The 60,948-nt window shown below is 44.3% G+C and overlaps 1 protein-coding gene and 1 long non-coding RNA gene across 2 annotated transcripts in view; one reads left to right on the top strand and one right to left on the bottom strand.

Annotated features, from left to right (window-relative positions):
• The window catches only part of B4GALT1 (beta-1,4-galactosyltransferase 1), a 53,805-nt gene extending 46,670 nt beyond the window's left edge, over window positions 1-7,135 (bottom strand). The window contains exon 1 of the mRNA XM_082694619.1: window positions 6,484-7,135. Coding sequence (XP_082550745.1) covers window positions 6,484-6,901 — 418 coding nt within the window. The 5' untranslated portion in view covers window positions 6,902-7,135. The remainder of the gene's footprint in view (window positions 1-6,483) is intronic.
• Window positions 7,136-21,936: 14,801 nt separating this feature from the next.
• Window positions 21,937-59,946, top strand: LOC309846051. Its single transcript, XR_014301709.1, has 4 exons — window positions 21,937-22,214; window positions 33,401-33,577; window positions 33,712-33,806; window positions 59,697-59,946. It is a non-coding gene; the product is annotated as an uncharacterized lncRNA (long non-coding RNA).
• Window positions 59,947-60,948: the final 1,002 nt, after the last annotated feature.

The following is a 60,948-nucleotide window of genomic DNA, read 5'->3' on the forward strand; positions in this document are numbered from 1 at the left end:
CCTGCATCTAGTTTCCTTTTTAATCAGAATTCTAGACACATCTTTCATTCAGCAATAAATGATACTCCTCTGCCAGCATGAAGTAAACCTGTAATTTTGAATGGGTCTATCTTTTTTAAGACTGGGTTCAAAACCTCTTCTCAAAAAGCATTCACCCTTTTTTCCCCTTTTTAAAAAACTCTACTCATGAAACAACCCAGAAAGTGCAATGCTTTATGCATGAATCTTGGAGGGCCACTAAGAAAAAACACAAACTACATGTGCATGTGTGTTCAACAATAACAGAATGATAAAAGAAAGTTATAGTATATTCAGCTGACAGAATGACACAGCTTTTGGGGTTTTTAAAGGTGTAGGACAAAGCTCATGAGAAAGACTCTTAAGTGACAAATGCCAGATACCAGGTTATCTCTATCTAGCTACACCATCTAAAGTCTTAAATATATACAAGAAAAAGACTAGCAGGAGATACAGCAACATGTTTTCTCTAGGTGAAAGGAATACAGACATGCTTTTTTACCTCCTTTACCTTTCTAAGTTATTGTCAATAAGCCTGCATTACTTTTTATAAAAAAGAGGAAGAGAATACCTTCCTTGAAAAAAATACAGAGAAAAGCAAAGACCCACAGCCCTAGCCTGTGGCATTCCAGGGAAGTGACTCCTTCTCTCTCTATAGGCTTTGTGAGGGGCTTTGGAGGGGTGGCAGGGGAAAGGGAAGCAGCTACATAACACACCCAGACCAGACATTAAAATCACTGCCAAAGAATTCAGCAACAGCCAATTATATATCTCCTGGCCTTCATTTGTGTAGGGAAGGGGTGGGCTGAGGCCAGGCTGGAAAGTGGAACCTGAAACACTGAGTGTGTGACTCAGCCCTTCTGCCTTCTAAGGACAAATCCCTTTAGGCCACGTCCCCAGAACCAGCTCCAAAAAGAAACCTATCCCTTGACCTTAAGCCACTATGACCTTCGAACCTGGATATTCTGACCTTTACAACAGGATCTGCAATTTCTCCCCAAGCTGGTGACCTGCCTAGGCCCAGGTAAACACAGAGAAACCCCCCCCACCACCACCACCACACACACAAACAACTGGGGCCTTTACAATCGCAGCCACAGTCCAGCTCCCAGGAATGCTCACAATCCCATGCCTGGTGAACTCCCCCAGGAGTTAGGGTCTGGCTGATTGGCCTTTACAATGACCTCATTGCCTGGACCACCCTGGACATTGCCAGAGCAAAGTATAACACAGCCACAGTGCCAGGACCCAAGGGATTTCCAGGACCCAAGGGATTTAAGCTGCAAGGGCAGACCACTTGTCCTAAAACAAATGGATTGCCACTTAACCAAATAAGAATAACTGGAATTTCCAGGTGGATATGATTACAAGCAGAATTCCAGTCTCTGCTTCTTGTCAGGAGCAGACAGGAACACTGAATAGTGCAGATGGCACTGGAGGCACTGGATATGCAAGCAGGGAAGAAATCACTAGGTTTCACTTGACCACAAGATGACTGGACCAGAGAGCATTCATACACACCCAGAGCCCAGCTAAGCCCAAAGGGGATGAGCCTTCCACACCTGTCCCCAAAGATCCCCAGAGTGAAATCCACAGAAAGGCAGGGACTGAGCATTAATTGTCCCATTGTTCCCAACCCGTGAATTAGTCTAGTCCCAGCCTGGAAATCCCTACCCTGCTGCTACCCAAAGACCATACATATGGCTGCTGATGTCTCAGAACAGTCATTATAAAGCAGCAAGGTACAGATTACTCATATGTGTTCTGGGGAACACATATGAGGCCCCAGAAATTAGAAGAACAACCAAAACCAGGACTTAAGAACTTTGATATCAACTCTGGGTTTCTGAATTAGAGAAAGAAAGAAGGAAGAAAGAAAGAAAAGGTGGGATGGATAGAGGGAGTGACTAAACACACACATATTTTAGTTTCCCTACCTGACATCAAGACAGTTTAATTACGCCTCCTCTACCTGGACTGTGAGTTCTTTTTGTTGTTGTTGTTTAAGGTTTTATTTATTTATTTGACAGACAGAGATCACAAGCAGGCAGAGAGGCAGGCAGAGAGGGGAGGGGGGGAAACAGGCTCCCTGCTGAGCAGAGAGCCCGACTGGGGCTTGATCCCAGGACCCTGAGATCATGACCTGAGCCGAAGGCAGAGCTTAACCTACTGAGCCACCCAGATGCCCCCGGACTGTGAGCTCTTAAAGAAGAGACACTGCCGTCTTCTTCCTTACAGTTCTAGTACCCAGCACATGACAGGCACGTTTTTGGAACTAAATGAATGAAGTTACCAGATGCCTTAGCCATCAAGGATGTCCAGGACAGCTGCCACATGAGACCTTTCTGGGGGACACACAGATATACCTAGCAAGGATCCTCCCAAATTCTAGGTCATATTAACCTGCTCTGAGCCTCTGCATTGGGTGTCTACTGGACAATAACCTCAAGGAAGAGCACTGGACTGGGAAGGAGGATACCCGAATTCTAGCCCCACCACAATAATGGACGGGGCCAGGGAACTAGACAGTCCCATCCTGGGATGCTATGGGTCCAAGATGCTGCAATTTAAATCCAATCCCACATTTGACTCTTGCTCCCCATACCCTAAGGAGTGTTCACCCGGTCCATGAGGTGAAGGCCTCCATGCTTGCTCAGCGTCTAGGGCAGATTTCAACAGGTAGGAATCACTCCTGCCACCATCAGGCTAAATGGAAGGAAGCAAGCCCAATAGTCATAGAGGGTATTTCTCAGTCTCAGACTGTTAGACAAGAAGGTGTATCTTTGTATTTCCCAATAAACTCTTTTCCCGAGGAAAAACAGCAGAACAAACTAGTTTAAAGTCCTAGCTACCTAATCTCCCAAAGCTTAAAGGCCTGGACAAAGGGAAGCTCCTCGTGCCCTCCCCAACTCTGAGGATGAGGCTTTACCCCAAGCCAGAAAGCGATGAGAATCCAAGACTCAAAGGGGAGAGAGAGCCCTTCCCCAAGCTGAGGCCAGGACAGATGTTCTCAAAGTACATTTTGTCCTGGGCAGCCTGCTCATGTCCACATGTGTACATATGCGAGAAGGGGAGAAAGGGGGACAGCATGCTGGTGGAAAAAAACACCTGAGACTGAGAGCCCTCAGAGACCCAGAAAGTGCTCTGTCTTCCCAAGGGCACAAACCATGACAGAGGCTTGGTTGACAGCCCCCACAAAAGCAGGGGAAACTGATTCATGGACAAGTGCTCTCTCAGGACGCTGGCTACCTGTGGTGGCTGTTTGCTGGCCCAGGTGCTCATGATTCTCTGGTGCCCACTTCCAGATCAGAGCCTTCGTTGGAACAAATGAAGAGTATCTCTTCAAAGCACAGATAGGCAAAGGAAGCCTCTGGGTTTCAGCAGTCCTATACTCACCCCCCCGCCCATACCCCATACACCCTTTAGGGGATGTACCAACTGTACCAGGCCCCAGATGAACCCCCAGGTCAGTCCTGCCTCCCCTAACCCGTCCAACCTGGGCTGCTCTTGTGGAGGTCCCACAAAGTGAAGGTGGATGGTTTTTTCTTCATTTTAATTGAGCCCTTAGGTTTGAGTGGTTGGGTCAACCACCTTCCACCTAGCCCCTCTCAAGGCTGGCAGTGCCAGGACCAGCACTAGTCAAGTCACGCTGAGCTGCCACCAAATCTGAGCAGAGACAAACGTTCCAGAAAAAGAAAAGAAAATGCAAGACCGCTGCTCCTCCCAGGTTGACTACAACTAAGGCAAACACTCAGGTAGCCAAAGGGAGCCTCATGTCCATGTTATGTGGACTAGAGGCTACATGGCCTGAAGGCCAAGAGGACACTGCCTGTAGGCCTGAACTTTCTGGAAGAACACCCCTGGGGAACTTGGAGAAATACTCAGGAAAGGCCAACCTCCTTCCTGCAGCCTCCACTCCTGAAGGCCTCCCACTAGCCCATGGGGGATCCTGAGGCAGGGCCAAAAATGGCTTGACACACTACAACCTGCTTATGGCACACAGTAGACAGAGGCAGGATCCAAGCCCAAGTATGTCTGAAGTCTGTCCTAACACTCTGACACGAATGATCCAACAATGACCCATCAGTAGCCCAGTCTGGTGCCTGGCTCCTCCCCGCAAGGGCATGCCCATTACCCTCCACGTACCAAACTGGAGCTTATCACAGTGTCTGGCCCAGACCCCTGGATGCCAGAAAGTAGAGCCAAGTCGTGGAAAGAAACTGCAAGTAGTGAAAAGGCCACAGTTCTAAACCCCACGGATGCTTTCTCCCATCAACCTCAAAACCACCCTGCAAGGGCTTTGGTTGACACCTGCCCAGATGAACAGATGGGCTCAACTCCCCCCATCCACACTCTCCTATAGAGACTTTCGGATTCCTCAAGGCCCCCTCTCAGCCAGGAGCCCCATTCAGAGAGCTGACCCAACCACTCAAACCTAAGAGCTCAATTAAAATGAGGAAAAAACCATCCACCTTCACTTTGTGGGACCTCCACAAGAGCAGCCCAAACATCATGGTCCCATGCATGTCACACTAAGGTGGCCAAGCTAGAGAAGACCCAGGGCCTCTCCCCACCCTCCAAATGTTATCTCTCAGGAAGTCCCTTCACACTGCCAATTGAAAATTCAACTCAGAAATACTAGTAACCAGTCACCAACGGAGAGGAACACCACTACCAAAAAAAAAAAAAAAGGTACCACAGGCTCTCACACTTTGTTAAGATCTTATACTTCCAATACCAATCTAACGAACTTTAGGACACTTTAATTTGCTAAATTCTCTCTCTTTTTATTTTCCTGTATAAATGCTGAGGCCACAGTTAAAAACAAAAAGACGAAAACTGGCTCTCTGGATTCTGGGGCCTTAGCTCTCTCTTCCCCCTTTTCTCTCTGCTGTTCAGAGTCATCTCCACGGGAGTCTGAGAAAATAGAACTTCAACTCCCGAATCCTATTGGCCACTTACTTAAATGTACACAATCTCATTTAGTCCTAAAAATAATCCTGTGAGTTAAGCACCAACAACCCCATTTTAAAATACAAGAAAGAGACTGTGAGAAACTCTCTAAGATGCCTGAGGCCAGACACTTAACAGAAGGGCAAATATTCAAATTAATAAATTAATTATTATAAATAAATTTATAAAATAAAATTTATTTTGTAAGACTAGTCTGCTTCTCAGACTAATCGCCAAGTCCAAAAGAATTCAATTTTCTGCTTTAAAAAAAAGTCCCCTTATTTTCACAATTCACGTCTAACCAATTCCAAGAGCTTCCTCCCAAACTTGACATGAAAATACTGAAGCAATTATTGGAGAAATTGAGCAAGAGCGTGTAGAAGGCCTGCTCTGCCAGAGCTTTTCGGGAAGGTGACAGAGTTCCTATTGGCAGGATGCCCTCCTGCCAGGGCCCCTCACTCAGAACAACAATCTCTAAGCCCTGGCATTAAAAATGAGCAGCCACCTGTATGATAATCTTGGGAACAACCTGTGGCTGCCCTGGGCCTGACTGCCTGTGGATTCTGCCAGCAGGGAACACAAATCCACCCTCTTAAACTCCCAGCAGGCTGGTAGCCACCATTCCGATTAGCTGGGCTGGGCGAAGACACCTGAGACTCTAAGCTTCTCCCGGGAGGGACAACTCAGTGTGAACTGGTCACCTATTAGCCCGCCAGCCCCTATGGTACATATGCTGTACTCCTACAAACACCATCCATCCTTTGGAGGGCTGTGTTCACTTAGGTTTGGGGAACCCACAGGGACAGGAAGCAGGGTAAAAAGGCCCCAGGGCAGGGATCTACACAGAGGAGGAACTTGACACAATGGTAACAATTTATTAAGGGCTTACCTTCATTAATGTAAATATTTGTTTACATTGTTTCATCTAATCTTACAAAACAACCCTGACATAGGTACCATTTATCTTCTCCATTTAACTGATGAAAAACCAGAGGTTAACAAGTCACTAGCACAAAGCTTACGAAAAGTTAAGTCACACTCAGGAGAGAGTGGTTCCAGGGGAAGACTAGATACGTGAACTGGATGTGAACTGGAAGGTCAACTTCCTTCCCCAGTAGAGGCCTCATCATCAGTTTCCCAAACCGGCTTGGGCTACTCTGAACGGCCTCTTGCTCCCGATCAGTGAGCAGGGCGAAGGCAGCTCCAAGCCCTAAGCAAACTCAAACTCCAAAACTTCTTGAGCCATGGGCCAGAGCAAGGAAGTCTCCAAGGCCTTCTCCGGTTCTGGGGTCATAGGGGCCCGTGGCTTCCTAGTACCACCCGCACCCCAGCCTTCAGTCTGAATCCAAAAGGACCACCCTCCCACTCTCAACGCCATCCAGTCCGGAACCTATGTTTGGGATTAGGGACGGTGATCCGGAACTGGGAGGCTGGATATCCTGGAAGAGCGCACGGGCGAACGTCCAGGGGACCCTGCCGAGGAAATTCTCGGGAAAGTCCCCGAGTCCTTACCGAGCAGTGGGGACTCCTCAGGGCATGCGAGCAGCGAGAGCGCTGAGGTGAAGGACACCGGGGCCGAAGTCAAGTTGCTCGCGGAGCCGAGGCCGGGATGAGAGTCCGTGCTTGGGCTGGAGCCGCGACCCGAGCGCAGCTCGGAGGAAGCGTCCGAAGGCGGCAACGGCGGGGCCCCTCCGGGTCGGAGCTCCCCGTTGGGCTGCTCGATCGCCGCGGCACCGTTCGAGCCGCCCTGCAGCGGTGTAGGAACTCCGACCAGCTGAGGCAGGCGGCTCAAGTCGCGGCCGGCCAGGTAGTAGACGAGGGTGCCGCCGAGATGCAGCGCGCAGACGGCCACGAGCAGGCGACAGGCCCGCTGCAGGGACGCGCCCGGCATCGCGGCGCTGCCGCCCAGGAGCGGCTCCCGAAACCTCATCTTCCCGCCGCCGCTTTAAGAGGCGGGTGGGCTACAGCGGGGAGGGGCGGCCCGCCCGCGGGCCGCCGGCCAGGCGCTGCCCGACCGCGGCTCTTGGGGGAAGGGCCTCAGGGGAAGCGAAGAGGGAGCGCAGCCCCGGCTGGCAGACGGCGGAACTCGGAGACTCCAGCCAGCGCGGCCGCCCAGCGACCAGAAGAGCGCCCGAGGCGCGGGCGGGGGCGGAGGCGGGGCCGACGGTTGGAGCGGGGTTTTCGGGACACGGGCGGGAGGGCGGGGCCTCCGGGGCGGGGCTGGGGCGCGCGGGCGGGGCTTGGGAGGGGTCTACAGGGGGCGGAGCCGTCCCGAGGGCGGCGGGCGACGCGGAGCTCGGGTTCCCACACCGCCCTCCTCCTGCGCCCTCGCGGGTTGCCTTGGGTTGCTACCGAGCCGCACCTCCTCCGCTTCCTCCTCCTCCTGCTGGCTGCCCTCGAGAGGCGCCGCCACTTCCTGCGGTGCTGAAGGGCCGGGGTACGGGCCTGGGCCTAAGGCGCGATGGCGCCGAGAACCCGCTGGTCGTTGCCTTGAGGGGTTGGGGGCCGCGACGGCGTTCCAGTCGGGGCGCCTCGGTAGGCCTGATTGGGTCCGGAAGAGGGATGGGAAACGGGCTTCGACACCGGGGTGGGGGGCGGGGTAGGTGGGACGGCCGCGGCGGGATTCTGTGGGACGTTCGGTGTCCCCACCTTGGCGGGCTAGACTCCTCTAGCAACGTGGGGGGGCCCCGCAAGGAGGCGCGGCTCACCCGCGCGCCGCGGGAAAGTGCACGGAGTCTCGGCTTGTCAGCCTCAGCCTATGGCAGCCCAGCCTAGGGCAGCTCAGAGGCCCACCCAGCTGGGTTTTGGGTGTGTAGGGTGCCTCTCTTAGTGCATTAAGATAATACGTGCTTTAGGTGGGAGGGTGGCAAGGAGCGTCAGTAACTCCGTCGCTGGCCTTCGGAAGAGCAGCCGGCTTTGTTTACAGTTTACACGAGCTGAGACACAATTCCAGGAGGTAGCAGTTGTTCCTATTTTACAGATAAAGGGTTCAAGGCTCAGGAAGGCTAAGAAGCTTACCTAAGATCTACAGCTAGTGAGAGACAGAGGCAGAGTTCTGGCTCCAAGACCTTTATTTACCACGAATTTGCCCCTGGGTGATTTGCACGGGCGCTGAAGTTGCTTGGTTCAGATTTGATCCAGAGGCCACTCCTCAGGCACACCTGCGGCCTGAGTGAGCAGGGACACCTCACCCCCCCCCCCCCAGAAGGACTCATGGAAATGCTGTTACTTATGTGGATGGAGAAGCCGAGGGCTCTGGCAGCCAACCCTGAAGTGGAGGAAACGATAGCGATAGCTAGCATAGCTTGGAAGTTTACTACATGCCAGTCAAGCGCAAGCCTAACTGCTTTATTTGCAATACTCAATGCTACAGCACTTTGTAGTAGATGGTTGTTACTATCTCCATTTCACAGATGAGAAAACTGAGGCTCAGGAGTTGACTCTTGGTTGTGATCATATAGAATATTTTCCTCACTTGACTGCCTGGACACCAGGCCTCTTTGATCTTCCTCACTTCACTAGTCATTCTTCTGTCTCCTTTGTGGGCTTCTCCTCCTCTTCTCCAGTTGTTGAAGTCCCCAGGCCATAGTCCATGATGCTCTTTTCTGTCCGTAGGGACTCCCCAGGAGTGATTTATAGTATCTGTATACAATGACATAAAATTTCTGTCTTCCGCAGTTGTCAGAGGCCTTAGAATGTGGAGAGCCATGCAGCAGAAGCTGGGAGTCACGTACTAGGCGAGGCTTGAGGAGAAGGGCAGGTGAATGTTTATGTGGGAGCGCTCCAGGGAACGCACAACCTGTACTGAAGTATCGGGACTAGTATAAGATTAACCAGGGACCATGGGAACGGCACAAAAACAGAGTGAACAATAAGTTTCGGGGGCTCACGTCGGTAGGCACGAGCTCCCCGCCTGATCTGGATTGAAGTCATCTGTATCCCTTCTGATTGGATGTTATAGTAGTTGTGTTATGTGGTGATTGGTTACTTTCTATCCACTGTATCCTATAACTTGGGGCTGTAATCGGTGTACGGGTCCCCGGGCTGAAGATTGTCAATAAAGAAGTTTGCCACTCACCTCGTCTGCGGGTCGTTCTTGCGGGTCGAGAGCGACATTAGAACATAGCACATGATGCTCTTTTCAGTCTACACACTCCCTAGGAGTAATATGTAATCATTTGCTGGTGACTGCAGAACTTCTATCTCTAGACTGGATCTTCAGACTTACTTTCAAGTGCCTATCTTACCAGCATCTCAAACTCAATACCTCCTGTGCCCCCTCCCTGACAACCTACTCCTTAGACCCTACTCTCCTTCTTAATCTACCTCAGAGAATGGCACCACTGTTTAGCCAGTTCTCAAACCCAAAACCTAAAAGGTGTCCTCGATGTGCCTCTCTTATGCTAAAATGCCATTTCCAGTCCCTCGGCAAGTCTTGGCAGTGCAACGTTTAAATCACCAGAATTAACTACTTATTAATTCTGCTATAACTATCTTGGACCAAGCTACCATCATCTTGACTTGGGTTATAATGGTAGCTTCCTAATTGGTCACCCTGCTTTCACCTCCTCCCTTCCCCCTCCCCAGTCTGTTCTCCAAAGAGCATTTAGGAAGATATTTGTAAGCCTAAATCAGTTAATGCCATTTTACTCAGAACAAAATCTAAATGTGTAGGAGCCCTACCTAACTGGTTTCTTGTCTCTCTTCCCCACCCACATCTGTCACTCTCTATCATGTTCTACCTGCTTTAGCCAAGTAACCTAATTGCTGTTCTCTGGAATTTGCTTATTTCTTCCTGTCTCAGGGCCTTTGTACTTGCTGTTCATTTAGTCTGAAATACTCATCTCCCGTATTTAATTCAGCTCTTTCAAATGTCACCTTAAGAAAGAGGTCTTCTCAGACTATCCTACGTAGAATAGTCCCCCATCCAAATCTACTTTACCTGCTTGATTTTTCTCAGAGCATGTATCACTACCCTACATCATATATTTATTTATTGTTGTCTGTCTCCCTCAGCAGAGGGTCAGCTCCATGAGTGCAGAACTTCCTCTCTTCACTCCTGTATCCTCAGCTCCTGGAACTGAACATACATAGTGGACACTGAGTAAATATAGTTAAAATACCTGTTAAATGAATGCTTATGATTATCTTGATTGGGGAAGGGAGAAGGGAAGAACTATTGCTAAATTATTTTATTTTATTTTATTTTGAGAGAGAGAGAAAGAGTGCACACACACAGGAAAGGAGGGGAGAGGGAGAGAGAGACTTTAAGTAGGCTCTACAGTGAGCCCAGATTGTGACATGGGGCTCAATCTCAACCCAGAGATTATGACCTGAGCCAAATCAAGAGTTAGATGCTTAACTGACTGAGCTAGCCAGGCACACCCCGCCCCAAGTTATTTTAACTTTCTTTTTTTCAACTTATTAATTTTTAGAGAGCGTGCATGAGGGAAAGGGGGTGGAGCAGAAGGAGAGTGAGAGAATCTTTTTTTTTTTTTAAAGATTTTATTTATTCACTTGACAGACAGAGACCACAAGTAGGCAGAGAGGCAGATAGTGAGGAAGGGAAGCAGTCTCCCTGCTGAGCAGAGAGCCCAACTTGGGGCTCAATCCCAGGACCCTGAGATCCTGACCTGAGCCAAAGGCAGAGGCTCCAACCCACTGAGCCACCCAGGTGCCCCGAGAGAGAGAATCTTAAGCAGTCTCCATGCCCAACACGGAGCCTGACATGGGGCTCCATCTCACAACCCCAAGATCATGACCTGAGCCAAAGTCAAGAGTTGGATGCTCAATGGACATCCAAGGTAGCTCAATGGTAGCTCAATGGAGCTACCTACACACCCCATCCCGCTAAGTTATTTTAGACACATAAGTTAAGAATTGTCCGTCAGGGAATTGGTCAAGGTGAAGCTGACCCCAACACCCTATGCCTAGAAGAAAATGCCTGTCCAATGAGTGAGGGTCAGTCTAAATAATGCCCCATCTGAAAACTGAGAGGAGGGGGAAATGGAGATATATCTTCCATGTATCCAGATAATAGCCTGGAGACAGGATGGAGGGGAGATTAGGGGTCACAGACTTATTCCAGGACCTTCTCTGAGGCCAGGAAGCAAGGAAAAGAAACACTTGCTCTTTATTTTTTGGGAACATGCAGAGCCAATGAGGTTCCCACCAACATTATCAGCATCCCTACCCCCATTTAGAGATGCCTACAATCTGTAATTTTTTTCCTTCAGAAATGTCCAGGTCAGAAACCTTCAGAACAATATTGTCTGTCCAAACAGGACAGCTGTCCAAACAGGAACTGGTATTAGAAACAGAGAGACAGACCCAAGGCAACCTTCTCCACCTCTTTCCACTTTTCCGCTTTGTCAGGTGGAAACTAATCCCATCAGAGGAGATACCTGGAAGAGGAAGTTGCAGTGCTGATTGGCCAAGAACTGGAATGTGGGTTTTGTAGTTTGCCTGTTCAGTGCTGATCTGCGCAGAGTCAGCCAGCTTTCTGTTTTTCCCTGCAGGCTGCCTTCAACTGGTTAGTGGCATTCCCTCCCCCGTTCCACAGCACCCTTTTCTGTACCTGTCAGTTCACATTTCTCTTTCACATCAGTGGATCAGAAGGACATGGAATAGTGCCAGGCACATCACAGACCATTATTTCAATGATCTACTTCTGCATAAGATAGCACACCAAAACTTAGTGTCTTCAAACTGACAATTTGTTTCTCCTAATTGTGTAGGTTGACTGGCAGTTCTGCTCTACCTGGGCACTGGCACAGCTGGTTGTTCCCAAATGGCTTCACTCACATGGCTGCCATTTTGTGTGGGCTAGAGGCCGGCTTAGACAGCCGTGGGTCAGGACCTTGGTTCTCCTCCACTCGGACCTCTCCATAAAAGCCTTTCACATGGCTGCTTCACATGCCTCACAAACTGAAGGCTGCATTCCAAGAAGGAACATTTCAAGACAAAGTAAGAGGATGCAAATCCCAAGAGGCCCAGTCTTTGGCTTCACTTGTTTGGGTATTTTAGTTAAAGCAACTTATTGGGCAGTCTAGATTCAAAGGGAGTAGATGTGTCCTCCTTGTTGACTGGAGGAGTAAAGAATCTACAGCCCTCTTTTTTATTTATTTTTATTTTTTTAAATTTTATTTCTTTATTTGACCAGACAGAGATTACAAGTAGGCAGAGAGGCAGTCAGAGAGAGGAGGAAGCAGGCTCCCTGCTGGGCTCTATCCCAGGACCCTGGGATCATGACCCGAGCCGAAGGCAGAGGCTTTAACCCACTGAGCCACCCAGGCGCCCCTACAGCCCTCTTTTTTAAACCACTGTAGTTTATCCAGTGGCCACAAATTATTTAGGTTCTTCACACGTGTGGAATACATTAATCTCCTTCCAGATCCCCCAAAGGCTGAGCCTATTAAGGTTCAGGCTCAGGCTCTAGGTCTAGAATTTCATCATCTAATTCAAGTCCAGGTATAATCCTTCAGGTTCAGGGTCCTTTAAACTATAAAACAAGTTCCCTTCATCCTCTTCCTGAGCAATTCAGCCCAAAAGCCATGAGGTAGGGATGAGCAAGATAGGCGCCTAAACATCATAGATAGTATGTCAAAGCCCAACCAGATGAGGAGAGAGGGGGGATAATAATGAGTGGGGAGAGTGGCAGACTAGTGCAGGGCGTCAAAGCCCAAGCAGAATAAAGAGGGCATCCATGGGGGCTTAGGGTATTAGGAGTTTCAGTGAATTAGGGCAGTCCAGTATGGGGGGTTAGAGCCTGGGTGGGATGAGGAGATTGTTAAACACAGAGACACTGATCAGAAGTAAATATATGGCTAATGAGAGTCACCCAGTTTCGGACTGTCAGAGAAGGGAGTTACAAATATAGACAAGGACAAAACTAAAATGAGCTCTTTGATACTTTATTGGAATTAGGGAAGTTGGTGTGAATTTGTGGTTTTCAATATATAGATAGATAATGAAATAAATATAGGGGTGTTTGTGTATAATTTACATGTAAATATGAATAAATACCTTGGAAAAGTGCTGGAAGCAGAAACTTCCCAGTAGCAATGAGTAAAATCTTGATTTCTAAACATAATTTTCCAATAAAAGGAACTAGATATTCTTGGGGGGGAAAAGGCTGATTTCAGGGATGGACCGGAGATATTACAAGTTGAGCCTAGAAAATCATCTACCAAAAAGTAAGAAGGGCTCAAAGAATAATGAGGATATGTCAAAAGAACACAGAAATCAGTTTGAAGGAGCTTCCATTGGCCAAACCTGGAACAATTTGAGCATGAAAATAAATATTGATAGGAACAGTTGACAGCCAATTGAACAAAATAAGAAACCATGAGTTTATGCTGATATAAATAAAGAAATGAACATGTGATGAGTAACAAGATATTTACATAATTTCAGAGTACCTCCTCCACAGAATACTTACAATTTCAATGGGAAACATTAGAAAAATCCAAATTTTGAAACATTCCAGGAAATAATCATTGTGAAGTCTTAACAAATTTCAAGTTCATTAAAGTCAGGAAAGACTGGGGAACTGTTCCCCACTGGAGGGGACGAAAGAGAAATGACAACTAAATGCAACATTGTAATTCGGAAGTGGATCTTTCTGCTGTAAAATATTTTGGGGATGACCAATGAAACGTATCCTAAAATAAGATGATACTATTGTATCAATGTTAATTTCTTGATTTTAGTGGTTGTATTGTGGTTATCTTAGAAATATACGTATGAGATTTGGGGGGGTAATATGACATCATGTCAGAAGCTTACTCTCAATCCAAAAAAGGATCTGTACTAAACTTACAAGTTTTTTGGAAGTTATCTCCCCCTCCCCATATATCCAGTATACAATAGGAAGACCAGGACAGTAAAATCACAAGAGACACTCCCACTGAGAAAGGAGGTAATAATAGGCACTGGTCCTTAGGAAATATGAAATCCAAGCATGCATGTCACCAAGTCCCCCTTCTCCAGAGGCAGGGAATGTGGTATCTCCCATTTCTAATGTTTTTCATGTTTTATGGTTGATTTCCTGCCATGTCCTGATCATCCTTCTCTGACCAGGTTCCAATTTGCCTATTTCCTTCATAAAAGGCTAGTGTCCAGGAGCGCCTGAGTGGCTCAGTTGGTTAAGCATATGCCTTCAGCCCAGGTCATGATCTCCTAGATCTTGGGATCCATTCCCACATCGGGCTCCCTGCTTAGCAGGGAGTTTGCTTCTCTCTCTCTCTCTTTCTCCCTCTGCCCCTTCCCACTGCTTGTTCTCTCTCTCTCTCAGATAAATAAATAAAATATTAAAAAAAAAAAAAAGACAAAGACTCATGGCCAGGACTAGATGCAGCATTCCAGTGGGGTCCACATGATAGAAGAGAGCAGGATCATCAGTTGCCTTCATAATTCCAAATATACTTCCGTTGATCCCTTCTAACACACTTTTTTTTTTAATATTCTAACTAAAAGGCAGGGCTGAATACAGAGCCCTGGAACAGTGAAAACACCCTATAAGTTGACTTGGATCCTTTTAAATACTGTAATTGTGCCAAGCAGGGTTTTTGACTACAAACCGGTCAATAACACCATAGCTCTGCCATGGCCACCGCTGCCGGTGAACACTCACCACCACCACTTCAAGACTGTTCAAGCTGCTGCTTCTGTCACTATGAATACTTTCCACACTACCCTTGCTTCTTAGCATCCTTCCTTAAAAATTGAAAGTCCTTGGTGAGAGTGGCTGGGCTCAATTCACGCACTTGAGTCCTAGCTGCTAGGAAGTAAAAAGGAGAATCTTCTTTCTGCTTCCATGGTAGATCCAGTGCACTACAGCCCTCCAATATTATATTATTTTCAGAAAATTATTCTGGAATAAGGGATTGCATGTTGAGTGGACAAATATGATGACAAAGGTCCACTCCAGTCATTTGGTAGGTTACTTTTCCTCTTAATTGTACTGCCATCCAACCTATTTCCCCCATTTTATCCAGAAGAATATGATGGCAGAGATTGTTAAAGGCCTTGCTGAAGACCCAGTTTGCCAACAGACAGACTATCAAGTACATCTCTGTGATCTGTCAGTTCAGGGACCTGCCATAAAAGGAAATTTGATTGCCCTGGCCCTGACTTATTCTGAGAAATCTATGCTTCCTTTACATCTTTAAAAATCTATTCTTGGTGTTAGAATCTAACTCTCTATGGTTGGAAAAAGCCCAGAGGTACATTTTATAAAATAACTGGTTTGTAATCTTCAGTATGTCAAGGTCACTGAAGACTAGAAAAGATGTTATTGCTGCTCCCAAGTGAAAGAGAGTAAAAAGGTATTATGACTATATGCAACAGGTGACTCTTAACTATATCCTTCTGTTTTAAAGGACAGGATTGAGATAAGTGGCAAACTTAATTGGGATTTGAGGACCAGATGGAAGGTAAGGTACAACATCAATGACTTGATTTTTACTGTTGTATTATAGTTACTTGGGCAAATGTCCCTATTGGTAGGACATACATAGTAAAGTGTTTGGGAGTGGTGGAACATCATACTGGCAAGTTACTTTAAAATGGTTTGGGGATGGGGCGCCTGGGTGGCTCAGTGGGTTAAGCCGCTGCCTTCGGCTCAGGTCATGATCTCGGGGTCCTGGGATCGAGTCCCGCATCAGGCTCTCTGCTCGGAAGGGAGCCTGCTTCCTCCTCTCTCTCTCTGTCTGCCTCTCTGCCTACTTGTGATCTCTGTCAAATAAATAAATAAAATCTTAAAAAAAAAAAATAAAAAAATAAAATGGTTTGGGGAAAAAAATTGGTTGTGTACTGTGCCTGCAAATTTTCTATACATTTTTTATTGTTTCAAAATTTTAAAAATCAATAAAATTGAAAATGAACAAATAGGAAAAAATCTATTCCTGAGTAAAAGTATAGTTTGCAGAATCAACTTTTTCTCTTTGTAATGGACTGGTGTTAATTTTCTCCACTCTTAATTCATTCGTCCTTGTGGTAAGAGGAGATCCATTCTTCCACGGTGTGGTTAGGATAGGCCAAAATCTAAAACTCAGCTACCATATAATTACTAGGGATAGTGCTCCTCAGTGGACTTATATTTGGTCAATCAGAACATTGTTTCCCTCTAGCCACAGTGATTGGTTCAGGGATTGACACATGATCTATGGAGGCCAAGGAGCAAAGATGCCATCTTCTCTCAGGAATTCTGATTGAGAAATATTGAGAAATACTGAGAAAAAGCCTCCTCCTTTCCTCTGGGGTGGCCATCCTGGAGTTGCCAAAGGTATTATATTAGTTTTCTAGGACTCTGTAACAAATTGCCAAGTGCCTGGTGGCTGAAAACAACAGAACTTTATTCTCTCATAGTTCTGAAAACTAGAAATCCCAAAATCAAGAGGGCAGCAGAGACCGGTTCCTTCCGAAAGCTCTAAGAAGGAACCTTTCCTTGCTTCCTCTTGTTCCTGGTGGCTCCCAACAACTCAGCATTCGTTGGTTTTTAGCTGCATCACTCTCATTCTACCTTTATCTTCACATGGCCTTCTCTGTGTGTATGTTGCTCTTCTGTCACTGTGCCCTCTCTTCTTCTTGCTGGGATACCAATCACTGGAAATAGGCCCCACTCTAATCCAGTACAACTTCATCTTGACTTAACCAATTACATCTGCAAAGACCCTATTTCCAAACAAGATCTATTCTGAGGTTGCGGGTAAATGTGAATTTGGGGGGTACACTATTTAACCCCCTACAGCTATCATGTGGAAAGAGCCTTCCTGAAAGTTAAGCCAACACAGAGGCAGGGGTATGTGCCCTAGTATGGCCATATTTGATTGCCCCTGGACTGATGAGTTACATGAATTTGTAAATTTCTTTTTTTTTCCTCAAGTCAGCTTAAAGTGACAGAAAGAAACTACCACCCCAACTTTTACAAAATTAGAAAATCATTTGCACATGACCAACGTTCCAAATTTCTTCCTATTGCACACATCCTCCAAAAGTCTCTGACAAGGGATTGTGCAATCCCACTTGGAAGTGGAATGGATTTACTTCATTTGTCCAGAAAACAAATTTATTTTGAGCAGCTAGATGATTTCTTTCAATATATTCCACCATTATTCCTTTCTTTTAATTTTTATTATGGAAAATCTCAAAAGTAGGAAAAATACACAAAAGTAGGAAGAATAGTGTAATGAACCTCAATGTTTCCATCGCCCTGTGTTTGCTTCATCTATACCTCCAACCTCCCTCCACCTCCTGTAGGATTATTTCAAAGCAAAACTCAGATACCATATAATTAATTTGTCCTCTTCAACCACTATTCTCTCATTACCTCTTCTTTCACAATCTCATTCTCTCATTCCCTCATTACTGCAGTTGAGGGCTTTTAGCCCTTTTAAAACAAAGCAAGGCACTTTGAACATGGAAAGTGTATACTGGACGTCTGCTGAATGGAGACCCTACCATGAGAATTTCTAGTCTGTTAGAATAGATAAGACAAGAAACCCCTCCAGTGCTTACCAGACTTTAATGAAAATCAACTGGGGAGATGTTAAAATGCAGAAGTTGGGACGCCTGGGTGGCTCAGTGGGTTAAAGCTTCTGCCTTCTGCTCAGGTCATGATCCCAGGGTACTGGGATCGAACCCCGCATTGGGCTCTCTGCTCAGCAGGGAGCCTGCTTCCTCCTCTCTCTCTGCCTGCCTCTCAGTCTACTTGTGATCTCTGTCTGTCAAATAAATAAATAAAATCTTAAAATAAATAAAATGCAGAAGTTACTCAAATATGTGGGAGGGGGTGGGGAATTCTGCAGTTCTACTAAGAACTGCAAAGCTGTTGGTCTGTCAGGTCTCACTCTGAGCAGCCAGATCCTAAACCATAAAGCAAAAGAGAAAAAGACAGGGTGCTGTATAAGGTAGAGATGATGGGTCACCAGGCTTAAGAACTGGATTTTGAATAGCTTACCACAGTTACCTAGATTAATTTTTACAATATTCTAGTGTGAAAATAACACTGAACAAAGCATTGAGGGACCCACAAAAGAAATTTTATAAATTCAGGGAGGGGAAGGCACAGTTACTGTCAGTACCAGGAAAGCTATATGATAGAGAGTGAAAGTGTGTAGCCAGCTCCTGGTGACTCTTTTTCCAAAAACCTTGGCCCTCCTGGGACTGGCCGTCCATATCCATTTTTGTACTGCTTGAACCCACCCACCAGCCACAGCTGATTGGACCAAAGGTGAGCATCTCACCTAAGCTGGACCAATCAGAGAGTCTCTCCTGAGATTTTGGTTTTGAGATTCAGGATGGTCAGTCAGACCCTAGGCATGGCTGGAATTAAAATTATATAAATATTCCACCTTCTGCCAATACATAAAAAGCACAGAAAACTGATTAAAAGAAACAGGCCACAAAGAGTACCTAGAAATGAAGAGAGCACTACCTGAATTCCTTCAGCTTCTTGCCCCAGTCTCCTTATTTTGGAATCCTCTAGGTGTTGCATTAGTAAGTGTCAGTTCTTTGCAACCAAAGAGACTGACAGACATGCTCACACAACAAGTGGGGACAAAGCCAGAGAGGGAGAAGGGTAAGAGCTGCTAAGCCTAGGAATGCAGGTTCAGTGTGGATTTACCAGACAGGTGGGTAGATGAGAGGGTATCCCTTGCAGGAATGAAGTCTCAAGAACCAGAAACTTCCTGCAGGCAGTGGGCTGGGCCCCCTGCCTCTGGCTTCCTTTGAGACCACCAGGTTCATTCTGCCTGCCTGGCTGCCACTTCTCACCTGAGAATTCATCTCAGCCTTCCTGATTGTGTCAGGACTGGCCACACCAGAAAGCACCTTATTTCCACTAACCTCTGAGGGCTGTGGTGTCCCTACTGTAGAGCCCCCTGATGGTATAGTCACTTCCTTCCAAGTGTCTGGGAAGAGCTGCTGGTAGCTGGTTGTTATTCTGCCCATCTTCCTCATCAGCATGCTACTCTGAATCTCTAGCTTGGGAGTGTGAGAAGGAGTTTAGCCCACAGGTGGGTCCTGAAGTCTGTAGCAATGATTCAAGCCCAGCCCTTTTGTTACAGGTAGGTTGGTAAACTTACTTCTGTTTGCCCAGGACTATCCCACATCACAGGACCCAGTTCTGGAAAAACTTGGAGGGTTAGTCAACCTAATTTTAAAGCCCTCAGGTCCTTAATGGAAACAGGCTCTAACAGTGTGCCTTGAAAACTTCATCCCAGGTCTGGTAACTCCAGACCTCCAAACCCCACCATCCTGAGGATTCCCATACAACTGGAGTTTCTGAACTGTTTTCTGGAACCACTGCATCGCTACTTATACCTGTAGACCATATGGCACATATTCTGAAGCATCCCATTCACTAACTGGGTGACTGTAGGGAAGTTATCTAAACTCTCAGTGCCTCACTGGTAAGTAGCACCAATAATACTAGTCCTACTTCATCGTGTTGTTATGAGAAAAGTGAGAATAGTGTCTGATTATATCAAAGTTGACAATTTTTATCATGCCCTTAGCCTGATCTAGTCATTGTCTCCTCCCACTAAGGAGACCCTCAGCCCTGGGCACTCTTTCTAGTCTCAGTGGCATTTCCCAGACCCAGACATAGGGCAGCAGGGGACCCAGGCTGTCTACTGAGGCTTCACCTGGTCCTCCTCTCCCTGGGCTTCTGATGTTGGTCCTCAGAGCAGGGTCTAGTTTCTCTCATTTCTGGGCACAGTTCCTTAAGGGGAACGCTTCTGGGGGCCCCTTAGAAGGATTGAGCAGAAAGGGACCAGGAAATGACTTCAGTGGTTTGGCTGGCCCTCTGGTGCTGACAGAGGATCCCCGTGCCTCTAGTCCCCTGCCACTGTGGTCAGCTTAGTCTTTTCAGCAGCCATGCTCTCACACCTGTCAGAAATGAGAGATTTCAGGCCAGGAGGGACATCTGAGAACTCTGCACACAACTACAGAATGCCTTGAGGACATTTTGTGTGTACATGTTGGGGGAAGTATAGGAAGTCCCTGTAGGCAGCTATCACACATGACTACTGGCAATTGGAGGTAAGGTCTTTCTGCCCACAAAGGCACCTGACCCATGTTGATTTCTTCCCTCTGTTTACCATGGGAAGTGTAAGCACCAACGCAGGCTTTGGATGTCACGATGAAAGCAAATCCCAAAGCCCTGGTGCTGGGTTTCAGGTCCTCTAAGGAGAAAACCCCAGGGGTGCATGGAGCTCTCACCACCTCCCCTTGGGCCAGCCACACCAGGCCAGCTCTCAAAGGCCTCTTTTGACTGTCCTTTCTCTCATCTTTCCCCACTGTGATAAATGTCCTGGGATTAGCCCTTCTGTGTTTATTGGATGAGCAATTTGTGTCTGTTTGAAAAGCTACGTCTGAATAATGTTTGGCACGAGCTAAAGAAATGTGAGCCTCTGCATTCCCCTCCAGCCAGCTCTCTGGAGCCAGCTCGTCTCCTGCCAACAGGGTTAGACAGCTCTGCAGCTGGATTTGCAGCCTAAACATGTTGGTAGGTGGAGAGAGGGGGAGTTGGGAGGAGGGGGAGGGAGGTGCCTGTGGTGGGACCAGAAACCCAGAAGGATAGAAGAGCAGAGCAGCTTTAGCAAATCTGCCAAATGTTGTAATAATCTGGGACATCACAGATGCCCACAGTAGTCACCCAGGCCTGAGGACTGGAAAACCAGGGCCCCCTGTGTCACTCAGGAGCCCGGGTGATTGTTGGGCCCAGAGTCCCAGATGTGAAGTACAGCAAAAGATACTCAAGGGAATTCAGTGGGTAGCATGAGGATCCCAGATCTAGATGGGTAATTAGTGCTGTGCTCTTGAGGTTTGTGTGGGTGGGGCCAGGTAGGGGGTGTTAGGATAGTTTGAGGCTGTTTAAATATTTCCTGACTCCATCCATTTGGGTCCTGGAACAGGGGAAGAAGCTTGCAACAATCAGGCAACACAGTTATAAGGTGCTGAACAGTGTAGACAAAGCAGGAATTTGGTGGGTATGGGTGGGTATGTCAACAACCTCCACACCCACCCCACATTCCTCCAGCAGCCTTCTACTGTTCTTCTTCAGCATTCTCCTGATCTTCTCTTAGGGTGCACATCACTGCTCTCTTGTACCCAGTGACTCAGCTCTCAGTCTTTCTCCACCTCTACCTCACACTCCCTAAGTCAGTGATCGGACTGAAGGCATGACATCATCCATGTGTCCCTAACAATGCGCACAGAACTGGTCACCAAGGAGGCATCAAAAATGGTTCATTGAGTCTTGATTTTGGCTCAGGTTATGATCTCTTGGGTTGCAAGATCAAGCCCCATGTCAGGCTCCACACTGGGCATGGTGTCTGCTCAAGATTCTCTCTCTTGTCTGCTCAAGATTCTCTCTCTCTCCCTCAGCCCCTCACCCTGCCAAAAAAGTGGTTTACTAAGTAAAGGAATGAAAGCGAGGCTGGGAGCTCAGACTTTAGTGGTCACAGACTCACAAGAAGAGAGCAAAAAACGAGTCAGACAGGAGTAACAATACAGGAAATCGGTTCAGGAGTGAGAACATGACCACAATAACATTGTCCTCAGAGTCTGCTCTGGGTCAAGGGTTCTAGATCAAGTCAGCTTATCAGGAAAGGCCGCTCAAGGCTCTTCTGTGGTTGTATACTCATCTTGGTGCTCCACATGATTTCATGCATTCAGTTCATGTGTTTTGAATCCCTACCTGTATCATCCTCCGTAGGATACCATCTGTCTCATCATATGGAAAACAAACAGGGCAACAAAACAGGTGTACCATACAAGATAGGAGCAATCTGTATTCTCACAGAGGTATAGAGAGAATGTTATAAATATTCAGGGGGGAAAAACAGAGGTTAATTTTACTTGGAAGAACAAGGAAATCTTCATGGGGTTTAGAGAGATGCATTAGACCTGGACCTGGGATGAAGTCTGCAAATGCACCCCTAGTGTGCACTTCATCCTCACCCTTCCCTGCTGTCCACACTCATTCAGTGTGGTGCCTATGGCAGATTTTGCTAACAGATTCTTTTACTCTTTCCCTAATCCCAGGTATATCCACAGAATCCTTCTTGACAGAGCACACAGCCAGATGATCAGAGCAGGCCCATGAGCAAAGAAAGGCATTTGCTCATCACACCTGGGAGGGTGTATACAATTGAGACATGCAGAGCTCACTGACAGAAGGAACAAGAGTGAGGAAAGGCACAGTGCTGGGGCGACACTGAATGTGTATGACAAAGGTGAGTGGACCGCTTAGGCTTGTGGGCAAGGCTTTGTGGATAAGGAGCAGTGGACAATGTAGCTGAAAAAGTAGGTTGAGGAATATCCGGAGGATGGATCTTGCCAGGCTAAGGAATGTGGGTTTCAGCTGCAGAAGGCAGAGGCAGAGGCTAGCACAACTGAGCTATGTTCAGAAAGACAGTCTGGCAGCAGTGGACAGGCTGGACTGGGATGGGGAAAAGCTGGAGGCGGATAGACCAGCCAGACAACTGTCCCAGGCAACCAGTAATGGAGCCTCCTGTGAGCTCTTGCAGCACTTGGCGAAAGCATCTGTTTAACACTCACCCTACTGTCTCTCTCAGAGCTGTCTTTTGACAGCCTGATAGCCCTAAAAGCTGCAGGATCCTTGACATCAGAAACTGTTTGCTGCCTGTCTGGGGCCCCAGGCCTGACATGGTTCTTGGCAGTGCTCATTATGTATTTGTGAATTACTCAATAGGGCAGTAAGAAAGGACAAGGGGTATACAGAAAAGGGCACACATTTCCGCAATCACATCCTGTTTAGCAAGAACAGTTCCTTAGGCCTGGACATTGGTACAGCTGTCTTCTGGACGTGTGTGGAGAAATAGAAGCATGTGCAGGCAGCACGGGCAAGGAAGGAATCACAGCTGACTCCAAGCTCTGTGTGTGTGTGTGTGTGTGTGTGTGTGTGTGTGTGTCTTAGGCTTGCAAGAGCTCTTAGCTTTTTAGAGAGGTGGACAGACAAATGGGAGACCTCACAATCTGTACTGTCCTAAAATGCCTTAGGAAGTGTATTAAACCCTTTTTTGGTAGCAAGTGGCAGAAGTTCAATGCAGGCAAGCCTAGGGGGAGTAGGAAACTTATAAGCTTCATTTGGGGACCACCAGAATAAAGGATTCCGCAACACCAGGCTCTTTCCATCTCTAATGTCTCCTTCTCTCCACAAGTCTGTCAGCCTCATTCTCGAAACCTAGCTTCCCCCACAGGCTGGAAACATGGATGCCGGGAGCCTGGGTTTCCCATCTGAGAGCTCCCCAACCTGAGAATTACTAAAAGCTTCCTTTCTCGTGCCCCAATTTCAGAGATCCCGGAAAATGACTGATTGGCTTGTGTTAGGACCCTGGTCTAAGACCTAATGCAGCAGCTAAGGAAGCAGGGTCATCTAAAAAGGAAAGAGCTTCCTCTAAAACCTCATAGTTGAGGTGAAAAAGGAGTATATCACAGTGGTGGAGCTAGTAATAGTAATAATCCTGTGGTGACTGGCTGGCTCAGTTGGTGGAATGTGTGGCTCTTAATATCAGGGTTGTGAGTTTGAGCCCCACTTGGGGTGTGGAGATTACTTTAAAAAAAAAAAACAAAAACCTGAGTGTGCACAAGTCAACTCTTCTACCCAACAACCCCAGTAGGTATTACTGTTGTAGTCATTATCACCCTTGAGAATTATTACCTCAGGGAGAAAAGGCACAGAGAGGGTAAGTAACTGTCATAGATCACACAGCTAGTAAATAGAGATGGAGCTGGGATTTAAACCCATTTAATCTAGCTCCAGGCCCTATAACTTCCTATTTTGTTATGTTGCCTATTCACTACAGAAGGAAAGAAAGCAAGGTGTTGGGCTGTGAGGAAGGAACCTTGACCATTTCTCCTGGGAAAATTCAAGGCCCACGCTGAGGAGCCTGTGAGAAATGATTGGTCCAATGTCATGGGAATCTAGAATAAAAAACACCACCACCCATCTTAAAGTCGCTGGAGATATCTGAAAAGGACTGTTTCATTTTGACTTTTTTTTTTTTTTTAAGATTTTATTATTTTTCAGTAATCTCTACACCCACTGTGGAACTTGAACTCACAATCCTGAGATCAAGAGCCACACATTCCACCAACTGAGCCAGCCAGGCACCCCCTCATTTTGACTTCTTTTTTCTTCCATCTTTATTTACTTAAAGTAGAATTAGATAGAGCCAAGAAAAGCAAATGTGAGAACAATGAGGTCCCATTTTCACCTATTAAAAATTTAAGGAGCGGTAAATAGCCATGCTGGCAATGGTGGGGAGATGGCTTGCTTCTAAATGACTGGTGACAGGATAAAGTGGTCCAGCCAGTAAAAAAAAGCAGTTTATTCAGCCATGGGGGTCAAGAGCTATAGAAGCTTTCTTTAACTTTGACCTGCTAACCTCAGTCTTCAGAAACAGCTCATGGAGTCACAAAATAAAACCCACCTAGTGCTGCGTGCAAGAGATGCTTCTAAAATAATGTTCCTCGGAAATACTGAAAGTAAAAGAGTAGGAAAAAAATAGAAAACAAGAACAAATGCCATACATGCAAATACAAGCAACAAGAAAACAAAGGTTTTGGTATTAATATTAGGCATGGCTGAATTCACAGAAAATCAGAAAACAAGATACAGGAGAAAATATTATCATGATAAAGACAGACAGCAACAATGAAGATGTCATAAATATTTATGCACAAGGTAATATAACATCAGAATTCATAAAACAAAAACAATAAGAAATACACGGAGAAATGGACATAAATACGGTAATAGGACATTTTAATTCACCTCTCTTAGCCCATGACTGATCAATAAACCATACAAAAAGTGAAGCTATAGAGGACTTGATTTGTTAAATTAAATTAGCAAGGTAGGGGCACCTGGGTGGCTCAGTGGGTTAAAGCCTCTGCCTTCGGCTCAGGTCATGATCCCAGCGTCCTGGGATCGAGCCCCGCTCGGCGGGGAGCCTGCTTCCTCCTCTCTCTCTCTCTGCTTGCCTCTCTGCCTACTTGTGATCTGTCTATCAAATAAATAAATAAAATCTTCAAAAAAAATAAAAATAAAAAAATAAATTAGCAAGGTAGATTGAATTAAAGCTATCAAACTCCATATCTTGAAAACCTAGAATTTGCACTTTGTTAGGCATCCATGGATCATTACCAAATGACTACACGTAAGGCCGTAAAAAAAATGAACTAAAAAACCCTCAATACATTCCAAAAAGTAGTGTGAATACAGTTAACAGTTTCTTATCACAATGCACTAAAACTAGGAAGTAATAGCAAAGACTGAAACTGTAAACAATAGAAAAGCTAAAAATTAAACAAAAATTTAAAAAATTAAACAAAAAACTGGTATCTGGATGGACTATTATTCCATGTTTTTTAAAAAAGGAAATTCTGACACATGCCACAAAGGACATTACACTAAGTGAAATAAGCCAATCACAAAAAGACTAATACTGTAGGATTTGCTTATGTGAGGTGTCTAGAGTAGTCAAATAATAGAAGATAGAAGTGGAATCATCATTTCCAGGGGAAGCAGGAAGAGTGAGGAATGGGGAGTTGTTTAATGGGCATACAGCCTCAGTTTTTGCAAGAAGAAAAAGTTCATTTTGTATATTGCACAACGATGTGGAAGCAGGAAGAGTGAGGAATGGGGAGTTGTTTAATGGGCATACAGCCTCAGTTTTTGCAAGAAGAAAAAGTTCATTTTGTATATTGCACAACGATGTGGATATATGAAACACTACTGAACTAAATGCTTGAAAATGGTTGAGATGATAAATTTTGTGTTATATGTATTTTAAGAGATTATCTTAAGTAATGCTCAGAGTGTAAACTATCTTTTGGAAAAAAGTGATCATTCCCAAGGAAACAGTGCAAAAGACAGGTCCAAGGAATGAGCATTTTCATGGTTCCTGGCTACATCCCACATAATTTTCCGGTGAGAATTCGGAGGGATAAATTATCAGAGATCTCTTCCTTTTTTGTTTTTAAGATTTTATTCTTATTTATTTGACAGACAGAGATCACAAGTAGGCAGAGAGAAAGGAAAAAGCAGGCTCCCTGCTGAGCAGAGAGCCCGATGTGGGCCTTGATCCCAGGACCCTGGAACCATGACCTGAGCCGAAGGCAGCCACCCAGGTGCCCCTAAATCTCTTCCTTTTTGGTTGCTCTTTTAAGAACTGGATATGTGGGGTGCCTGGATAGCTCAGTGGGTTAAGCCTTTGCTTTCGGCTCATGGTCTCAGGATACTGGGATGGAGCCCTGCATTGGGCTCCCTGCTTAGCACGGAGCCTGCTTCCCCACCCCACCACCAACCCCGCCCCGGCTCTCTCTGCCCGCCTCTCTGCCTACTTGCGATCTCTCCCTCTGTCACATAAATAAATAAAATCTTTAAAAAAAAAAAAAAAAAAAAAACTAGATACGTGTTTTGGATCTTCTTCCTGGAAAAATGCACTCACAAATGTAACAAAATGGAACAGAATTGCTTGGCATTTCCTTTATACCTGGTGTTCTGATATTTCATCATAATTCATCTAGGCATAGGTCTTTTGTGGGGAGGGGAACAGTTATTTTTCTTGGTACTCAGTGGGCCATTTCGATGTGAAAGCTTATGACTTTCTTCACCCCTAGCAAATAGACCATGACTTATTTAGTTTTTCCGCTCTATTCCCTCTGCTCTTTTATTCTGGAATGCCTGTTAAATAGGATGACAGAACTTCTGGATTCACTTTCTGTAATTCCTAACTTCTTTTTTCCCTATGCCAGTATGAGGTTTTTTGTTGTTGTTGTTTTTTAAGCTGGATTTTTAAAATTAACATATAATGTATTATTTGCCCCAGGGGTACAGGTCTGTGAATCATCAGGCTTACACATTTCACACCACTCACTGTAGTACAGATCCTCCCCAATGTCCATAGCCCAGCCACCCTATCCTTATGCCCCATCCCCCAGCAACCCTCTGTTTGTTTCATGAGATTAAGAGTCTCTTATTGTTTGTCTCTCTCCTGATCCCATCTTGTTTCATTTTTTCCTTCCCTACCTCCCATGACCCCCCACCCTGCCTCTCAAATTCCTCATATCAGAGAAATCACATGGTAATTATCTTTCCCTGATTGACTTATTTTGCTTAGCATAAACCCTCTAGTTCCATCCACGTCATTGCAAAAGATTTCAGGTTTTTTGATGGCTGCATAATATTCCTGTGTGTGTGTGGGTGTGCCTGTGTGTGTGTACCACATCTTCTTTATCCATTCATCTGCTAATGGACATCTAGGTTATTTCCATAGTTTGGCTATTGTGGATATTGCTGCTATGAACGTTCGGGTGCACGTACCCCTTCGCATCACTACATTTGTATCTTTAGGATAAATACCCAGTAGTGCAATTGCTGAGTTCAACTTTTTAAGGAACCTTCATACTCTTTTCCAGAATGGCTGCACCAGCTTGCATTCCCACCAACAGTGTAGGAGAGTTTTCCTTTCTACATGAGGTATTTCTATTACGTGACTAATAAAAATAATAAAATGAAGTCCTTTAAGTCCCTTTAAGACTTGGGCCTGCTGTGTGCACAGTGACCTCCTTCTTCATTCTTAGCCCCTACCCGAACAACTGCAATCAATAATAGCTAGCATTTATTGGCTGCTTATTGTATACAAGGCAACGGGAAAAGTACTTGACGCATTGCCCCATTTAATTCCTGCAACAACCCTCTGAAGTTGGCACAATTATTGCCCTCATTTTACAAATGAGGGAAGTGAGAGCCATAGAGCAGAGGTTGGCAAATCTAGTTAATGGGCCAAGCCTGCCACTGCTTCTAATTTCTCTTTTATACCTCCTACCTCTGTTTCTTTGAATTGCATTTTAAGAGAATTTCTCCACTTGACCTTTTAACTCTGTTGTTGACTCTTCATTGATATCTATTTAGTGATTCAACCCATTGAATTTTTATTTGGAAAAACAAGTTCTTAAAGTTCCAAATTCACCTGTTGATTCTTTTTAACACATGAAATATCCTTTCACATTTCTTGTGAAAACATTATTTAAGCTTAATCTGAAGTCTTGTTCTTGGTGGTTATTAACTCTGTTTCTTGGATGTTGAGAGTTTCTGATGATAGATTTTGATGACCCTCGTTTATTGTTCTGACTTTTCTAAAATGTTTAGTAATTCTAGACATTTGTTCATTTTAAAATCAGGCATTCTTGTTCTTGTCTGTCCTGTTTACTGAGCCTGCATGTAGTAACTTCGTGGAGGAGTGGAATGTGCTGATTGGTTGGAGATGTGGGGGTGTATAAAAGGAAGAAGAGGACCTGTCTTGTCTTTCGAGTACAGCAGTTTTCTTTCCCTCTTCGGCATTAGTTGTTGTTTGGGGCAAGGCTTTGTCTCTGGCCCAAGAGCCCATACTGACTGGTTTGGTCTGGGGAGAATCCCTCTTGCAGCTGTCTAATTAGCACAAATGTGGGAGAAGGAAGGGATCAACCGCATCAGATACTCCAAATGCATTTTCCCAATTAACCACTCCAAGGAATAGTCCAGGGTGTCTCTTTTCCTTATACTCATTAACTCTGAAATTTCCATTCTTTGTTAACATTTCTACTTTCATACCACTCTTCTTGTGCAATGAAAAAATATATATATGCATATGTATATGTATATATATAAGTTTTTTAACCAATCTTTTATTATCTGCCTTTGGTGTTAAACTTGGTCTTCTGTACTCCCTCTCCCTTCCAAAATTATAAATATTCATCTATTTTCTTCTTTTACTATTTTTGTGGTTTCATGTTTTACATCCAAATCTTTCAGCCATCTGGAATTTATTCTAATGTCAGCCATGACTTGGAACTCTAAACTTAAATTTTTTCCTAATGGTGAGCCAGTTGTACCCACCATGCTTTCCATGTGTGGGCTTTTTAAAAGGCAGTTCAGCCCCCAGAGCTCCATAAAAACCCAAGACTTAAGAATAGAAAAGCTAGGACTGTAACTCTGTCAGATCCTAATCTCTGCTCCATTACTGCTCCTGATGGGACTCCGCAGAACTTGGTTCTCCCTAGGGGAAAGCCCTGACCAATGATGTAAAGCCAGGGGGGCTGAGGCCGTGAGAGGATGTGTAGAGAGCCCTCTAGAGTTTCATGGCTGCTGTGTTCCTGCCACTGGGCATGATGGCCTCATGGGAAACAGCCACTCAGCCTTGCAAGAAACTCCAAGGGCCTCACGCTCTACTCTTTAACTGTATATTCTTTCATTACCCCCCTGTCCTTTTCCTATAGATCACTCAAAGTCCAGCTCATGCGACTTCTCTGTGAAGCCTGCCTTGATAGGCCCAGTGAGGCTTGGCTGCTGCTCCTAGTTCCCACTGCATTTTACACAGATCTCTAGTGCGATTTTTGTTCATTGTTGTTGTTTCTGTGATGGATAAATGAATTAGTTAACAAATAAACTAAGTTACTAAGCATGAAGGATCCTATCTTCCAGGTGCAGGGAGAGAAGGAGAGCCTCCAAAGGATACAAACTTGCTACTGACCATTAGATGTGTTCATCTGCAGTGCCTGTTGAGGCCCAGGTGTTCTTGGCACAGCAGTTGTCACCCCAGAGCAGCTGTGACTTTGATGAGGTGCCTGAAGCTATAGAGTCTTCTTTTTTTTTTTTTTTTTTTTTAAAAAGCTACCAGGGAGCATCAGCTTCGTCTCTTTTCTCAGGGAGCTGACAACCTGGTGTAGAAGTGTGGAGTCAGAATCTTGGAAGAACTTTGGGAAGGAAAGAACCAGGCATATCAAAAACCCTCAAAGAGAGCAAGTAATGTAGCTGAGTTGGAGGACTGTCTATAAAATATATGCCTCCGCAGCAAACCAGCATTTCCTGTATGCTCAAACAATGTCAGGCTCTAAACTCTTCATACACTCATCTCATCTGTTCCTTCTGAAAACCAGGTGGCACTATCAGTTCCATTTTGTAGATGAGAAAAGGGGCTTGCAGAGAGGTAAAATGATTTACCTACAGTCACAATAAGGAAGTCACAATCTGAAGCCCAGGTGAGGAAGGGCTCAGCTTCAGAGAAGAACTTAATCTTTGGCCATCTGAACTCCCTTGCCTCTCCTTTTACTTAGAACTACCTGGTGGAGTTTAACAGAATTTTGTTTTGATCTCTAGGCCTTTGCTTCTGTGGTAGAGATAAACTCCACCCTTTCTGGTCTCTCTAGGTCCTAATACAGGGCCTGGCATACCAGCTGGCTAAATAATGCAGGAAGAAAACCAACATTTTCAAACACACTATATCCATCTCTGAGCTTGCACTGTTCAAAATTTATCCCTCCGAATTCTCACCTGAAGATTATGTGGGATGTAACCAGGAACCATGAAAATGCTCATTCCTTGGACCTGTCTTTTGCACTGTTTCCTTGGGAATGATCACTTTTTTCCAAAAGATAGTTTACACTCTGAGCATTACTTAAGATAATCTCTTAAAATACATATAACACAAAATTTATCATCTCAACCATTTTCAAGCATTTAGTTCAGTAATGTTTCATATATCCACATCGTTGTGCAATATACAAAATGAACTTTTTCTTCTTGCAAAAACTGAGGCTGTATGCCCATTAAACAACTCCCCATTCCTCACTCTTCCTGCTTCCACATCATTGTGCAATATACAAAATAAACTTTTTCTTCTTGCAAAAACTGAGGCTGTATGCCCATTAAACAACTCCCCATTCCTCACTCTTCCTGCTTCCCCTGGAAATGATGATTCCACTTCTATCTTCTATTATTTGACTACTCTAGACACCTCACATAAGCAAATCCTACAGTATTAGTCTTTTTGTGATTGGCTTATTTCACTTAGTGTAATGTCCTTTGTGGCATGTGTCAGAATTTCCTTTTTTAAAAAACATGGAATAATAGTCCATCCAGATACCGGTTTTTTGTTTAATTTTTTAAATTTTTGTTTAATTTTTAGCTTTTCTATTGTTTACAGTTTCAGTCTTTGCTATTACTTCCTAGTTTTAGTGCATTATGATAAGAAACTGTTATCTGTATTCACTCTACTTTTTAGAATGTATTGAGGGTTTTTTAGTTCATTTTTTTTATGGCCTTATGTGTAGTCATTTGGTAATGATCCACGGACGCCTAACAAAGTGCAAATTCTAGGTTTTCAAGATACGGAGTTTGATAGCTTTAATTCAATCTACCTTGCTAATTTAATTTAACAAATCAAGTCCTCTATAGCTTCACTTTTTGTATGGTTTATTGATCAGTCATGGGCTAAGAGAGGTGAATTAAAATGTCCTATTACCTGGGTGCCTGGGTGGCTCAGTGGGTTAAGCCTCTGCCTTCAGCTCAGGTCATGATCCCAGGGTCCTGGGATCGAGCCCCGAGTCGGGCTCTCTGCCCAGCGGGAAGCCTGCTTCCTCCTCTCTCTCTCTCTCTGCCTCTCTGCCTACTTGTGATCTGTCTGTCAAATAAATAAAATCTTTTAAAAAAATAAAGTAAAATGTCCTATTACTGTATTTATGTCCATTTCTCCGTGTATTTCCTATTGTTTTTGTTTTATGAATTCTGATGTTATATTACCTTGTGCATAAATATTTATGACATCTTCATTGTTGCTGTCTGTCTTTATCATGATAATATTTTCTCCTGTATCTTGTTTTCTGATTTTCTGTGAATTCAGCCATGCCTAATATTAATACCAAAACCTTTGTTTTCTTGTTGCTTGTATTTGCATGTATGGCATTTGTTCTTGTTTTCTATTTTTTTCCTACTCTTTTACTTTCAGTATTTCCGAGGAACATTATTTTAGAAGCATCTCTTGCACGCAGCACTAGGTGGGTTTTATTTTGTGACTCCAGGAGCTGTTTCTGAAGACTGAGGTTAGCAGGTCAAAGTTAAAGAAAGCTTCTATAGCTCTTGACCCCCATGGCTGAATAAACTGCTTTTTTTTACTGGCTGGACCACTTTATCCTGTCACCAGTCATTTAGAAGCAAGCCATCTCCCCACCATTGCCAGCATGGCTATTTACCGCTCCTTAAATTTTTAATAGGTGAAAATGGGACCTCATTGTTCTCACATTTGCTTTTCTTGGCTCTATCTAATTCTACTTTAAGTAAATAAAGATGGAAGAAAAAAGAAGTCAAAATGAGGGGTGCCTGGCTGGCTCAGTTGGTGGAATGTGTGGCTCTTGATCTCAGGGTTGTGAGTTCAAGTCCCACAGTGGGTGTAGAGATTACTGAAAAATAATAAAATCTTAAAAAAAAAAAAAAAGTCAAAATGAAACAGTCCTTTTCAGATATCTCCAGCGACTTTAAGATGGGTGGTGGTGTTTTTTATTCTAGATTCCCATGACATTGGACCAATCATTTCTCACAGGCTCCTCAGCGTGGGCCTTGAATTTTCCCAGGAGAAATGGTCAAGGTTCCTTCCTCACAGCCCAACACCTTGCTTTCTTTCCTTCTGTAGTGAATAGGCAACATAACAAAATAGGAAGTTATAGGGCCTGGAGCTAGATTAAATGGGTTTAAATCCCAGCTCCATCTCTATTTACTAGCTGTGTGATCTATGACAGTTACTTACCCTCTCTGTGCCTTTTCTCCCTGAGGTAATAATTCTCAAGGGTGATAATGACTACAACAGTAATACCTACTGGTGTTGTTGTGTAGAAGAGTTGACTTGTGCACACTCAGACAGGAATTTCTTCCTTCTTTCTTTCTTTCTTTTTTTTTTTTTTTTAATTTCAGGAGGCAGTTCCTCTTTGGTTTCTTCAAGTGCTGATCTTCAGAGAGAGTGCCTCCTTGAGAGCCAGGAGCCTGTCTATGGCCCTGCTGAAGTGTGCGGCAGTAGTCCTGCTTGACCACGTTATCTAGTATCTCTGAGTGGTGCTTTGGAGCTGATTATAAAATGTAGTTTCCGGCCACTTTAACATAGGGCAGAGCATACATGTATTTCTCCCAATCTCAGAGCACTTTCTCTTTACTTAAGGCAGAGGCTGAAGGGTAGCAGAAGGTGCCATCCCAAAATAGGACTGCAGAAGTTCAGGACATGCCACCCCAAATTCTGCAGCCTTGGTATGTTGATTATTTTAAGCTGTAGGCACTTGAAAAACAGCAAATGCAGGGAGCGGCTTTTTCTGAATATAACTTACCTGTTAAATCCTCCAAAAGGAACTCAGTTGTCATAAAACCCATCCCAGGGAGTTTAATCAAGCAGGGAAGGTTGACTCTCATCACAAGAGAGCAGCCTGGAAATCCACAGCACATCTAGAGAAACTTTGCTGCACACTATTGTATCTCCTATCCTTCTAGAGGCCAATTCGACTTCCCCCCAAATCATTTATTCTTTAAGCCCTACATCCTCCCCCATTTCCCTATTAAGATGGTATTTAATCCTAAATTCTTTTTTTTTTTAAGATTTTACTTATTTGAGTGAGTGAGAGAGAGAGAGAGAGAGAGAATGCATTGGAACCAGGGGAGGGGCAGAGAAGCAGACTCCCTGCTGAGCCAGGACCCTGACAAGGACTCAGTCCCAGGACTGTGGGATCATGGCCTGAGCAGAAGGCAGCTGCTTAACCAACTAAGCCACCCAAGGTACCGTTAATCCTGAATTCTAAGCCACCTTGGGGAATCATTAATTTTTCCAGGGTATCTCCCTGTATATATGAGGTATATATATTAATAAACTTCTGTTTGTTTTCCTCTTGTTATTCTGTGCTTTATTGCAGGAGTCTCAGCCAACTCAGAAGGATAGAGAGAAAATTTTGAGGATGGGATCGCTGAAACCCTGCCCTGATGAAATACTGGGAAAACTGGCAGAAGGGTAAGAGTTCTTATTAAAATCATCTCTCCTGGATCTCTGTCTGTGGTGCCCAACTGAGAGAGGAGGGTAAAATTTTATCTTGTCCCTTTGTCTTCAAATTCAGATTCGCTGAGAAAAACATTTGTAAGAATGAATTCTTTGAAGTGTGACTCTCATGAATTTGGTTTTGGGGATACCCTTGGGCTATTTATCCTTTACAATCCAGGAACAGCTATTGCTTTCCTGTGTGTCTCGTTTTACGTCCTGAGAGTTTGACTTGGCACACAGGTTTTTGGTTCGTGTGCATGCACATGACTAGTTCCGGTCTTGGCAGGGTTGTCTCTTTTGCACCATCATTAAGGGGTATCACTTGTATCCATGTTAAGTCACAAAAGGTTTGTTAGTTTTTGTTTTGAGCCACTTGATGAATATACCTTTGGTTTAAAAGAAAAAGGAAAAAACTAATTTATTTATTTTTTAAAGATTTATTCATTTATTTTAGAGAGAAAGGTGGGAGGAGCTGGAGAGAGAGAGAGAGAGACATACCCAAGTAGACTCCCTGCTGAGCGGAGAGCCCAACACACCAGGCTGGATTCCATGACCCTGAGATCAGGACCCAAACTGAAATCGAGTCTGATGATCAACTGACTGAGCCACCCAGGTGCCCCAGGAAAAAAATAATTTAAAAAAGAAGTTTAATACTGTCAGAAATAGTTAGTGTTTGTTCCAGCTGATAATAAGGTGTGGAAAGGATTTTTTAAAATATTTTATTTGTTTATCTGACAGAAAGAGAGAGAGCACAAGCAGGGGAAGGGCCAAGGGAAAGGAAGAAACAGGCTCCTGGCTGAATAAGGATTCTGACACCAGGATGCTGAGATCATGACCTGAGCCAAAGGTAGATGCTTAGCCAACTAAGCCATCGAGGTGCCCCTAGGTAGTCTTTGGTAAACAAGAGTATTGTTGGTTTAGTTAAAAACAAAACAAAACAAAACCAAAAAAAACAGCATGTCTTCAAGAACTGTCAGCATTAAAAATAATGCAAACCATACAATTTTATTCTAGCTGGGTATACTAGTCAAACATCTGTCAGGAAAAACAGTAACTTAAAATGATGCCTAACTTTTTCTAATGTCTCATGAAATTTTCATGACTGATCTAAACATAATTGTTAAGAAAAGGTGAATCAACTAAACATAGGTGGGATAAAAATTTGTAAGTTATCTTTTCAACAATGGTTATGTTTTATAAAATATGTCTACTTAAAAACATTTCTGGGCACCTGGGTGGCTCAGTTAGTTAAGCCACTGCCTTCAGCTCGGGTCATGGTCCCAGAGTCCTGGGATCGAGTCCCACATCGGGCTCCTTGCTGAGCGGGGAGTCTGCTTCTCTCTCTGCCTCTGCCTGCCACTCTGTCTGCTTGTATTCACTCTCTCTGACAAATATATAAATAAATAAAATCTTTAAAAAAAAAATTTTCCAAGGGGTGTTTGGGTGGCTCGGTGGTTTAAGCATCAGCCTTTGGCTCTGGTCATTGTCCTGGGAACTGAGCCCCACGTCAGACTCCCCACTCAGTGGGCAGCCTGCTTCTCCCTCTCCCTCTGCTGCTCCCCCTGCCTTGCTCTGTTGCTCACTTTCTGTCAAATAAATACATAAAATCTTTTTTAAAAATTTCTAAAATCTTTTTGGTAACTTGAAACCTTAAATTTTTACTAAGTTAAATGACAGATATTCACTGAATACCTAGATCATTTCCAAATAAGATAATGTACTGAAACATTAATTGCTAAATATAAGTCTCAGTTTACCTACTTTTGTCCTCTTCTTTTTAAAAAAGATTTATTTATTTATTTATTTATTTGAGAGAGAGAGACATCGGGAGAGGGAGCACAAGCAGGGGAAGTGAGAGAGGGAGAAGCAGGCTCCCCACTGAACAGGGAGCCCGATGCGGGTCTCCATCCAAGAATCCTGGGATCATGACCTGAACTAAAAGCAGAGGCTTACCCACTGAGTGACCCAGGCTCCCCCTTTTGTCTTCTTATTACAGAGGAATAATAGCTATTTAGACACCCACAGAATATTGGTGTGACAGTTCACTGTTGCTTACTTTTTAGTGTTCACTAGAAGTTAAGGTTTCTGGGGCACTTGGGTGGCTCAGTGGGTTAAGCCTCTGCCTTAGGCTCAGGTCATGGTCTCAGGGTCCTGGGATTGAGCCCCACATCAGGATCTCTGCTCAGCAGTGAGCCTGCTTCCCCCTCTCTCTCTGCCTACCTCTCTGCCTACTTGTGATCTCTCTGTCAAATCAATAAATTAAAAAAGTATTAAAAAAGAAAGAAATTAAGGTTTCTAAGAGTTCAGAGTTCTAATTAATGTATTTAATTAAAACTAGTAGAAAAAAGCTGTATATGCAAAATATGTAAGGAAAGTAGGGTTTGTTTTTGGTAAGAAAAGCCATGTGTTATGGAGATATATTTTTGTTAAGGGAAAAGGAGTAATTTTGTTCTAAAGTAGAATAACTGGTCATTCCAGAATGAAAAAGAGAAGAATTAAAAAAAAAAAAAAAGAAAGAAAGAAAGAAAGAAAAGAAAGGGGCACCTGGGTGGCTCAGTGGGTTAGAGCCACTGCCTTCGGCTCGGGTCATGATCTCAGGGTCCTGGGATCAAGCCCCACGTGGATCTCTCTGCTCGGCAGGGAGCCTGCTTCCTCCTTTCTCTCGGCCTCCTTCTCTGCCTACTTGCGTTGTCTGTCGAATAAATAAATAAAATCTTTTTTTTTAATTTTATTTATTTATCAGAGAGAGAGAGAGGGGGAGAGAGTGAGCACAGGCAGACAGAATGGCAGGCAGAGGGAGAAGCAGGCTCCCCACTGAGCAAGGAGCCCGATGTGGGACTCGATCCCAGGACGCTGGGATCATGACCCGAGCCGAAGGCAGCTGCTTAACCAACTGAGCCACCCAGGCGTCCCAATAAATAAAATCTTAAAAAAAAAAAAAGAAAAGAAAAAGAGAAGACAAAGGACAAAAACTAGGTAGATACAGAAAGTTGGAGAGAGAGAGTATGAGTGAGAATGAGACAGAGACTCTCATCTCATTTAGTCAAACTGGCCAAAACAGAATGAATTTGTTAAGAGGATTTTAGAAATAAGCCTTAGTATCAAGAGTGTGCCTATGCAAAACTAAAATTTAATTTTCTTTCATCTGTTAAAAGGAAAAGTTTCTTTTGGTTTATTGGTGTACTCTTTCTAAAAAACTGAGATATACCTGACATATAACATGATGCTAATTTCAGATGTGCAACACAGTGATTTGGTATATGTCTATATGATCACTGCAGTTAAGTCTGGTTAACATCCATAAGCACACAGTTATATTTTTTCCTCTTGTAATGAGAATTTTTAAGATTTATTTCATTCACCTTCCATCCCCTCTGGCAACTCTGTTCTCTGTATGTATGAGCTTGGGTGGGGGTGGGATTCATGTTTTAGATTCCACATGTAAGTGAGATTGTAGGGCGTTTGTCTTTCTCTGTCTGACTTGTTTAATGCCCTCAAGGTCTGTCCATGTTGTTGCAAATAGCAAGCTCTCATTTTTATGGCCAAGTAATATTCCATTGAATATGTATAAACCACATTTCTTTATCCATTCATCCATCTGTGGACACTTAGGTTGCTTTCTGTTTCCTTTGGGTAAATACCCAAAAGTGGAATAGCTAGATCATAGAGTAGGTCTATTTTTAATTTTCTAAGGAATCTCCAGGCTCTTTTCCATAGTGGCTGCATCAACATACATTCCCACAAGTAGTGCCTGAGGGCTCCCTTTTCTCACAGCCTCACCAACACTTATTGCTTCTTCACTTTTTGGTAATAGCTGTTCTAACAGATGTGAGGTGATTTCTTGTTGTAGGTTTTTTTTTTTAAGATTTTATTTTATTTATTTATCTGACACAGAGAGAGAAAGAGAACACAAGCGGGGGAGGGGCAGGCAGAGGGAGAGGGAGAAGCAGGCTCCCCGTTGAGCAGGGAGACTAACACAGGGCAGGGTGACACAGGGCAGGGCAATCCCAGTACCCTGGGATTATGACCTGAGCTGAAGGCAGAAGCTCAGTGGACTAAGCCACCCAGGCACCCTTCGTTGTGGTTTTGATTTAAATTTCCCTGATTAGTGATGTTGAATTAAGTGATGTTGCAATACATGTTTTCATGTTCCTGTTGGCCATCTGTATTTCTTCTTTGGAAAAATGTTTATTTAGATTCTCTGCCTATTTTTTATCAGATTGTTTGGGTATTTTTGGTGTTGAGTTGTATGAGTTATTTGTATATTTTGTTTTTTGTTTTGTTTTTTAAGATTTTATTTATTCATTTGACAGACAGATCACAAGTAGGCAGAGAGGCAGGCAGAGAGAGAAAGAGAGAAGGAAGCAGTCTCCCCACTGAACAGAGAGCCCGACCTAGGAGCTGGATCCCAGGACCCTGGGATCATGACCTGAGCTGAAGGCAGAGGCTTTAATCCACTGAGCCACCCAGGCGCCTCATATATTTTGGATATTTACCCCTTATCAGATGTGACTTGCAAATATTTTCTCCCATTGGTGAGTTGCCTTTTCATTTTGTTGATGGTTTCCTTTGCAGTGCAGAGGCTTTTTTATTTAATTCCATTTGTTTATTCATGCTTTTATTGCCTTTGCTTTTAGGGTCAAATGCAAAAAAAAAAAAAAAAAAAAAGATCTATACCAGGGATCTTACTGCCTATGTTTTCTTTTTTTTTTTTAATAAACATATATTTTTATCCCCAGGGGTACAAGTCTGTGAATCGCCAGGTTTACACACTTCACAGCACTCACCAAAGCACATACCCTCCCCAATGTCCATAACCCCACCCCCCTTCTCCCAACCCCCTTCCCCCCTCCCCCCTACCTATGTTTTCTTATAAGAGTTTTATGGTTTCAGGTCTTACATTCAAATCTTTAATTCATTTTTTTTAAGATTTTATTTATTTATTTGTCAGAGAGAGAGCGAGTGAGAGCGAGCACAGGCAGACAGAGTGGAAGGCAAAGTTAGAGGGAGAAGCAGGCTCCCTGCGGAGCAAGGAGCCCGATGTGGGACTCGATCCCAGAACGCTGGGATCATGACCTGAGCCGAAGGCAGCTGCTTAACCAACTGAGCCACCCAGGCGTCCCCTTTAATTCATTTTTATTTCATTTTTGTACATGGTGTAAGAGAGTGGTCTTTTTTTTTTTTTTATTTAAAGATTTTTTTGTTTATTTATTTGACAGAGAGAGATCACAAGTAGGCAGAGAGGCAGGCAGAGAGAGAGAGGGAAGCAGGCTCCCCGCGGAGCAGAGAGCCCAATGCGGGGCTTGATTCCAGGACTCCGGGATCATGACATGAGCGGAAGGCGGAGGCTTAACCCACTGAGCCACCCAGGCGCCCCAGGGTGGTCCGGTTTTATTGGCCTACTCTTGATAAGAGATTGTGAAAGGTTTTTCTTTACCTTTTAAATAATCTGTCTAGAAAACAAAGATTCTGTGTTTAATCAAAATAATTTCCCATGCTTGAACAGGAAGCCGGCTATCGCTACCCTTATGCCCCTCCCCTAAGTCGTGCTCCAGCCTCTCTCTCTCTCAAATGAAAAAATAAAATCTTAAAAAAAAAGAAAAAGAAAAAAGGCAGCAAGGGAGGACCCAGGGCAAGTGCTTTTCAAGCTGTAATCTGCACAGAGAAGAATTTAGGTAACATTCAAATGCAGATTCTGAACGGGAGAGTCTGGGGTGGGCCTGAGAGTCTACATTTCTAACAAGCTCTTACATGAGGCGTCTATCCTGGATCTTTGAATAATAGGGACCTAGGAGATCTTTCTAGGTGCTGGGGAGAGAAATGAGAAGAGAAGAGAGGTAAACTGAACCCCGAGAGAGAAAGATTTCTGAAAATGGGAAACAAGTTATGGAGAGGCTCCATCTTCAAGCAGATTAGTAACAATTTTTAAAAAGCCAGGAATTATACATACATTATTTCATTTAATTCTTTCAACCTTATATAAGAAGAATTATAATCTTTATTTTACAGTTGAGAAAATAAGTGGAAGCACAGAAAGGTTAAGGGAAAGTCACACAACAGGTAAACGGCAGGGACTGGACTGGGACCCAGGCTTTTCAAAGGCCGGAGCCCGTATTTCTTTCTCAGCACCTTGCTGAAATTCTGGGGAAGCAAATTCCTTTGTCTGAGTTCTTCCTTCTCACCCAGCAAATCCTGGTCAGAGGCGCCTGGGTGGTTCATTTGGCTAAGTGTCTGCCTTCAGCTCAGGTCATGATCCCCAGTGTCCTAGATCAAGCCTCCCGTGGGGCTCCCTGCTCAGCAGGGAGCCTGCTTCACGCTCTCACTCTGCTGCTTCCCCCGCTTGTGCTCGCTCACTCTATAAATAAATAAATAAATAAATAAATAAATAAAATCTTTAAAAAAAAAACAACAAAAAAAGGAAATGCTGCTCTGGGGAGGAGGAAGAGGCTGCAGTAAGGAACCAGCCCCACCTGTTTGGCTCAGCTCTTATCTCCAGTCAAGGTTTTCAGCCTCTGCTAAGCTTTGTTTTCAAACACTGGGGCCCCAAGCGGGGAGAAGTGGGAGGGGTACAGGTGGGATGTTTACAAGTTTTGTTGGACAATTTCCATTTTGTAAGCCTACTCTTCTCTCCGGAGTTACCCTGGGGTGGGAGCAGCAGGGACATGGCACGGGAAGTGGGAGCCACAGAGGTGAGAGCAAATGCCACATGGGCTCTGACCTGGGACCCTCACTTTCTCCCGGGAGCCTTTGAGGGACTACTAAAACCCAACAATTTGGTTCCGCAGTTGGCTAACTGGCACATGCAGGGCCCAGTGAGGACCCTCATTTCCTCCCAAAATAGGAGATAAATGAGCACTTTGTGTCTTCGTAAAAGCTGGGCCACTTGGAGCGGAGCCTCTTTGATAGGCCCCCTCTGCCAGTGCTGTTCCCTGGGGCTCTCATGTAAATCTGAGCCATTTCTGTCTCCAGTTTCCCACAAGGGATTAGACATTTTCTAATTTCACCACCAGGGGAAACTGGGGAGGGTGCTTGTACAGTAATCTTTTGATTACTTTTTTGATAATCTGTTGATAATCATTTGAAAGAATGTGTGACTCGTGTGTTCAGGGGATGATGCAGAGGAACAGCTTAGGGTGTAGGAACAGGATAAGCCTGGGATCCCAGAGCAGGGCTGATGAGGTACTCGGGGAGAAAAATCATGGAGGCACATCAGGAATGCCAGTCTGATTGCAGGGAAGCATGAAAGAGCTTCCTGGTAAGAAGAGAAACCAGGACACGTGATGTGGTTCCCTTTTCTCTCCAGAGGACAAGCTGTGTTTGCTTTGACTTTAGCTCCATGGGTATGCCAAGGCTATGCCAAGGCTATTGGACGCACTGGTTTCAGGGCTGGGATCCAGCTACAGCAGCAACACCAGAGGTGTGGAGAGTGGGCAGAGGAGATAACCTTCTCATTGAAGGATGCCCATAGGCATCCTAGTATGGAGTGTCTGAAGAGGCAGGACTTTATAGCATGTACTCTGGCTGAGCCCAAATCATCTTCTAGCCTTCATTTGCTCAGGAACATTTTCTATTCCCAGGACCCCACTTTCCCCTCCTTTCTGAGAGGGGACCAGAATTTCCAAGGCAGTGAACCAAAAATAGGCTACCAGATGGGGTGCAACATGGAACGGTATTGGGTATCCCAAATCACCCTCACTCTGAGTAGTCTGGTCCTAAAACAGAGGGAAACCCTCTATGAAGCCCATGTCCTCCATGTCCAAGCCACCACCATCTTCGGGGCTAGGCTACTCCAAATGGTTGACAATACTTGCTGCCTCCACTTTCTTGATTATCATTCTCCCAGAACTCTTTAGTCTAGTTTCTGCCCCACACTACTCTACCCCACTGAAACTGCTCGTACCAATGCCATCAACAGACTGGACATGGGACCAGGAACCAGGGACCACATCTCAGTTCTTACTTTTACTCTGAACCATTTGCCTTTGGATTATAATCCTTTCTTGAAAATCTCCACTCTGGGGGTTCTTAACCAGGGTTCCATGAGTCCTTAGACTCTCTCCAGGAAAAAAAAAAAACCCAACATGCAGTCCTTGAAAATGTCATACAAAGAGTTGTACAGATGTGCACCTTTTTAGGGGGATGGCCCAGGATAGTCATTACATTCTCAAAGGAATCAATGAATTGCCAGTGTTAAGAACCAGTGCCTTTGACATCTGTGCCGTCTAGGATTAGGTTCCTCCAGGATGATCCAAAAAAACGAAGGCTGATTGATTAGTCTTTCAAGGATACAGATGTAAGGTGCCAGAGCAGGGAGGGTATCTCTCACCTAGGAAATCCTCAGGGACTCAAGCTCTTTCAGGCTTGGCTCTGCCAACCCCAGGATATAGCCCTCAAACTCATAGTCCAAGGTGATGTCATCTCATGCTCCAAGCAGCATGGGAGAGTAACGGAAAAAGAAGAGTGTAAAGCGTATACTCTTCCTGTCTCTCAAAGATTCCTGGGAGTTGGTTTGTGACATTTCCATTACCTTATTGGCCCAAACTTAGTCGCATGATACTATCTGTCTGCAGAGAGGCTGGGAGATGTCTTTATTCTGGACATGTGCCAAGCTGAAGATCCTATAACCATGAGTGAAGGGTAGAATGGATGTTGGGGATTAGCTGTCAGCACCTGTCATACCTTCCAGGATGCGACCAAGAATGGATCCTGTTGACTGGTTCACCCTTTCTACTTCCTTCTAGGACATTGTGGCTGGGAAGCTACACTTCCTAGACTTTCTTGCAGCTGGCATTCTACGTGTGATTTATGAACTGCCAATTAAATGAAATTACGTGAGACTTGATCCTGGAATGAAGAGGGGAGTAGCAGCAGGCGAGGCATCAATTTTGCTGATGTGGATAGAGGCCGACTGGCTTCATGATCACCAGCTTCCTAGGTCCGCAGCTTCCTGCAGCACTAATATTTTTGTGGCCTCTTTCTTTTTTTTTTTTTTTTAAGAATTTATTTATTTATTTGACAGACAGAGATCACAAGTAGGCAGAGAGGCAGGCAGAGAGAGAGAGGAGGAAGCAGGCTCCCCGCTGAGCAGAGAGCCCAATGCGGGACTCGATTCCAGGTCTCTGGGATCATGACCTGAGCCGAAGGCAGTGGCTTAACCCACTGAGCCACCTAGGCGCCCCTGTGGCCTCTTTCTTAATCATGATGAATCATGGTGATTCTGAGGGTTTACAGGTATCTCTGGAAGCTCCGTTTTCTACTACTCCTCTATTCCTTGCAGTAATGCTATAAGCCAGAGCTTCTCAAACTTTAATGTTCATGTGAATGGCCTGAGGGTACAGGTAAAGGGTAGATACGGACTGAGATCTCAGATTTGGCATTTCTAACAAGCTCCTGGGTAGTGTATGTTGGTTAGGATTGATTTTTGAGTCACTCAGTCCTAGGGTATCCTCTGCTCACCTATACCTGTTCATAAATTCCTTTTCTGCTTTACCTGGTGATGGTTTCTCATTATCCAAATTCTGTCACTGTTTCTTCCTTCTCTCTTAAGGGATCTTCTTCCTGTGTTTCTTCCTTAATATTGGTGTAACCCATGACTCTGGCTTGGGATCATTCTACAGACTTTTCCTGGATGATCTCCTCTATCCTCTGGCCTTCAAACACTACCTATATGCTTCTCAAATCCCTACATCCAATCCATACTATCTCCTTTGCTCCAGACTGCAGTGTCCACAGCAGACCAGAACTGAATTCTACAGATAAGCAGGGCAGGAAAGAAAGCTTCTGTGATCATATAAGTTTGGTAAATACTGTGTTAAATAAAATGAAATTTATTTCCTTGCTGAGTTACTTCTAGAACTGTTAATGTGCTAAAATGCATAACAGATTTCCAAGAGGGGGCATATAATTCCCAATATCTCTTAAACTTATTTGACATCTGTATTGGATACAATGTGTTTTCTCAGTTTCTGCTACCACTGTCTGAGGCCTGGACCCCTAGCCTTTAGCTTTTCTTAAACTGTAGCCAACAGTGTAGTTCTGTGGTTCATCAGCTGCTCCTCCCTGCATCTTGCATTGTTTCCCACCCCTCCTGGCCTCACTTCTTTTACATCTTCTTGAGGCTTAGGTTTTGCACCTTCATAAAAGGCAGCAGCATATAATTCTTGCCACCAGGTGTTTCCCAGGGAATCTGGGCTAAAACAGCTTTCCACAGTCTTCCTCCTCCCCTTTTCCCTGGAATAGTAATACCTCCTGGAATTCAGGTTCCTAGAACACACTTTGGAAGTGCTGTTGGTCATCTACTAGCCTCCGAGACTCAGCATGTCCGAGACCTAATCAATCCCTTTTCTTTTATATCTGTCCCTTTCCTGGTCTTCTCTGTCTTCACAACTGGCACCGTATTTGTCCATCATCCAAGCTACCCAATTGTCATTCTTTGTTTTGTTTTGAAGATCTAATTGGCTTTATAAAGCAATCTCTTGCATTCTTTCATCCATCCTTCTCTTTCCTCTTTTTTTCTCATCTAACTAATTAACAATTATTCTTTTCTTTTTAATTTAAAGATGTATTTATTTTAGAGGTGGGGGCGAGAAAGCAGCAGACTTCCCACTGAGTGGAGTCCATCTCCAGGCTTCATCCCAGGACCCCAACATCAGACCCCAAGATCGGACCCGAGATCACAACCTAAATCAAGACAGACACTTAACTGCCTGTGCCACCCAGGTGTCCCAATAATTATTCATTCTTAAAGAGGCAGTTTAGGTACCATCTTTTTATCCTATCTTCTTGGTCATCTGAGTGATGGACCACTCTGCTGAGCTCTCACAGGCCCCTAAACCTCTCTTTTTTTTTTTTTAAAGATTTTTTTTATTTATTTACTTGACAGAGAGAAATCACAAGTAGACGGAGAGGCAGGCAGAGAGAGAGAGAGAGAGAGAGAAGCAGGCTCCCCGCTGAGCAGAGAGCCCGATATGGGACTCGATCCCAGGACCCTGAGATCATGACCTGAGCCGAAGGCAGCGGCTTAACCCACTGAGCCACCCAGGCGCCCTAAACCTGTCTCTCTTAATAGCATTTATCATACCGGATGGTAATTTCTTTCTTCCTTCCTTCCTTCCGTACTTCTTTTTTTTTTTAAGTATTTTTAAATATTTCTATCTACCTCTGCCCCCATCTTTGGTGTCTTACTCAATTTTTCAATCCCTGGCACCCAGGATAGAGAACTAACTGACTAATTGATAGGTAGGAATGAATGAGGGAAGGGTGAGAGCAAATTAAAATTTTTTAACCTTCCAGGAAGGAAAAGCAACTTCCCGTCTACCTTTCTGCATTCTTTTTTTTTTTTTTTTTTAAGATTTTATTTATTTATTTGACAGAGAGAAATCACAAGTAGATGGAGAGGCAGGAGAGAGAGAGAGAGGGAAGCAGGCTCTCTGCCGAGCAGAGAGCCTGATGCGGGACCCGATCCCAGGACCCTGAGATCATGACCTGAGCCGAAGGCAGCGGCTTAAACCACTGAGCCACCCAGGCGCCCCCTTTCTGCATTCTTAACTGAGACCACTGTAATAAAAGACAGGTTAGGTTTGCTTGGCTGGCTCAATCCATAGAGCATGTGACTCTTGATCTCAGGGTCATAAATTTGAGCCCCATGTTGGATATAGAGTCTACTTTTAAAAAAAGAGAAAAGACAGATTAACAAAAGAAAAACAAACAGAACTTTATTCACATGTATGCCTCATGTATACATGGGAGATACCCAAGGGAAAATGAGTAAGCTGAGGTGGCTGAGGATTCAGGATTAAATGCCATCTGAATTGGGACAAGGAAGGGGGGATGTAGGCCTCCTAGAGGAGAGGATATGATTTTTAGGAAAGATGAATGGGTCTTTAGAAGAATAGATAGGAGATGGGATGTTTTGTGACAGTCTGCCTGAGTGTGGTGTTAACTTCTAGTTTCCTCTCCTATGACAAGAATCAATCTTCCCTGGTTTATGAAATTCCTGAGGTGGGGGTTTATGACAGTTGAGTTCCTTTTGGGGAATCTATCTTTAGGCAGGTAAGGGAAATTTAGAGAATACTCTCGGGTCATTTGCTATTTTTCAAGTGTCTACAGCTCAAAACAATCATCACCCCAAAGCAGCATATTTTGGGGTAGATGTCCTGAACTCCTGTTATCATATTTTGGCATGGCACTTTCTGCTACCCTTCATTCCCCAGCTTTGAAAATTCTTCGAGAAGTTTCACAATCTGTGGGGCACCTGGGTGGCTCTGTTGTTAAGAGTCTGCCTTCAGCCCAGGTCATCATCCCAGCATCCTGGGATTGAGTCCTGCCTCAGGCTCCCTGCTCAGCAGAGAGTCTTCTCCCTCTGCCCCTCAGCCACTGCTTGTGTGCACTCTCTTTCAAAAATAAGTGAATAAAAATCTTTTACAAAAATTGCTTTGCTGGAACTTTCATAAGGAATCTCAGAATGAACTTTTTCAAAAGCCTCTCAAGGCTAGAAAGCCACACCAGAACTTAGCATCAGACTTCACATGAATATCTCTACCCTTGGATGAATTCTGTTTGAGGTCCCAAAAATATCCTGAAGGGACTGAGTCTGCCAGGACTCACCTGGTAAGACAGGAAACCCTGAAAGGTACCAGGTGGTTTCTCAAAAAGGGGTTTAATAAGTATTGGCCCCTTAGTAGCAACCTTACTTCCTTAAAGCTGTCTAGTTATATCTTAATCTGTGCTCATCACTCTCAAATATGACATTCCAGTCAAAGCCTTGGTAAAACCACCAATATTTCCAGTTGTGTCCTATTGCAAGATTCTTACTGAACTTAGGCAGATAGGTATATTGCCATGAAATAAGAATACTCAAGAGTTTCTGAATTCTAGCAGGATCAGATAGGGAGAAAAAATAAATGCCTCAATTCTTTTCATGAAGGTATATTTTACCAACTTGCAGCCAGTCACAGATTACTTAAGAAAAAAGAGGAAAAGTCTCCTTAAATCTGGAAAACAAGACATTAAAGAACCAGTGATGTTTCATACAAAAAGTCATAAAAATTATAATCATCTTCATCAATTTATTCAGCCCCATGTAATTAATTCTTGTTTTGCTTGCTTCTGAGTTAGAAGTTTTGTGAATCATTTTGTTTTTTCACTAGAGTTCTGGAAATTCTTACCCTGGTCAATGGTCAACCTTAATGTTGTGAGAAACCTGAAATCTAGAGAACTTGTCAGAGTCCCTTCCTTGAATCATTCTGAAGATAAAGCATTTTTGGGTCATTGCTGCTTGCAAAGCTTTTAGAAAAATATCAGAATAAAAGAATGACCGACTGACCAAAGACTTAAAAATTGTCATGATTAAAGATCTGATTATAGTTCCTTTAAATGCAACTGGTAAGGAAATTTGATGATCTCTATAGCATACAACATTTTAAGATGATAACTGAACTTGTGACTGATGACTTTATACCAGGATGTATCAGATTCTAGGAATTTCAATACAATTTCTCGAACACATATTAAAAACATATAGCCATACAAATATAACCTAGGAGGGTTGCACATAACTTATTTGACAATCCTTCCCATGTAATTTAACATGTCAGAAAAACCTAGTCCCTCTTTTTATAAAGGAGAAAGAACAAATATTTTGAGATGTTCCAGAAATCCTATAGAATAATTAAGTGATAGAGTGATAATTAAAGATTTAGACAAAACGACACTAAAGGTTTCAGCAAATACAGGAAATTACATGGTTTTTAAAAACCCTTAGCTATTTTTTTAGAGAACTATTAAAAACTTTTAAAAGAGTTTTCTTAAATAATCAAAGACCTGATAAAGATAACCTGAAGCATGGGAGATCATTTTTTTAATTTTAATTTTTTTAAAGATTTATTTATTTATTTATTTGACAGACAGAGATCACAAGTAGGCAGAGAGGCAGGCAGAGAGAGAGGAGAAAGCAGGCTCCCTGCTGAGCAGAGAGCCTGATGCAGGGTACAATCTCAGGACCCTGGGATCATGACCCGAGCTCAAGGCAGAGGCTTTAACCCACTGAGCCACCCAGGCACCCCTAATTTTAATTTTTGGTTTTTGAGAGAGAGAAAGAGAGCACAAGCCAGAGGGAGAAAGAGAAAGAATCTTTTTTTTTTTTTAAGATTATTTATTTATTCATTTTTAGGGAGAGAGAGAGAGACCACAATCGGGGAGCATCAGGCAGAGGGGGGAGAAGGAAGCTCCCCGCCAAGAAAGAAGCCTGGTGTGGGACTCGATTCCAGGACCCCAGGATCGTGACCTGACCGAAGTGAGATGCCTAATCAACTAAGCCAACCAGGCACCCCACATCTTTTCTTTACCAAAATAGCATAGCACTGGACTTCAGTAATTCACACCACTTAACAGAAATTTCCCTCCAACAAATTGCATATTATATACTAAAACTTCGTCTTTTTTTTTTTTTAAGATTCTGTTTATTTATTTGACAGAAACACAGCGAGAAAGGGAACACAGGCAGGGGGAGTGGGAGAGAGAGAACCAGGTCTCCTGCCAAGCAGGGAGCCCAACATAGGGCTCCATCCCAGGATCCCGGGATCATGACCTGAGCCAAAGGCAGGCACTTAACGACTGAGCCACCCAGGCACCCCTACATACTAAAACTTTTTAAATTCTTGAATAACAATGAATGATAATATTAATAAAATAATAGTAACACAACTTAATATGTGCTTAAAGCTTTGGTATTTACAATACCCTTTTATGCCCATGTAATCTCATCTCATTTCAGAATATGGGATAGTTATCTTCAATCAGAGAGTGTTTGAATGAGTATGAATGAGTAAATGATTGAATGAATGACTTGGGGACGATTTAGTGAAGAGAAACTGACTTCTGAGAGGGCTTTTAGGGTTACACCAATGAGGACTTTAGTTCAGCCATTAGTAAGAGAGATCCAAAATAACAGTGGCTTAAATAAGATAGAGGCCTATTTTCCTCTCACATGATAAACCGTCTTCAGGTGGACCAGGGTGGTATGAGGACTCTTTAAGTCTAAGAAGCTGGAGTCCTATCTTCTGCTCTGCCATCCTGAGCACATGACTTCAACCCCCAGGTGAAAATGACTGCTGCAGCTCTATCCCTCAAGTTTAAGTCCCAGGGACAAAGAAGCAAGAACAAGGGAAAGGACAAAGGGCTGTTTGCTAGCTAAGTGAACCCTTTTAAACAGCTTTCTAAAAACCCTACCCAGTCACTTCCACTGACTTCCCATTAGCCATCCCCTTGTGTTTCTCCCCTTGTGTTTCTCCCCTTGCAGTATCTCAACAAGGAATAGAAGAGTCTGGACAAGAGAGGGTTGTCCCTGCTGGGCCGTTTCCAGGCCAAAGGAAAGAGTCTTCTAACCAGCCTATTAGCTGGGGACCCAAAGTAGGGGTAGGTGAGAAACCAGGACACTTAACTGAAATGCTGCTTTCTTTCCAGAGGATGCTGACCTCATGAGAGAGCTATCATTCATGCTCTTCTTCCTGACTGGGATGTTCTCCTTCCTTTACATCCTAATTACGAACTCCTTCCACTCAACTCCTGCTCAGTCTGTCAGTTCTCAGCTTGTATGTTCTCATTATCTTCTTATAAGTTCTCATAAACCTGGATTTTACCTGTATAGTACTTGCTCCAGGTCTCACCTGCCCTAGCCTTTTATCCCCTCTCCAAGTATTAGGTCCCTTAGGGTAGGTACTATGTCGATCCTATTCATCATTGGATTTCCAGGACCTTGCATGGTACCTGAACCTAGTAGTTGCGCCAGAAGAATGCACTTGAATGAATAAATGTATCTGATTTAAAAAGTTCATATTAGGGCGCCTGGGTGGCTCAGTGGGTTAAGCCGCTGCCTTCGGCTCAGGTCATGATCTCAGGGTCCTGGGATCGAGTCCCGCATCGGGCTCTCTGCTTAGCGGGGAGCCTGCTTCCTCCTCTCTCTCTCTCTGCCTGCCTCTCTGCCTACTTGTGATCTCTGTCTGTCAAATAAAATAAATAAAATCTTTAAAAAAAAAAAAAAGAAAAGAAAGAAAATATTAAAAAAAAAAAAAGTTCATATTATTCCTTTTGGATTGTGAATAACAAACATCCACTTGCACTATCAAGGAGAAGGTTAATTATAATGATACAGGGGGACGTCACAGAGACAAGGAGTCCTCAGGAATGGAGCAGAACCAGAAATTCAGATGCCCCTGCGAGTCTCCTCATCTTTTGTTCTCTCTCATCAGACCAGTTCTCCTGCTTGTTCTACACAGTGAGGAAAGTATAGCTGTCAAGATGAGTTATATGTTATTGGACCAATCAGCTGGAGAGAAGTTAAAATAGCTCTTCCTCTCTCATCTCTATCTCTTCAAAATTCCAAGCAGAAAAATTATCGTTGGGAAGCCTGGGAGGCTCAGTCGGTTAAGCATCTGCCTTCAGCTCAGGTTATGATCCCAGAGTCTTGAGATCGAGTCCCACACTGGGCTCCCTAGGGGCTCAGTGGGGAGCCTGCTTTTCCCTCTGCCTGCTGCTCCCCCTGCTTGTGCTCTCCTTCTCACACAAAAATCAATAAATAAAATCTTAAAAAAGAAAAATTATTGTTCCAGTATGGGTCAGGTGCCTGACCTGGACCAATCAAGTGACCAAGGGACCAAGGTCATATTGTAGAAACATAGCAGTTCCCACTGGAACCTTGAAGTTTGGGCATGGGGAAGTTGATTTCTGGAAGAGAGGTTTGGGGCAGACCCAACAGTGGATGTCCATTGGGGTGAGCATTGGCTTCCTAAAACACAGTCCCACCCCCTCAGCCACAACTCCATCATCTCCCTGGATTTATGCCTAGATCTCTGGGGTCTCTACTGGGTCTTCAGGGCCATTGCCAGAGTTCTCTGGTAGATTCTTGTATCTAGCTTCCAACACTATTCATTCCCCCAAAACCCCTTCCTCCCCAACAATACCAGCGTTCAGAGATACCACAGGCACTTGAGCTTCACAGGGAGGCCCTTCTCAACAGCCAGGAGAATCTGCCGAGCTTTCCTGGCTGCAGAATGTGGAAAGTGGATTTGGGAGAGCTGTTGAGCAACGTCAGAACTCTGGTGGGAGCAGCTCTCTCCAGGATTTCTTCCAACCAGTACTCTACTTCTCCTCTTACATCTGGCCATCACATATCTCTGAGAGATGAGCTTCCAAATGAGGAAGCTGAGGTTCTATAAAGGAACAGGATATGATGAAGGTGGTGATTTAGCAGATCAATAGCAAAGACAACACTTGGACTTATGTCTCTCTTCCTTATACTTTTGATATAGGGACTAGAAGAGCTTGACAACTCTTCTGCAGAGACAGTACTGTGTTCACTAGACATAGAATACGTTTCCCAGGCCCCCTGGCACCTAAATATGGACCATATGACTGAGTTCAGCCAATAGAAGGAAAGTAGAAGAAATTCCACATTTGCCCATAAAATGTCCTAGATTATCTTTCACACCCTTTCTCCTCTATCTGTGAGGCTAGAAACAAAAGGCTCTGAGATGGTAAAGCTTCCTAATGGAGGAAGACCAAATCTCTGATTTCACTGCTTGGAGGAAAGCTGCTCAGGAATCACCAAGATCTATACAGGACTTTCCTGGAGCAAGAAAGAAATCTTTACTGTGTCTGAAGCTACTGAGATTTTGAAGTTATATATTATTATATGTAGCACAGCATTCCCAGACTGGCTTATCTTTGATGGAGCCCCTCAATGATGAGTTAGACTTTTTTTAAGTCTTTTTAGGAAGTTTTTTATTTTTTTATTTGAAAGAGAGAGAGAGCACATGTATGAGGGGGCGCAGAGATAGAAGGAGGGAGGGTCTTAAGGAGACTTCACTCAGGGACTGATCTCATTATCCTGAGAGTAGGGCCTGAGCTGAAACCAAGGGCCAGATGCTCAACAGACTGCACCACCCAGGTGCCCCCATGATGAGTTAGACTTGATCTCCTCCAGCACCGTCTCTGCCCTTTCACCCTGACAAAGACCCAAACTACAAAAGGGCAGTATAGCTTTGTGATTAGGAACACAGGCCTTAAATCTAGTCATATCTAGTCTGAACCCCAGATCCCACCGCCCCCCACCAGATGGACCCAAGCAGGTGTCTTTGTCTCTTTGAGCCTGTTTCCACATGTGTAAAATAGAGATGGTACCCAGTCAAAATGCCATTGTAGGGTTTAAAAATATTACATAATCAGTGCTTCTCAACAGAATGATGTCCCAGAAATTGTACGGTAATGTTTGGTTGTGGAGCCCTTCTAACTAGAGATGCTAGGGGCCTGTGATTCTTGGGACACTCCACGGTGACAAGCTTTTGCTCCTGCCCCACGGCTTTCATATGGTCCACAGGACATTCATCTATCTGATGTTGCGGTTTGTGAGCCTAGACACTAAACTTTGTTTCACAAAGAGTCACAACATATTTTTGCATGGCTTTAGTATCTGTTGAATGTTCCAGGAATGTATTTGCCCTGTGTAACGGTCAGGGGCCTGACAGGAAATCAGCGCACTCAAGTTAGGGTAATTCAGGGAGGGGCTGATTTGCAAAATGACTAATTACAAAGGTGTGGACAGGTGTGAGGAAGCCAGACAGGACAGGGCGGAGACCCAGGTCCAGCTGCAGCACAGCTGTCACCACCACTATATCCAAGGTGAGAGTGGAGGTGGGATTACCAGAACCTGGGAGGGGAGAAGTATTGCTGAGAGTATTAGACCCCCTGGCTGCCACAAGGAATTACCACAACTTTGGTGGCTTAAAACAACAGAAATCTCTTCTCACAATTCTCAAGGCCATAAGTCTGAAATCAAGGCAGCAGCAGGGTCACAGGGTCTCCATAGACTCTAGGGGAAAATCCTTCCCGGCCTCTACCCGCTTCGGGCAGCTCCCAGCCTTCCTTGGGTGGCTGCATCACTCCAGTCTCTGATTCTGTATTTTTAAAAAATATTTTATTTATTTATTTGACAGAGAGAGACACAGCGAGAGAGAGAACACAAGCAGGGGAGTGGGAGAGGGAGAAGCACATTCCTCGCTATGACCTGAGCCGAAGGCAACCACTTAACGACTGAGCCACCCAGGTGCTCCTGAATTTTTTTTTAATATTTTATTTATTTATTAGACAGAGAAAGAGCACAAGCAGGGGGAGTGGCAGAGGGAGAAGGAGAAGCAGGCTACCCGCTGAGCAGGGACCAGGGACCACTCCCCCCAACACCCTGCCCTAAGTGGGACTCCATCCCAGGACCCCAGGATTATGACCTGAGCCAAAGGCAGAAGTTTCACCAACTGAGCCACCCAGGCACCTCTCTTCTTCTGTCTTCACATGGCCATCTCCTCTTCTCTGTGTCTTCTCTTCTGTCTCTTATGAAGACACTTATTCTTAAAAAAATAAAAAAAATTTTAAAAAAAGACATTTATTCTTCACTTATTGAATTTAGGGTCCACCCAGATCATCTAGGGCAATCACATCTCGAGAGCCTTAATTGTATCTGCAAAGATCCTCTCTCCAAATAAGGCTACATCCACAGGTTCCAGAAGTTAGAATGTGAACATTGTAGAGGCCACTTTTAGGCAATACTCGAACAACGGAAGCCTGAGTAAGGTAAAAAGGTGCACAGTGACCACTGGCCCGAATGCAAACAGGCCCATCAGGTGACCCACCTAAAAATATCCACAAGCCCTAGCTGACCAATGGGCTGCTTACACCTGGGCACAGATACCAAAAAAGGAAAATTCCACATATTCCGTTACCTCCTCACCTTCTCCCCTCAACAATAGCTCCCTGCCATTGCCTTCTGGCAGACAGTCTCTCCTCTGCTGTCCTGCCCGCTGCTCCCTGGCAGTATATTCAGTAAGCTTCTATCTCCTTTGTTGGACCTGGGGTGAATTCTTTCACTGCTTGTGCCAGCCTCCACCATATCAGGTCACTCCACAGCCCTAGCTTTGGGGGGCTCTCATTCAACCCACTATAGCTACCTTGAGAACAGCAGTGACCTTAGGATGAGGGATATAGGCAGGAAGGGAGGCAGAAATAAAAACCCCAGTCTCCCTTCCGTCCCTCACCCCGTCTCCTGTCAGGGCTTTCATTGGCCAAACCCAGCAGGAAATCAGAGGACATGAGTGTGGTTGACGTGTCAGGCTCCCAAGGCCAAGAGCAGGGAAGAGAAGAGCAGGGGGAAAATGGATCTGGAGGGGCAAACGAAAGACAGCAGGGTACCATGTCAATTAAGGGAAGGTTGAACGCTGTTTTATTTGGAACTTGAGCAGGAGAGTTCACCATTGCTGAAATCATAATTGAATGGCAACAGTGCTGGTAGTGTTGGAACCAGTAATGGAACGAACACATCTGTATCAGTATGTGTTCGTAGTTGTTGGCAGTTCACGGAGAAAGACTGTTTCATTAAACCTGCCAGTTGTGGTCTATCCAAGCATTTCTGTATTGAACGCCTCACAGATCTGCATGCTGTCCTTGCACAGGGGCTGTGCTAATCTTCTCTGTATCATTCTAATTTTTTTTTTAAACTTTTTTTTTTTTTAAAGATTTTATTTATTTATTTGACAGAGAGAAATCACAAGTAGGCAGAGAGGCAGGCAGAGAGAGAGAGAGAGACGAGGAAGCAGGCTGAGCAGAGAGCCCGATGCGGGACTCGATCCCAGGACCCTGAGATCATGACCTGAGCCGAAGGCAGCAGCTTAACCACTGAGCCACCCAGGCGCCCCTGTATCATTCTAATTTTAGTATATGTGCTGCCCAAGTAAGCACAGACTATATATTCTTATATTTTAAAAATACCTTTTATTTCCTCCTTTAAATTACTTGTGGCTTTTTTGTTGTTGTTGTTGTTGTTTCATATTATGAAAGCGTGATGCAGGTTGGTTCTGTTATCTAAGAATGCTAAAAATGGCATTGAAGGGGCGCTAAGGTGCTCAGTCAGTTAAGCATCTGCCTTCAGTTCAGGTTGTGGTCCTGAGGTCTTGGGATCTAGTCCTGCATCAGGCTCCCTGCTCAGCCAGGAGCCTGCTTCTCCCTCTGCCTCTGCCTCTGCCCCTCCTTCTGCATGTATGCTCTCGCTTGCCTTCTCTCTTGCTCTCTCTCTCTCTCTCAAACAAATAAAATCTTAAAATAATAAAATAAAATAAAAACAGCATTGAAAAATATTATCGGGCTGCATAAAGTAGAGAGCTACAAGGTGTAGGTAACTCACGGCGCCAACACGCTAGGTGCTGGGTACATAGCACCTGTTGGCATCAAGGCTATTACCAGCTTCATCACCTCGAAGCATAGTTGGATTGAGGACCCTAGAGACAAGGCCTGCTGTGAGTCACTCGGCAAGGAGAGGGCCTGGAGCCAGTCCCCTGGAGCTGGAATGACGTAAGCCTGGGTCCTGAGAAACCCTTGGTCTGACACCACTGTTCCTCCCCCAGAGTATGATGTCTCCAGAGGAAGAGATTCTTTTCTCTTGCGCACTGGAAGCCCTCAGTGAGCAGCTAGTGCGTATCCACAGCCTGGGCTTTCCCACAAAGCCGGGAGCTGTGAGGCAAGTGGCTAGGCCTGGCTCCAAAGCTCCAGCCAGACTCACCCCACCAAACTGACATCAGTGGGTTGGCAAGGGGACAGCGGGGTGGGGCTGGCCTGGGAGCCAAGCTGTCTTACCCCCAGGGGAAGGGAGGAGATGAGAGAAGAGGGAGGAGGGGAAGGAGGGAGGAGAAGGGCAGGAAGGGGTGAGTCCAGGGAAATCTGACTCAGGCCTGTCTGGACAGCTGGAGGGAGGGGAAATGGAGTACATGTTGCCTCCTCTCTTGAACCTGGCATTCAAGACCCTGGCTTACATCTCCATCCTCCTCTGGTGCCATTCCCTGCCATGCAGACTACTTCAAAAGCCAGGCTAATTCATACATTGGTTATACAGTTCTCTGCCTGAGAGTTCTCTGCCCTTAATTGCCTTTCTCTGACTCATCTAGCTCAAGGCTTCCTTGAAAATATCACTTTCTTCATGAAGTATTTATTCCCCAGTCCAGACACAATTACTTTTTTTTTTTTTTTTTTTTAGTATTCTACCTATTTATTTGACAGAGAGATACAGTGAGAGAAGGAAATAAGCAGGGGGAGTGGGAGAAGGAGAAGCAGGCTTCCCACCAAACAGGGCACCTGTTGCAGGGCTCCATCCCAGGACCCTGAGATCATGACCTGAGCAGAAGGCAGACCATTAATGACTGAGCCACCCAGGCACCCCAGACACAATTACTCTTGTCTCTGCACTGAAATCTATAGATGTCGAAGGTAGACTAGGATTGCCATTTATTAATTTAGTACAGTGTTCCCAAACTTTAGCATGCATCAGGATCACCCATGAGGCTTTTAAAATGTGAATTGTTGATTTCTAAGTTTCTGATTCTAATTCTGGTGGGTGGTGTGGGAGGAAGTAACTGAGAGGACAGGACTGCTTGTCGACCCTCAAGCAGGACCTGGGCAATGGGAGGCTCCTCATTCCCTCGCCTGTCCTTGGAATGTACATTCTGCCTCCTGATCCCCCAGTGGGAGCCATTCCAAAAATGTAGCTTTGAGAGAAGAAGGTATTGTTGAGACCACCTGGACTGAAGACACAGCTGAACCCAGTTAAGGCTTCTATATATACGTTTAAGATTAGGTGGGTGGGTGCAGAGATAACACTTCTCTTGTGGCCACAAAAGCCAAGTCTTTTAACTAAGTTCCCCTGCTTATTAAACCTGCCACCTACCAATCTGGAGTGGCCTGCCTCTTTCTTTGGTCTCTTTCTCTGCCTTCTGTGTACAAGGCCAGTTTGTAAACCAACAGGTGGGTTTAGGAATTTTCATTTCTAGTTAAGTGATGCTGCTGGTCCCAAGATCACACTTTGAGAACCACTGGTTAAGTGCCAGAAATGATCATTCCTGGGTAAGATCAGGGCTTATTTATTAATTCACTTGGTGAACGTTTCCTAAAGGCCTGCCGTATGCTGCACATAGGCCATGTGTTGAGTATTCAGGAATAAGCAAAGCAGGCATAGAACTCACTTACCCCCATGAGCTTCCAGTCAATGGGGGAAGATAGATATGAAGCAAATAAATATACTTTTAAGGATATAATAACACATTGTGATAAATGCTCTAAAGGAAAATAAGAAGAATATTATGAAAAAGAATAATGACTAGAACCTATTTCAGACTGGGTGATCAGGTAAGGCCTTTTGGGTAAAAGAGACATTTATCCAGGCATACTTTAAACACATTTGTATTGTGTTGTTATCTATGTGTTGTTTTTTTTTTTAAAGATTTTATTTATTTATTTATTTATTTATTTGACAGAGAGATCACAAGTAGGCAGAGAGAGAGAGGGAAGCAGGCTCCCCGCCGAGCAGAGAGCCCAACATGGGGCTCGATCCCAGGACCCTGAAATCATGACCTAAGCCAAAGGCAGAGGCCCAACCCACTGAGCCACCCAGGCTCCCCTTGTCCAGCTAACCACTAGACTATGTTCGCCCTGAAAGCTAGAATCTTGTGTTATTAATATTTGTGCTGCAGAGAGTAAGCCTTCACAGATAGTGTAAAATAGATGTGAAGATGGAAAGACCATTGGAAAAGGAATAAATGACTGAACAAACTGTCAGATTTATGTATATATGTATGTATGCATGGATGAATGACTGTCTCTGGCAGCAACATGGAGAACCAGGATTCCTGGTGGTACCAGTGAGACAGGAGTGAAGACCAACAGAAACTTAGCTGACTCCTTTGCTATATTTCCAAACCTTGTCTATCATTTAAGGTGACCACCTTAAATGGCCCGTCTTCCCCAAAGCTCCCTTGATTGCCATTGCTGAGCCCCACCCCTCACAGGAATGAGTTACTGTCACCTCTTGCATTCCCACACACACATCCCACACTTACTTCAAAACACACAACTGCCTCATACCTGCCATCTGCTCACCACCTGCAAGTTTCTCAGGGCAAGCCATGTTCTCTGTGTCAGTTTTAGAAGGCAAAGGGAATGGGAGAGGGAAGAAAAGAAAGTTTTTCTCTAACCCCCAGAGCCAAAGAAGGCACAGAGCTCAGAGGGGGTGAGGAGATTCCTGCTCTGGTAATTTACCACATGACTTCAAAATAGCACTTTCAATGACACATTTCCTCTAAATATGTGTCTTAGGCTCCTACAAGAAGTATGTTTTATTTAAAGACTCAATTTGAGTCAACTAAGGAGAAGAAAAACACCCAGGGTCCCTCTGTGGATTTAAAAATGAAGAGTGAAGAGAAAGCTATATACAGACCAGTTCCTTCCCTCTGAGGACTCTCCACTCAGGGATGAAACTCGACCTGCTTTGCAGGGTTCAGACTTCCATATACTTGCATCCATTCTCATCAAAGCTCGTGACCACCCAAGCCCAGCTCTCCTACAGCAAAGACACTTGAATTCAGAAAGGAATTTCCAAAAGAGTTAGAGGTGGGAGAAGAGCTCCCTTCCATCTAAAAGAGGACAGAATGAAGAATCTGGGACATGAAACTCCCCAGAGATTGAAATAAAATTCATCTCAATTGTGAAGGATCTGAACAGATGACTCTCAGAAGAAGGCAAGAAGATTGACCATCTCTTGTAAGCAAGAATATATAACATTAATATTAACTAAAGAAACATAAAGAAAGCAAGATTTCATATGTCTATGGGCATGTGCATTCGCACACACACACACACACACATTAAAATGCAATACTCTGTGTGAATCAGGATGTCCTGAAATTGTCTCAAGTGGAACTGTAATTGGTACCTTTCTGAAATCATTGGGCAATAGGTCTTCAAAACCTAATAAAACATTCATGCTTCCCCTCCACACACACACCCCCAAAGGAAGCTGTGATTTGACATCAATTTATTTCCAATTCTGATCATCAATCCTAAAGGAATCATTTGAAATACAAAAACAAACAAAAGAACAGCAAAAAGAACACTGATCACAAATACTAATCACAAAGATATTCATCCTTATGTTATATGTAATAGTGAAAGACTGAAAAATACCTGTAAGTTTAGCAACTACAGAATGGTTTTTGGTCAAACAGTTATAGAATACTATTTATACATGCCCAATTATGTGTTTGGCAGAGTTCTTCCTTGGGGGACGTGCTGGCAGCAATAATTGTCTGGGGTGCAGGCTACAGGTCCTTTAGGAGAGCACCTGGTTCTCAGCTTCTCAGGATCAGAACCTGACTTTTCTTAGTGTACCAGCTAAGAGCAGAGTCTTGGTAACAGATTTTCACAAATACCATCCAAGGCTTATATAACCATCAAAGGCCAATCTATTAGATCACAGTGGATGACATCCCTTTCCAAACAGCAAAATACATGTGTCCACTGCCCAAGATCCGTCCCTTAGCTGATACTGGGGTAGATTGTAAGAAAAATCGGGATTTCTTGGTGCATGTCTGAATAAAAGGAAATGGGAATTCTTGAGGACTATTTTTCAAGCCATGGTGAGTTTCTCTTCCTCGGTGAGTGGTCTGCTTTCTTGCACCTGCCTTTCCACCTTGCTGCTTCTCTTTTTAATGAATGTAGCTCCATTCTCAACACAAGTAACTGACCGATCCAGCATGGCACCGGCTCTACCAATCATCGTCCCTTCTCTGGGCATACAGACTTGGGATTGTGCTAGTTATTAATCCATTTCCCCTGGCTCCAAATTTAGCCTTCATCATCTACTCTACTCTACAAAAATATAGTAGAGGATCTCTTTTGGTTTTTTTTTTTTTTTTTTTTGGTAAACTGACAAATGTAAAGCTTTGTCAGTAGAGGGCACTGGAGAGACAGTGTAAGAGGAATTTTCGTTTCCTGATTCAGGTGTGCTCTGCTCAGCAAGCCCTGACTCCCACAGCATGGACGGCTTCTCCAGTATCCAGCTCCTGCAATGCAAGTGACTTCTCTAGCATCAAGTTCCTGCAGGACAGATGGTGTCTTCAGCATCAGCTCCTGCGGTGCATGGTGGCCAGCATCATCCAAAGGCCTCCAGATTTCCCTGGCACTCTCCTCTACTCCCTTTTGTAGAGCAATGATACCAGTGAATACATCCCAAGCACATTCTGCCAGTGCAGCACCATTGTGATGTCTCTACTGTCCAATGAACATCCCCTCTGACAAGGTCTAGATCACAGCTCTGGGAGTGGGGGTGGGAAGCCCTGCCCTGGACAATCTGTCTCCATTCAAAGAGAATTTAACTAAGACAATCTGACTCTGAAGGACATTGCACCTCCTCTCATGATATATTAATTTCATTAGAACATTTCAAGAGATATCCCCTTTTGAAACATTATTTATAAAAGTGAAAATGAGACTTATAAGTCCAATAATAGATACATTTCGAAAATTACTAAGGTGCATGTTTCATCTTTTCCCTTTTCTGCGCAAATCACTGGGGTGGTTATCTCCATCTGTCCTTTCTTTTTTTCTTTTCTTTTTTTTTTTTTTTTAAGATTTTATTTAGGGGCACCTGGGTGGCTCAGTGGGTTAAGCCTCTGCCTTTGGCTCAGGTCATGATCTCAGGGTCCTGGGATTGAGTCCCGCGTCGGGCTCTCTGCTTGGTGGGGAGCCTGCTTCCTCCTCTCTCTCTCTCTCTCTCTCTCTCTGCCTGTCTCTCTGCCTACATGTAATCTCTCTCTGTCAAATAAATAAATAAATAATGTTTTTTTAAAAAAAGATTTTATTTATTTATTTGCCAGACAGAGATCACACGTAGGCAGAGAAGCAGGCAGAGAGGCAGGCAGAGAGGCAGGCAGAGAGAGAGAGGAGGGGAAGCAGGCTCCCTACTGAACAGAGAACCCAATGCGGGGCTCAATCCCATGACCCAAGCCAAAGGCAAAGGCCTTAACCCGCTGAGCCACCCCGGTACCCCTCCATCTATCCTTTCGAATCCACTGTCCATCGCTTCCTACCTGCTCTATGTGCTGGGAGACTGACCTTGTGGAATATTTATTCCTCTACCTTCCAGTTCAGTTCAGCTAATGGAAGGCACTGGGAATAGATCTGAGGGCAGGTGGAGAGATGTCAGAGTGACCACTCCCCTGGCTCTCTTTCAGCCAGAACATGGGGAGCCAAT

Source organism: Mustela nivalis (genome assembly GCF_964662115.1).
Source record: "Mustela nivalis genome assembly, chromosome: 13".
NCBI classification, from domain to species: Eukaryota; Metazoa; Chordata; class Mammalia; order Carnivora; family Mustelidae; genus Mustela; species Mustela nivalis.